The 61,861-nt window shown below is 41.4% G+C and overlaps 4 protein-coding genes across 11 annotated transcripts in view; 2 read left to right on the top strand and 2 right to left on the bottom strand.

Moving 5' to 3' along the window:
* Window positions 1-1,641: 1,641 nt before the first annotated feature.
* On the bottom strand, window positions 1,642-18,973 carry fbxo43 (F-box protein 43). Of its 4 annotated transcripts, none has more exon segments than NM_200431.2 (8): window positions 1,642-2,117; window positions 3,608-3,763; window positions 4,501-4,603; window positions 7,097-7,290; window positions 8,994-9,521; window positions 13,680-13,866; window positions 16,043-16,318; window positions 18,816-18,973. In NM_200431.2, coding segments are annotated over 7 exon segments (1,674 nt in total). In that variant the 5' UTR covers window positions 16,291-16,318; window positions 18,816-18,973; the 3' UTR covers window positions 1,642-1,859.
* A 726-nt stretch (window positions 18,974-19,699) lies between these two features.
* On the top strand, window positions 19,700-27,690 carry spag1b (sperm associated antigen 1b). Of its 3 annotated transcripts, NM_001441574.1 has the most exon segments (16): window positions 19,700-20,026; window positions 20,632-20,740; window positions 20,877-21,036; window positions 21,680-21,787; window positions 21,872-21,936; window positions 22,204-22,304; window positions 22,405-22,510; window positions 22,869-22,999; window positions 23,473-23,579; window positions 23,663-23,759; window positions 23,834-23,923; window positions 23,984-24,292; window positions 24,364-24,487; window positions 24,636-24,762; window positions 26,927-27,061; window positions 27,299-27,690. In NM_001441574.1, coding segments are annotated over 16 exon segments (1,821 nt in total). In that variant the 5' UTR covers window positions 19,700-20,019; the 3' UTR covers window positions 27,344-27,690.
* Window positions 27,691-39,256: 11,566 nt separating this feature from the next.
* The window catches only part of LOC147840475 (uncharacterized), a 26,229-nt gene continuing 3,624 nt past the window's right edge, over window positions 39,257-61,861 (bottom strand). The window contains exons 2-15 of the mRNA XM_087288059.1: window positions 49,663-49,791; window positions 49,155-49,298; window positions 48,882-49,025; window positions 48,609-48,752; window positions 48,334-48,477; window positions 48,079-48,204; window positions 47,450-47,593; window positions 47,196-47,321; window positions 46,310-46,681; window positions 46,069-46,163; window positions 45,768-45,818; window positions 44,306-44,687; window positions 43,701-43,868; window positions 39,257-41,554 (exon numbers count right to left, since the gene is read on the bottom strand). Coding sequence (XP_087144185.1) covers window positions 41,457-41,554; window positions 43,701-43,868; window positions 44,306-44,687; window positions 45,768-45,818; window positions 46,069-46,163; window positions 46,310-46,681; window positions 47,196-47,321; window positions 47,450-47,593; window positions 48,079-48,204; window positions 48,334-48,477; window positions 48,609-48,752; window positions 48,882-49,025; window positions 49,155-49,298; window positions 49,663-49,693 — 2,169 coding nt within the window. The 5' untranslated portion in view covers window positions 49,694-49,791 and the 3' untranslated portion in view covers window positions 39,257-41,456. The remainder of the gene's footprint in view (window positions 41,555-43,700; window positions 43,869-44,305; window positions 44,688-45,767; window positions 45,819-46,068; window positions 46,164-46,309; window positions 46,682-47,195; window positions 47,322-47,449; window positions 47,594-48,078; window positions 48,205-48,333; window positions 48,478-48,608; window positions 48,753-48,881; window positions 49,026-49,154; window positions 49,299-49,662; window positions 49,792-61,861) is intronic.
* The window catches only part of LOC103909000 (serine/threonine-protein kinase pim-2), a 5,210-nt gene continuing 325 nt past the window's right edge, over window positions 56,977-61,861 (top strand). The window contains exons 1-8 of one of the 3 annotated variants that reach the window (XM_087288234.1): window positions 56,977-57,201; window positions 57,447-57,535; window positions 57,633-57,674; window positions 58,648-58,770; window positions 59,072-59,324; window positions 59,940-60,056; window positions 60,636-61,575; window positions 61,744-61,861. The exon at window positions 61,744-61,861 is cut by the window's right edge and continues 325 nt beyond it. In XM_087288234.1, the coding sequence (XP_087144360.1) occupies window positions 57,114-57,201; window positions 57,447-57,535; window positions 57,633-57,674; window positions 58,648-58,770; window positions 59,072-59,324; window positions 59,940-60,056; window positions 60,636-60,751 (828 nt within the window). In that variant the 5' untranslated portion in view covers window positions 56,977-57,113 and the 3' untranslated portion in view covers window positions 60,752-61,575; window positions 61,744-61,861. Of the gene's footprint in view, window positions 57,202-57,446; window positions 57,536-57,632; window positions 57,675-58,647; window positions 58,771-58,916; window positions 58,949-59,071; window positions 59,325-59,939; window positions 60,057-60,635; window positions 61,585-61,743 lie in introns of those variants that run through there. The other 2 variants (XM_087288233.1, XM_087288235.1) reach the window with 2 other exon arrangements.

The following is a 61,861-nucleotide window of genomic DNA, read 5'->3' as shown; positions in this document are numbered from 1 at the left end:
TTTTCATGCAATGTTTGATACCGCACGGCGAATGAGAGAAAAAAAACCTCTGCATTTCCCGGAAACTTAGATGCACACGGCAGGTAGTGTCAGAAAGCCGCGCGTGTTATTCCGGTCACTAAATGCGGTAAAAACACTACACGAGGTTAAAGTTTGGTTGTGGTGCTAACTTGTTTACACTCTGTGCAATAGTTTGTTAGATACGAACAAACTGAATAAACAAAGAGCACTGGTCGCTCACTTACCAAATCTGTAGAGACAGGACAATCACCAGCAACTAGAGCCGCGTCTTTATGAAGAGAATACTACAAACGATTCCAGATCCCAGCGTTTGCAGATGAGAACAGCTCTCAGGTAAACAATAATCCTCCTTAGACACGTAAGTTATTGTTGTCGCGCGTCGCGTACACTGTAATCCACACGTGAGTCTGAGCTCTCACAGAGAGAAAATGAAAACGAAACTTAACTGCAGCAAACTATAAAAGCAACACTTCACGCTTGTTTTGCCAACACAACGTGGCGTCTCTGTCCTGAAAACACGGTGATAGTAATGAATATTAATGAAGTTGCACATTAGAGTGCGCTGATTGGTTTGACCCAAGCCTTACTCATGCATTAATGCAGCACACTGTAAGACGTAATAAGACTCACTCTGGCACAGACGCCCAGTCTGCACGCTGGAATACACGCTATTATCTCATGACCGTGACGCAGATACAAAAATTCGTTTCAAACAGGAAGTACGAATTTGCTTAAAATAACGCAAAAACAACCAATTTACACTTTTTAGTGAAATATAGGTGTCCTAATAGTGTTTTTAGCAGTGTGGGACACATATACCACTGTCAACAGCTCAAAAAATGTGTTTTGGTGTTTCGTGACCCTTTAAAGGGTTAAATATTAAAGTAAGCTGGAAATTATTAACCATTAACTGGAAGTCAGTGGTTAGCGGTTTTAGCATGCTTCAGGATGTCTTCCTTCATATTCAACAGATGAATGAAGCACAAACAGGTTTGGAACAAGTGGAGGATGATGAGCTGATGACTGAATTTACATCTTCCAGCATGAAACTGTGCCTTTAGTGTGATTTACTGCTCTTAAACAGTGATTTATGAAGACTCCTCTACACATCTGCATCTGGATTAATGCATTAATAACGCAACACTTGCTTTCAATCATTTTCCTACAGCTTAGTTCCTTATTCATCAGGGGGCGCCACAGCGGAATGAACCATTCCAGTTCTACACAGCGGCAACCCTTCCATCTGCAACCCAGTATTGGGAAACACCCAAACACTACAGCCAGTGTAGTTGATCAGTTCCCCTATAGCACATGTGTTTGGACTGAAACTGGAGCACCTGGAGGAAACCCACGCCAACACGGGGAGAACATGCAAACTCCACACAGAAACCCCTTCATGATGTGAGGCGACAGTGCGACACCAAGGTGGAAGAGCATCCGCTGTGTAAAACATGTGCTGGATAAGTTGGTGGTTCATTCCGCTGTGGCGACCCCAGATTAGTAAAGGGACTAAGCTGAAAAGAAAATTAATGAATGAACAATAATAATAATAATAATAATAATAATAATTAATAATAGTGGAGTTGAGCAGATTCAGTGTGAGGCATACAGCAGAACGTGTTGATGAGTAAAAATGTCTTTATTTAAAACAATGTATAAAAGCATGTAGAGCAGCACATACACACATGCAAAACAAGACTGAAGTGATGCTGTACAAAAGTGCAAAAGTCATGCCGAGTTCATAATTAAAACACACTCACACTCTCTCTCACACACACACACACATACAAACATACACACACACAAAAACACACACACACACACACACACACTCACACTCACAGTCTCCTGACGTTGCGTTTGCTCTGCGCACTCCCCGGCAGCAGTGTGTCGGTCCTGCGGCTGCGTCTGCGTGTGAGCGGCTGCGGTGTGCAGTCTCTGGAGCCGTGCAGCGCACACAGACACGCCGTGCAGAAGCGGAAGCTGCAGTCGCTCCAGCTGCACACGCCCTCCGCACGCACAGGGTGGCACACGGCCGGGTGCTGGCAGCGAGGGCACGCCTTCAGGAACTCATCGCTGAACAGAGTTTTGGCCACCTGACACACACACAGACAGACACACACACGTTAGAAATCATGGAAATAAAAGGAAAACACTTCTGAAATCACACTCGTCTGCTAAACCGCAGAGCACTAATGCTGCAGATCATCTGGCTTCAGCATCCACATGGCAGTGTGTGCATGCGCAGGTCAGGAGGATGGTTCAGAACACTTGAGGATTTCCCTCAGTTCAGTTTGCTGGTTATCAGGTGCTGAGTGTCAGGAGTTTTAAAGCACTAATAAAGCTATATTGATTAACACATTGATATACTCTATACAGAATATAATCTAATGTCACTGTTTTACTGCAGTCAGTCAAGCTTTTCCACTTTAAGGATTTCTATTGGATGAAACATGCGAATAATCTAATGCCAAAACAAGTTTATTCTTATTATTAGAGCTGAACAATGTATTATATGAGCATCGATATTACAGCATCCACAACAGTCACATCACATTATATTGATGAAGATTTAAAGATGTCATTAAATATTATTACTAATTAATACCATTATTACTTATCAATACAATGATGAGCATGTTCTTCTCCACTTGATGGTTACATTTCTGTACCTGTAGGCTGTTAGACGTGCTGTTTATTTTTTTAATGAGTAATCTGTCATATTTGTTATGTTTTATGCAGATGCACTGCTCAGAAAAAGGCTTAATCATCCCAATCAATCAAAACTAAATAAATCTTTCCAAAGAGAGACATCTGGATCATCTGGTCAACACACAGCTGAAGGCAGAATTATTCACCCCCCTGTTTATTTTCCCCAGTTTCTGTTTATCAGAGAGCAGATTTCTTCAACACATTTCTGCACATAATAGTGTTAATAACTCATCTCTAATAACTGATTTATTTCCTCTTTGTCATGATGACAGTAAATAATATTAGACTAGATATTCTTCAAGACACTTCTATACAGCTTAAAGTGACATGTAAAGGCTTCACTAGGGTAATTAGGGGAACTAAACAGGTTAGGGTAATTAGGGGAACTAAACAGGTTAGGGTAATTAGGGGAACTAAACAGGTTAGGGTAATTAGGGGAACTAAACAGGTTAGGGTAATTAGGGGAACTAAACAGGTTAGGGTAATTAGGCAAGTTATTGTATAATGATGGTTTGTTCTGGAGACTATAGAGAACAAATATAGCTTAAAGGGGCGAATAATATTGGCCTTAAAAATTCTGTTTAAACAAAACGAAATAAAACAAATCAGACTTTCTCCAGAAGAACAAATATTATCAGACACACTGTGAACATTTCCTCAATCTGTTCAACATCTAACCAGACAGCTCTTACTGATGGGATGGATGGTTTGTTAATGTAGGCCCTGATCATTAAACCCCTCACTGCATTAATCTCACACCCAGAATAGAGCGCTGATCAGACACTGATACTGGATGAAAAACACCCCTACACTTCATATGTTAGCTGTGTGTGTGTGTGTGTGTGTGTGTGTGTGCAGTAATAGAGAAGAGCACCTGCAGGAACTGTGTGTGTTTGGAGCTGCTCTGCCGCGGCGTGATAGAGGTGTGTGTGTGCGGCGTGCGGGCCTGAGCCTGAACACTGCCCAGAGCAGATCTGCACGCCAGCGCCGCCCTGGTGTCCGCATCAGGAACATGAGCCAGTTTGCCACCCTACACACACACACACACACACACACACACACACACACACACACACACACACACACACACACACACACACACACACACACACACACACACACACACACACACACACACACACACACACACACACACACACACACGATACATCTGATCTGATTCTACATTAGCCTGCAGTAGAGCTGCACAACACATCGATTATCAGAATATCTCAATAGTGCATGTGTTTGCAATGACTAAGAGATGTAATGGTGCTGGAAGTGAGCTTTAGACTCTTCTAAACCATAAAAATACAATAATAGGATTAGTGGAATTTAAGAAACATGCTAAATGATCACACTTTACCTGAGACGCAATGCTAAAGTCAGGTATATTCTGCTGTGTGAACAGGCGTCTGTCTGCTTTGGTCTTAGTCAGCACTGAGCTGTGCACTCCAATGAAATGACTAGGTTTAGAATCTAAATTATTCATTTTAAACCTTCTTTAACAATATTAATATTAGGTGCTGAGTGCCTGATATTAGTTGGTTTGCATGTAGGCCCAATTCTAAGACAGCTGTGTGCTGTGTGTATGTAATGAAAGAGAAATGCAGACGGTGTTGAAAAATAAAACACCTGAAACTACAGCTGATGCAGACACAAACACACTCGTACACTAGATCACTCATTTATGCAGTTATTGATGCAAATGTGCAGTATTTCAAGTACTCTGCTCAGTCCTAATGCAGCGCATGTGCAGATGTTCACCTCCAGTTGGCTCTTGAGCTCGCGGATGTGGTTTTTCCTCCTGTGAGCTGCTCTTTTATCCTCGGAGATCACGTCGCTCCACTCTTCAGACACCTGGCCGAACCTGTGCTCAGTCACACGCTTTATTATAGACACACATTACACACACTCCGCTCATACAGGGTGTAGCTCTGAGTGTGCCTGACAATCCACCAGCAGGATGCACTCTTTCCTCTCTATATGCACCAGGCACTTTCATAGAGACACTGCTATGCTTGATTGTATAGTCAAGCTTTTTTAAAAGTGCTGGACAAAGATTAAATCACATCCAAATATAAAGTTAATTTTGACATAATATAGGTGCATTTCATCACAATTAGTTTAAGCCCAGCAAAACATCATACAGATATTTGCATTGATATATAATTTGGATCATTTATACATTTGATTTCTAATATGAATACAAATAAACATTCTCAAATATATGCATGCCATATTTATATATACACTGACATAAATATACAGAGTACACAAACTTAAACGGTCAAAAACGTTTTTTTTGGATGAGATAAAGTTTTGCCCAGCACTACTTAAAAAAATAAATAAAACATGTTATACATTGTTCAATACTCTACAGCTATACTCCTCACATGTAAAGTTTTAAATGTTTTATACTGTTATTCTCTACAGCTATCTTTTATATTCTCCAGAATTTAGATTATTATCTTCTAAAGATCACGGGTGCTTGTATGAGCATGTCACTGCGTATCATACAGCAGGGGTTTTCAAACTTTCAGATGGGCGAATTCTTTCGGGGACCCCCAAAAAATAAAAATGACGCCACCCCCTCAAATTAACAACTGTACTTAATTTAAAAAAAAAATGTATTATTCAATACATTTATATTATTATATATTATTCAATAAATGTATATTATTCATTATCTGGATTAGTTTTTGTAAGATGTCAGTTGAGTTGACAGTTTCAGTGCTTCAATCTATTGATCAAATCTTCATGCGCAGTGTTCATTGTGGTCTGCTCTCACTGGATTTCATCAAGCCATATTTTGTGTTGGAGTCGTCACGTTTACACAGTTTTTTATGCCATTTTTATGCTTTTATTCTGCCTATGCACAGCTAGACTCTTCTGTATTTACCCTTATAGCTGAGAGTCTAAATGTATCTAAAGCTTTAAAGTTTTAAAGAGTTTTGTCATTCATCAGCTGTTAACAGTTAACTGTACTGTTGTAACCAGCAATACTACAATGGAGGCTGTAGTGGTTCAGTGTGTTTTGTTTATTGTTATTCCTTTTTTTTGTGCACATCATAATTTACTCAGGTCCACAATCCTGACTTACACTGATAAAAAAATAATTTCCTAAATGCAATCTAGAATTGGGTATTCAAGTTCAAAGAGCCACAAGTTTTACTTTGCTTAATTTTAGAAGCTTTGCTGACTTTAAAATGTTCATACCAGTTTGTTCTATTAATAATAATACTGAACATTACATTTAAATTAGTTACATATAAATATAAATACAATATAAATGCATTTATATTCAGAGTATTAAAGTTTGATCAGATATGTTGAGCTCCATTAGATACAGAGCACTAATACATTTTAATATTTAATAATTAATTAGCCCTATAACATAACACAAACAGATACATTATCATTTTTAAAGGCTATAGTGGTTTTATTCAGGGTGTATACAATTTAGTTTTTTTAATCATCCAGTTATTAACCAATGTGAGTAAGAGGTCCACTGCAGAGCTCATCCAGCTGTGTAACAGTGAAGCTCTGAGCACTCGCTGATGTGATGACAGCTCCATTCATTGTTATTGCAGCAGTTTTTGCTTTACAAGTTTAATATGTTTGTTTGCCATGCTGCAAAGAGGACCGTCTGATATTTGTACAATGCAAAGTGTAAAGCCTGTCGCGGCGCGCTGTGGACGAGGTGCAATGTTGTGCCGTGTCTTTAAAATGCTATTTGTTCCCCATGAGTGAAGCCTGCGCAGAGAGGCGCGCGCTCAGCAGCACCCAGCTGATCGCTTACTTAGGAACACAAGCCATATACAGGGAAGTGCTTTCAGCCACCAATAATGTTCTTATTGATCATGTATTTTAACTGAAATATTGTCAGTAAATAGACCCGAGCATTCGTTTAGTTGTTTAGCGTAAAAGAGGTAAGCGTAAGTGAAAGGTAAACGCCGTCAGGTGCAGCAGACAAGCGCCAAAAATCACAGGAAGCGGCCGGCCAGAAGCGCTTATTCAATAAAAGTCCCCGTGCACAGAGACGGGCCGCTGCGCTTCTTTTCCTGTTTCACGAAAGTGTCAACTGCATTTAAATGACATAAGGCTTAATTTTTGCAGTACTTTTGAGCTCAAATTATAATAAAAATATATTAACCTTCAGAATGATGCGGGACACAAAATTCATCCATGTGGGCCCATTGATTACCCCTCATCTAAAAAATTTTTGCGGCCCCCCTAGCGCCATCTGGCGGCCCCCAGTTTGAAAACCCCTGTCATACAGTGTTTGACTGGTAAAATTAGACTGACAGACTGAGCTGTGATCTGAATATTGCAATAGTGATGCTGAGGTGTGTTCCTGTACCGGTAGATGTCTGCGGCTGACAGCAGACTCAGGATGATCGCCAATACGTGTCTCAGGTTTCTCTTCCTCAGCTCAGAGATCAGATCTAGCGTCTGCAGACCCATCTTCCGGCCGATGAGCCCTGACAGCGGCAGCCTGGGCCTGTAGGGGGCGTCCTCCTCCAGCACGCGCAGCAGATCCTCCAGGCTGGTGTTCTGGAGCGGGACAGTGGTAAACATGCAAATAAAACAGTTGGTCAAACATTTTAATTAACTGAAAAACTAAAACATTTCACAATAAAAGACTAAAACCAGCTGAAACTAAAAATAATAATCCAATAATAACAATCAGATTAAAACAATTCTAATAATTAGAATATAAAAATGGAAAAAAGCACTAATTCTGTGGTGGACAATCCAGCCCAATCTCACAAATACATGACTATTAGCAACACACACACACACAAAGGGTCCAACTCTTACAAACTGAACCAAAACCAAACTGAAATGCACAAAGAATACAAATTCACACAAATCAAAGATATAGAATAGCGGTGAGAAAGCGTTGGAGAAATCTGGCCTGTGACTTTACATAAAGAACAGCAGATGGCGCAGTCACACACACACACACACACACACACACACACACACACACACACACACACACACAGTAGAGAAATCATTTGTTTATGATCACGTTTTATTCCTATCACACATTAAAGTTAATTTTATATAAAATCATAGTGTACACAACAATCTCTGGGCTTGCTGCATAACAAATATCAAAAATTTAAGAAATTATAAAAAAATTAATCACTTTCTGGCCATCGGATATTAGGCATTGACATATATATATATATTGCAATCGTGATTTTCAAAAGGCTTAAATCACTTTGTAAATGTTTATTATTACCATTTCATAAGTCTCCCCATTCAGTTGAATAGAGCGCTTGGACCCGGAAGCCGCTTCACGTGACGTCACACTTAACAAGCGGATTGTTGTATGAGCAACGTTTGTATATTTATAACCTCTTCAGAGGAATTTGGGGGTCACGAGTCACTGGCATTGTTATTTTAGGGGTGGCGAGCTGAATGGTTTGGGAACCCCTGGCTGACAGGACAGACACTGACTGCACTACACCCTCCTACAGTACCTCCACCTGCTGCTGAGGGTCTACAGGAGCCTCCAGTCAGCTCTGTTTTACTGGTTTCTCTCATCACAGACAGGCTATGAGTGGGGACAGACACAATCTGAACACTTTTTTTGCCATTTCGTCGATCAAATCTGCGGATATATGAGGAACGATTTTGGGAGCATCGCAACTAAGTGATTAAGTATCAATTTACACGCATTTACACAAGTAAATTAACAGGCTCAATGATGGGCTATATATCTGCAGATTTCAGCACACACAGATTACATGTGGACCTAGCTATAAGTCACTTTCCAGAACCTTAACATTCACTGTTCCTCACTGGTGGAATGATCTTCCCATTCCCGCACACAGACTGCAGATTCACTGTATCATTCAAACCACAACTAAAACCCTCATCATCTCCTCTGACAGCATCTGAACCGCTGTGAACTAAACCAGGACCTCCTCTTCTCTTCCCCTCACCACATGGCAACCTTAAACGGAGTGTGCATCATCATTACACAGGTGAGTGGGCTTGTCAAACCACCTGTACAAAACACACTTTCATCTCTGATACTTGCAGCAAACCGGAGGAAACCCACGCCAACACAGGGAGAACATGCAAACTCCACACAGAAACACTAACTGACCCAGCCGGGACTCAAACCAGCGTTCTTCATGCTGTGAGGTGATCGTGCTACCCACTGCACCACCATGACACCCCAGAATCATTAAATGAAAGCTGAAACTGAAGTGCAGTGGAGAAACTGAACCGGACTGTACCTTGCTGTGCTGGCGTGCGCGTGTGCTGATGGCGTGCACCACCTGCAGCGCTGGCGTTAGCGTCAGCTCCTCCATCTTCAGCGTAGCTGCGCTCAGCGGCGTCCCGTCCTCGAACACCTCATCTTTACAGGTGTGTGCGTGTCGGGGTCTGTGCGCGTCCTCAGACTGGGATCCTCCCTCCCGCAGTGTGGACAGTCTCCGCTGCCGCTCCAGCCGTGAGCGCCGCTTCTCCCTGCCGCTGGAGCCTGCCGGCGCCACCAGCTCTTGGAAGGACCCGTCATGGTCCACTGAGGAGTCATGGGATTTATCCAGACCCAGAGAACTGAAGCCGCTGTCCTCCAGCGCCGGCGTGAGCAGTGTGGCGTCTGCGGTCTGCAGCGGTGTTAGGATTTCGGCCTGTGGAGACCCTGGCGGACCCGCGATGATGCTGTCGTCTAGATCCGGCTCCGCATCCACACACCGGCTCTGATACGACTCTGGGGTCAGAGAGACACCGCTCCGGCCCGACTCCAGGGTGGACGTGACGGCCTGCAGATGGACATATAATCATAGATAGATATTTATACAGAAACAACACACAATACTGATATAGTGTAGAGGGCACTTAAAAACACTGTATACAACACTACTGGGTACTTGGACATGCTGTCAATTAAAGTGGCACAGTATAAGGTTTCAGCATGGATATGGCAATGTTTGCATTCACCATAGTCACATCACAAGATCTGCAATGTGGAGTCTGACCTATACGAGACACTTCATTTGTGGAGTCACTGCCCATTTTAACCATCAAGTTACTAAAATGTTCATCATCTGTGTGTTTTACTGTGACTGTAAGCATGTCACACCAGTTTAAAGCATCCAGGCACAAGACATTATAAAGTTTGTGACTTTAATAAAGGTTAAATGTATTTATGCACGCGCACACACACACACACACGCGCACACACGATGAAGGCTATACAGTGGTATTTTACATTACAGTATTTAATATGTGCACCTGAATACTGCTAGTCTCCCAGAATGCTACTTGGTGTATTACTTTATAGTAAGCTCAATTGCAGCTTGGGTCAATATCGAATAGGGCTGTGCAATTAATCAAAAATCCGATTTCGATTTTGGCTTCTAATGATTATGAACAACCATTAATCGAGATAAACGATTATTGCATCATATACCAAAAGTGCGAAAGACCTCATGCTTAAGTGTGTGTGCAACACGCGCGCACACACACTTAAGCACAAAGTCTGCATTCGGTCTCATTTGGACACTTAGACGAGCAGAGGAGTGCAGACATCTAAAGTTATCTTAACGCGAGCGCTTTAATGATCAAACAGATGTCAAATCGCGGTGTAACCCTCATTTGTGTAATAAACGAGTTGAGAATCAACAGACACGTGAAAGAGAAACCATTAAAGTGACAATAATCGAAACAGGCGGCAGCGTTTCGCACTAATCAAACAAAACAAGAAAATCCCTCTCTGCTCTTGACTGAAGGATTTTTGTAGATAAAGTGTTTTTCTTACGGTGAAGATGCTTAAAGCACAGTTTGTTTCATATTTTTATTCTATTGTATTTATTTCTTTTTCCTTTGCAGGGTGAAAAATAACTGTATGTATGCAGTTGAAGTCAGAATTATTAGCCCTCCTGAATATTAGCAACTCTTTTCCTGCCCAATCTCTGTTTAATGGAAAGAAGATTTTTTAAAACTTATTTCTGATCATAATAGTTTTGATATCTCATGTCTAATTACTGATTTCTTTTATCTTTGCTATGATGACAGTACATAATATTTTACTATGTTTTTCAAAATACAAGCATTCAGATTAAAGTGCAATTCAAGGCTTAATTAGGGTATTTAGAAAAGTCATTGTATAACAGTAGATTCTTCTGCAGACAATCAAAAATATATTGCTTAAGGGGGCTAATAATATTGACTTTAAAATGAGTTTCAAAATATTTAAACCTGCTTTTATTCTAGCTAAAATAAAACAAATAAGCTTTTCTCCAGAAGAACAAAAATATTAGAGGAAATACTGTTAAAATTCTTTGCTCTGTTTAACTTAATTTGGCAAATATTTATTTAAAAAAAATATCTCAGGAGCGCTAATAATTTTGACTTCAACAGTAATTGTTTTGAATAATCGTGATTACAATTCTGACCAAAATTATTGTGATTATGATTTTTCCCAAAATCGAGCAGCCCTAATATCGAATACTAGAGCGGCGCAGTTAATCGAAAATCTATTTAAATTTCAGCCTTTAAGGATTATGAAAAAACAATAACGGAGATTAATAATATTCTGCCCCATTCAGCAGTGTGCATCCACTCCTCTGGCCAGTGCTTCATTTATTACAGTGCATTTACTTCATTGATGTTGTTAAGTGTGACAGAACTCTGCTGTTCAGTGCATGTGCTCAGCCTCGAGATCCAGCACAGCACACTCATATGGATGCTCAGTGATTATTCACATTAATGAATGAATGAAAAGGCATGTGAAGGTGAAACTATGAACTGTGCAGCTCTTAAAGTGACAGCGACTGTATTCCTGCTGCTGACTGCACAGAGTTTCCTCTAGGATGTTTTCCGGCTGTGGCAGCAGGCATTTATACACACATCTACCAACTACCCATGCCGTTATTTCAGTGATCAATGTCGTGAGTGCAGTATTACTAGTCCAGATCGGATTTATGTATTGGGAATATGCAAATTTCTTTGCTTGCGCGCTGACTTCCTCTGTTCACAAGTGCCCTCAAATAAACACTGCTGCAGTGCGATTTAGTGTGTTTATTTAGTGAGCACGTCTCCAGCATTTATCAGATTTGTTTGGAATATTTATGAATGTCTCTAATAAACCTACAGAGCAGCATTACTGCATCCTGAAGTAAAGTGAAGCAGCTTTAAACTCCAGCAAGAAAGTCTTTGTTTGTTGTTTGCAGAACCACAGACCTTCATCTATAAAGTATAATTATGGATGGGTATGGGATGATAACTGGTTTAATGATATACCGCGGTTTGGAAAAGTCACGGTTTTCAAGAGTTCACCCTTAGCTGATGATTGATAAGGCTAGTTTGGCGTGCTGTCCCTGAGCCTGCGCTTATAAGATTTATAAGATGAGCTTATAAGATCCTCGAGCCCTGGGCTACCTCCTGTTGCAAGGTGAGAGGGGAGTTTGAGCTCAGGTAGATCTCGATGACTCCCCCTCCTGTGTCAGATAAGGATGCTGAAAGGTGTACTCAGAGTTTGGCTAAAATATTTTGGATTAATTGTTTAGGGTGCTTGTTTTTGAACTGTGGGAGGAAACCGGAGGCCCCGGGGAAAACCCACGCGATCACCGGAAGAACGAGCAAAACTCTGCACAGAAATGTTGCCTGGTTTGTAAAGAAATTAAACCAGGGGCATTCTTGCTGTGAGGGAACAGCGCTAATCATCGGCCACCGTGTCGCCCGTTTGAAATGAGGGAAAGTAGGGTTGGGTGGGGGGGTTCTTCAAGACGAAGCTATTAAGAAGAGGGACGTCTGGTTATTTATAGTGAGTTAAGGATCGTCTGATATGATAATCGGTTATTAGCTGAAGTTGGAACAGCTGTGAACAGTCATGTGAGCATGTGATCCTCTCCAAATGTGTTTATAAATAAACTTAAAACTGCCAAAGTTTTCTGTTGTCCTGTTCCTGAAGTACATGTTAGATTTTTTTTGTATTTTTGTATTTTTCATGTTTTCCACAACTATTTTATTTCGTTTTTTAGGGCAGCAGTATCTTCAGCAGAATATTTTCTGCTCCCAAATATTTTAAATGTTTCTCAAAATGAAATATTCTGTGTTCAGTGGGGGAAAAGGTTGTTGTTTTTTACCCAGACACTTAAAAAGTTATTTTAAAACTTACTTTGGAGCAGTAATCACAATACCATGAAACCCTGATATTTTTCTCCAAGGTTATCACCGTCAGAATCTTATACCGGCCCATGCCTCATTATGGAAACAGTGTTCATCTAAACTGAAAACTGCGTCATGTTTGCTGGCCTCACGCATCACACACCTGTCAGTCAGTCAGCATTTCACTTAAAGGGTTAAACAGACGACGCACAGCACTACTGCGCTTACAGAAAGGTTTGCGCTGTTATCATTCACTTAGCCTTTAATATGTTTTGGTGCGATTGTAACCCGCTATTTTATAAAAACAACAGCTGAATGTTTTGATCACGCTGTAATGTAGCCGTGGCGGGATCAATTCAGTGTGCGCATGGAGGAATGACTGTAGCGGAAACCATGCTGTCTTCATCATCATCATCAAACGAGAGATAACATCCCTCACTGCTTTTGACCTGAAACCTTTATGGCTTTAGTAAGAAAAATCCAGTTTATTTCTCACAGTGAAGATGAAGATGCTCAAACGGTTTCATTCATATATATTTATGTTGTACTTCTATTCGTTTCGTGAGTGCGAGTACTTTGTTGCCCCATTCTGCTTCAGTATTAAGACTTGCATGATCTCTGAGACGTACAGGTGAAACATCAGCCTGATTTACAGGGGAAAACTACACATCTACACAAGGTTATGGTCATAAGCGCACTGATGATGATCATTTTTAATAACTGTGAGTGATCATGATTTCACCTGTACTGGAGCAGCAGTACTGTACGCATGATAAGCACTTCAGTGATTATGAGGTAACCCCACACACCTGTGAGAACAGCAGACGCCTCTTGTGGCAGGAGAAGGCGCTGTGCTCTGCTCTGAGTGTGCTGTTGGTCAGCGGGCCGCTCGGGGTCTTGTCCGGAGAGTCGAAACTCAGGCTCAGGTGTGTTTCTCCAGGTGTGGTGAAGCTGCTTTTACTGCCATCAGAGGACGACTGGGAGACCAGCAGACGCCTGCAAACACACACACATACACACACACAAACACACACACACACACACACACGCGGATAATCAATAATGCAATATATCAGCATTTATATGAGGGGTACATCAACAGGGCTCGAAATTAACTTTTTTATTTGGTAGCACCGGTGCTCCCAACTTCAAAAATTTAGGAGCACCAGAAAAAATTTAGGAGCACCCACCAAAAATGATTGAGCACCAATGCAAATTGTATTTTAAGGGACTTATTGTATTTTAAAACAACATCAATTAGGACTAACAAAAACCAGAAACAACTATAATTAATGCTGAGATGACATTGATATTTGTGTGCAATAATTCCAAAATGTGTATGTATTATAATTCTAGAATATTAATGATGATGAAAATGACAATAATAGTAACAATGAATTACATTTCTCATCATCATGCTGCCTTGAATGTGCATGAATGTAGGTTATCTGCTATAAAAAGTGTTACTTTATGAAAAATAATTGTATAGTTTGCATCAAACAAAAATGAAGCATTGCAGTAAGAAATATTTATTTTGTACTGCTAAACAGCATATATATATGCATGTCAGTTTAATAAATAATATTTCTGCTGCAAAACAAACAAAAGATTATAATAAAATATTAAATTCAAGGCTGAAAGCTGCAAAACAGTCATCAGTAGCCTAACTAAATAAAAAATATATATACACCTCAAGAAAGAATAGGCAAAAGAAAGTAAGTAAACTCACTTCTATAACTCTTTAAAAGTTTTGGTTTCAGTTTGTGTCAATTTAAATGTTCCGTCTGAGCTGATTTTCATTTTTCTGTGTTAGTGTAAAAGCAGGCGAGTCAGCCGACCCAATTTATGAGCAGGTTGAGCACCGGCGTAATACCGCTGTTTGTTATGAGACGCAGTTTCAGTGTAACGTTAACTTAGTAAAGGCGAGCTTCTTTGGCGATGATACAGTATTAGATTTGACTTTTAGCGGACATTTGCGCTGAACACGCAGTGAATGCAACGCATGATGATTCGGGCACCTTCTCCAAGAAGCGCGTACTCGATTGATCTCAGCTGGCGGATCAATATTCACCACGTGTCATGATCGCTCTCATCTGCGCCTCAACTTTAGGTGGGGTTTGCACTTTGCAAACCTGTGTGCTTTAAGTTTTCACTCTTTAGCCGTTTGCATTTCCCGTGGACATAAAAGCTCCCTCCCTGTCATCTAACAGTGAAAAGCCTTGGGTGATTGACAGCTAATATGAACCAATATAGAGGCAGGGAAGAGCGATTCAGCACGTTTTAAAAAAAAAATCAAAACAGGTCGCACTAATGCGACCAAATTTACTATGAGGTCGCATCGATTAATTTTCGGGCGCATATGCGACCAAAATGGTCGCAATTTCGAGCCCTGATCAATATACAGTACATTATTCAACATTTGAGTGTCTAATATAGAACATTCAGGTTACTGTATTCCAGTCGTTGCTCATTAAAGCAGCAAATGTTTGGACACTTAAAGAGACGGTTCACCCAAAATAATAATGTACTCATCGCTTACTCTGCCGCAAGTGCTTCCAAACCACTGAGTTTGTTTCTTCTGTTGAACACTACAAGAAGATATTTTGAAGAATGCTGAAAACAGGTAACCATTGACTTCCATTGTGGAAAAACAAATACTATGGAGGTCAATGGTTACAGGTCTCGAACATTCTTCAAAATATCTCCTTTTAGTGTTCAACAGAAAAAAAAAGGTTTTAAACAAAAGGGTGGCATGATAGCTCAGTGGTTTGCATTGTGGCCTCACAGCAAGAAGGTCTCTGATTTGAGTCCCGGGTTTCTGTGTGGAGTTTGCATGTTCTTCCCATGTTGGTGTGGGTTTCCTCCAAGTGCTCCGGGTTCCCACACAGTCCAAACACATGCGCTATAGGGGAACTGATCAACTAAATTGGTCGTAGTGTATGAGTGTGTGTGTGTGTGTGTGTATGGGTGTTTTTCAGTACTGGGTTGCAACTGGAAAAGCATCCTCTGTGCAAAACATATGCTGGAATAGTCGGCGGTTCATTCCATTGTAGCAATTTGTGATAAATCAGACTAAGCTGAAGGTATAGTGTATAGTGATAATGCCAGATATCTTTATAAAAGCGTGAGGTACTGATTGCAGGAAGAACATCTGAACGCAGCAGCAGCTCACCTGCGGAGCGAGGTGTTTTTCCTGCCCAGCTTTGGGGTCTCGCACCAGGTTAGCGCCGGCTCCCTCTTGCTCTCAGTGCTGGAGTCCCCTGAGCCACGTGGGTCTCTGCGGTGTGGAGCCGTGGCCAAGCCCAGCTCCCGGTTCTCCTTGGTGCCCTTCAGATGGCGGTGCGGCCGTGGCGTGTAGAGCCGCTCCATGGGGCAGCTCTGATATCTGGATCCGTCAGACTTCAGCCGTGTGGACTCCATTCCTTCAGCTGGACTCAAACACTCAATGCTGACGAGAACATCACACAACTAAGATTCAGTTTATTTATTGTTTATGTTTATTTATTATTAGTTTGTTTTGTGCTATATAATACAAAATAAAGAATTGAAAGGTCATCACTGTACATACTGTAAATCCAGCGTTACAGATGTGCAGGGTTCCACCAAATCAAAGAGAAGACTATTATAAATGATATTTCAGTCTTGTAAAGGACAAAACACTAAGGATCTTTTCTAGTAATAATAAATAAATTTAGAAGTTAGTCTCTATGGAACAAAAGATAATTATTGTTTACATTTATGAGCACAAAGCTTCATTATGGATGTGGCAGATGTGAAATTGGCATTTGTAACTTTGGTGAATCCAATAAAAAAATAAGTAAACCCTGACATCCACCGAATACTTCTACAGCAGTGTAAAACCAAAGAAATCTTTTCAGTATTGTGGTGAAACAGATTAAACTGATTTAAAACAGCATGGAATTATCTAATGTGTTTAAAGGCAAACATGTAAATGTGCTGAACTTCCTCACACTTCAGTAGCTGTAAAGGTGAGTTTCTTTCTTTTGTTAAACAAAACAAGATATTGAGAAAAATGCTGGAAAAGCAGCTTCCATAGCAGAAACAAACAATACTGGATGTTTTTTCCAGCATTCAGTACATCTGCCGTTGTGTTAAACAGAAGAAACTCAAACAGGATTGGAACAAGTGGAGGATGCGGAAAAGACAATTATAATCTCTTTAAGGTTTCATTTACAGCACAACACTGAGTTGTGCACACAGATGAACACGACACTGTAAACTGTAATCCCTGTTAATAACACAGCTCTGGATTCCATCCAGCTGTTTCCCACACACGGGATGACTGCGTTTCAGATCATGGCTTACTTTTAGTTTGGGGAGTTTCCAATTAAAAGGATGGAAACAAATCACTTTAAGTAAGGTTAAAATATTTAGTCGTCCTATAAACTGAGTGAGACGTGTTTGGCTCTGCACCTCCAATGTTAACCAACAATACGCTTTGGTATTTTAACACGATATTATCAAAGCATCACAAGCCATTTTGAGTTTATCATATTATCTCCTCTTTCTGTATTCCCCAGAGTACAGTAATATCCAGTATAGCCCAATCCAATATAGCGTGAAAAACTGCTGCAGAAGGTTGGTTTTGAGGTTTGGGGATATTCATGATGAGCGTAAATGAAGCGGTGTTTAAAACTGGACTGATTAAATAATGGAAAAAGAGAGAAAATGTAGATAGACTAATCAGTAATAAACTTTTGTGAAGATTATACAGACGTTTCTTTACTTTTAAATTAATATCGCTTTGAAAGCATCAGTTTATATCAACAGATAAACATCAGTCATCATTTAATTGAACAACTCAATAGAGAATTAAAAAATTTAATCTAAAACACAAGACGTGTAAATTGAGGTAAAGTTGCTTTTATATTCGCACATTCGTTCCTTTAGCAGTCTCTATATTGTTTCCCATGATACTTTGAATATTGGATCTTGCATGCCAGTATGACTTGTAAACAACATTAACACTGTCTAATTGACTGTAAACAGTGCTGTACTTTGATAATCATTTGGCTGCTAATATGATTTCCCAATTTAGAATTTGCGAAGAATACTTTTCTGAAATTATATTATTAAGGGGAAAGTCTGAATATAAAACCAACTTTACCTCTAATTATGTCGTGTAAAAGGCCCCTCACATTTAAACACATAATTTAAGTTGACTGAACTTTCTAAAGCAGCTGTTCAGAAAAGCGAGAGACATTAAGTAGTGTTTATACTGTATATCAGGTATCATAGATCAGTAAAGTGGAGTAAATTATACTAATAAACATTATCATACACATCAACATTATCATAACCTAGTAGAATTAATACCTAGGAGGTTTTTCCAGCCACCTGAGTGTCAAAATCTACCTGAAAAATCGACTTGAATACAGGTGATGCGGCTAGTAAAGGTCACCTGCTCGGTTAGACTAACTCTGCAGGTGATGGAACTGATAATAATAATAATGGTGATGATAGCAGGAATAAAGACAGCAGTTCTCATATTGAATCGCCTCGGGTTTGTTTAGCTCGCTTTCCCTCAGCGTGGCGGTTGCGGTCGCCATGGTGACCTCCTCAGCTTTCCCTCTCGCACATTCAAACATCGCGCCCATTTAAATGCGCGTGCACAACAACTCTCGTGCTCGCGCCCGGTAGACACGCTTAAAAAGTACTTTAAGAGGTTTACATGCAGCACGGTAATGTTTATAAAGCTCCGTTTGGCGACAGAGCACATTGCCGCCTCACTGCTGACAGAACCATGACAAAGTACGAGGACAAAAACACACACACACACACTCTCTCTCGAACACACACACATAAACACACACACACACACACCTGCTCAGCTGCGGCTCCTCACGGCTGTTTAGCAGGGCAGACAAGCGGACAGAGCGACCGACAGTGCCGGTGAACCGGAGATTAAACAGCTCGGTACTCACGCGTGTGTTCAGGGATTCATTCCGCCGCCGCGGCTGTTCACAGAGAGATGATGATAATAGTAATGGCGGCCCGCGCACCTCCACCTTTCAAATCTCGAGCCCTGCGTTCTGATTGGACGAGCGTTTAAAGAGACACACGACATGTATTTATTTATTTATTTATTTATTTGAGAGAACACCAACAAATACACAACTCTAACAAGACATCCAAATAAAAAAAATCATTTTCAAGTTACAGTGTACGTTTCAGATATAAAACTAAACACTATAATATAACGTCAAATACCTCCACAGTGACAGCCCATGTAGGATACTCTTATTGTATCTTGACATGTCTTACTGTTAATACACTGAAGAGAGTCCACATATCGATGAAAATCAACTATAGAAACCTTCAAACAAACTTTATAATTATTTATTCTACATTTATAAATATTAAATTGACCAAATTCATTATGAATTCCATAGATACGCTTTTTGAGTCAAGAGATATTCTAATGCATTAATAATAACGTATTTCAGCTGACTGATTTTACACCTAATGTTTGTGAAATAATTCGAAAATAAAGCAAGTGGTGCTCGCTGCAGAGCCATTTGAGGAGAGCTGAGCTCCAGAGAGGGGGAGCTTAAGCTTGAGCTCCACCTTTTTTGCACTTCTTCTACGAGTGATGTCACTGGGGGTAGGGTTAGAGGTGGGGTTGGTGTACGCATTAAAACAGCTTACAGGAGGAGGAGCAAGCTCATGCTCCCCCTCTCTGGAGCTCACCTCTCCTTAAATGGCTCTGCAGCGAGGCATAAATAAAACACAAACACAACAGGATCACTACGGTGATTGGTCGAGCTCAGTAGCGATGAGAAATGTAACGGGCGTCACGTGACACTCCAGTGCCAGCACGACCGTCAAAGATTACGGTAGCTGCAAGATCTGGTTGGGGCCGGAAATGAAAGCAATTGGTTTATATCAGTACAGTAGTGTACACAGATTAAATATTGTTATACAGTGACATAAATGATGTAGTCAAATTCTGTCCAACCAGAGGACGCCCGTAAACGCTAAACTCCGCCTATTCTTGTTCAAGAGGCGGGTGTTTATGTTGCCATGGGAACCGAACGCTGATCTACCAGAAGAGTCGTCAGGAGGAGTCCGGTGGGTCCGTTTACTCGGTAGTGTGATCTCCGTTCGGTGAACAACACAAACTCCATCATGTCAGGTGTGTGCTGCTTTTGTCAGTGCGCGCGCGCGCGCGTGTGTGTGTGTGTGTGTGTGTGTGGTGTAAGTGCAGAAGTGTGCAGGAGATTAACAGTAACTCATCATGTTTGTCGTCAGTCATGTTGTGTTGTGTGGTGTGTGTTGTTGTGTTGTGGTGTGTTGTGTGGTGTGTGTTGTTGTGTTGTGTAGCGTGGTGTGTGGTGTGTTGTGTGTGGTGTGTGTGACGGAGGCTTCAGTCGGGATATCCAGCACTGATAGTAATGTGCACACATCATTAATAGGCTCCTGAAGTGTGCAGTTTGGTCAGTGCTGGATTATATAGTGTGAACACAGAAGACCCAGACCCTCTGTGAAGGACAGGGGACAGATTTATTCAAGATCTCACACTCTTCAGCTCACAATACCCTACACAATACTCACTGAACACTGTGTGTGCGTTTGATTGTGTGTGTGTGTGTGTGTGTGTGTGTGTGTGTGTGTGTGTGTGATTGATTGTGTGCGATTGCGAGTGTGTGATTAATTTTGTGTGACTGTGTAACATGTGCTTTTGTGGTTGTGTGTGTGTGTGTGTGTGTGTGTGTGTGTGTGTGTGTGTGTCTGTGTCAGGTGTGATGAGTTCCAGCTGTGTGTCAGTTCCAGTGGAGCATCTGGACTACAGCTTCATCCAGAGCTGCTCAGACCTCAAACAGCTGGAGCAGATCCTGAGAGTCCTGCGGTGAGAACAAACCTGTGTGTGTGTGTGTGTGTGTGTGTGTTTGTGTGTGTTTATCTGTCTGCTGATCCGTCTGCCTGTGTGTGTTTGTGTGTGTGTGTGTGTGTGTGTGACGCTCTGCTGGTGTTCCTGCGCTCAGCTCTGGTCAGGAGGGTGTGTATCCTCATCTGATTGGCTTCTGTGAGCGACGCATCGAGATGCTGAACCCCAAATCTGCAGAGCTGCGGACGGAGAATCACCCACACACAGCGGCCTGTTACACCGAGGAGGAGTGGAGGAGCATCACTGAAGACCTGCAGGTGACACACACACACACATATACACACACATATACACACACACACACACACACACACACACACACACACACACACACACACACACACACACACACACACACACACACACACACACACACACACGCGCGCAGCGGCCTGTTACACCGAGGAGGAGTGGAGGAGCATCACTGAAGACCTGCAGGTGACACACACACACACACACATATGTACACCCACGCGCACACACACACACACACACACACACATATATACACCCACGCGCACACACACACACACATACACACACACACACATATACACACACGCACACACACATATACACACAAACACACACACACACACACATATACACACAAACGCACACACACACACACACGCAGCGGCCTGTTACACCAAGGAGGAGTGGAGGAGCATCACTGAAGACCTGCAGGTGACACACACACACACACACACATATACACACACATATATACACACACACACACACACACACACAGACACACACACACACACGCAGCGGCCTGTTACACCGAGGAGTGGAGGACCTGCAGGTGACACACAGACACACACACACACACACACACACACAGACACACACACACACACACACGCGCGCATGTTTGACGCTCTGCTGCTCTGTCAGGTGTGGGAGAGGAGTGTGCGGATGACTGAAGCGGCTCTGATGCGCAGCTCTATATTCAGCAGTGAGGAGTGTGTGCCGCCGGTGAGATCCTCACACAGAGTGCTGCAGGTAAAACTCTCACACACACACACACACACACACACACACACACACATCAGTGTTACACATCTGAACACACATACACTCCCTCAGACAAACCAGGAGAAGAAGACGGTGAAGACCTCCTGCGCCCCTCGACCATACACAGACTGGGACAGGTGAGACTGCGTGCGTGTGTTTGTGTGTGTGTGTAATTGTGTTTTTGTAGCTGAGTGTGTAACTGTTTGTGTAGGTCACTGTGCATGTAGCTATGTGTGTAACTGTAATTGTGTATATGTAACTGCATGCGTGTGTGTGTGTGTGTGAGTGTGTAACAGCATGTGTGTAACAGTTTGAGTATTTGTAATTGTGTGTAATAGATTGTGTATATGCGACTGTCCATGTCAATGTGTGTGTGTGTGTGTGTGTGTGTGGCGGCGCTGCAGGTTTGATGTGGACTCTGCGTGCGCAGGTGAGAGTGTGAGAAATGCTCCCGCTGCTGCTGCTGTGTGTCCGGAGGTCCAGCAGAGGCTCAGCAGCTGCACAGGTAACACAATCACTACACAACACACAACATTACACAACAGAGCTGCTGCAGTGTGTGTGTGTGTGTGTGTGTGTGTGTGTCTCCCTCATGATGTGTTCAGCTCTGACAGCGCAGGAGAAGCAGACTGCAGCTCTCCGAGAGAAAGACAAGGGCAATGAAGCGTACAGGAGCCGCGACTACGAGGAGGCGCTGGACTACTACTGCAGGTCTGTGTGTGTGTGTGTGTGTGTGTGTGTGTGTGAGCTGACCTCTGTCTCAGGGCTCTACAGTGTGTCCATTTCAGTCACAGTGTGATCAGGACAGCATATAAAGCAGCAGGAGTGTGTCTGACCCGATCAAACATGTAAAGACTACAACTCCCGAACTCCTGCACACACCTGTCACCCATCAGCACATGTTCCCTCTGTAGTCGCGAGTGTTACTGTGGCACAGCAGACTGGATCATCTCCTGATGAAACATGTTAGCGTAAAGCCCTGTGTGTGTGTGTGTGAGAGAAACACTGCTGACCCGTGTGTGTGTGTGTGTGTGTGTGTGTGTGTGTGTGTGTGCGTGTGTGTGTGCAGGAGTCTCTCTCTGGCCTCTTCAGCTGCTGTGTTTAATAACCGCGCTCAGACTCTCATCCGTCTGCAGCAGTGGCCCGCCGCTCTCAGTGACTGTGATGCCGTCCTCCAACTCGAGCCACACAACATCAAGGGTGAGCAACAGCAGTGTGTGTGTGTGTGTGTGTGTGTGTGTGTGTGTGTGTGTTTACTGGTTACAGGTCACCACAGCGGAATGAACCACTAACTATTCCAGCATATGTTTTACACAGTGGATGCCCTACCAGCCGCAACCCAGTACTGGGAATCACCCATTCACACACACACACACACACACACTCATACACTACGGCCAGTGTAGTTGATCAGTTCCCCTATAGCGCATGTGTTTGGACTGTGGGGGAAACTGGAGCACCCGGAGGAAACCCACACCAACACGGGGAGAACATGCAAACTCCACACAGAAACACCAACTGACCCAGCCGAGACTCAAACCAGAGACCTTCTTACAAATGTATTACTACTGCAGCCCCGAAGTAAAACAGATCCCTGAAAAATAATATAAGAATAAGTAACAGCTGTGTGTGTGTGTGTGTGTGTGTGTGTGTGTGTGTGTGTGTGTGTGTAGCTCTGCTGCGCCGCGCCACTGTGCACAAACATCTTGGTCACCAGCAGGAATCTCATGATGACCTGAGAGCAGTTCTCCAGATCCAGCCGCAAAACAAGACAGCACTGGTACACACACACACACACACACACACACACACACACATTGACATTGACTTCTGTGTAAGCATCGTGTGACCTCTGACCTCCAGAAGCTCCTGGCGGACGTGAGCAGCACAGATCCACCTCAGCAGACACGCAGCACAGGAAGGAGAATCCTGATACAGGAAGTGGAGGAAGAGGAAGAAGGTAAGCATAAGTGTGTGTGTGTGTGTGTAGAGAATCTGCTCCTCCATCAGTGTCTGAGCAGTGCTGTTCATCAGGTGCTCACAGTGAACACAGCGGAGAGAGCCGAGGCATCATGGGAAACACACACAGCAGCAGCAGCGCAGGCGGAGCTGCACATGGAGACGCCCACACAGAGAACACACCCTCGGGACACACCCACACAGAGGACACACCCTCGGGACACACCCACACAGAGGACACAACCTCGGGACACACCCACACTGAGGACACACCCCTGGGACACACCCATGATGAGGACACACCCCCTGGGCATATCCAGACAGAGGACACACCCCGAGGACACACCCACATTGAGGACACATCCTCTGGACAGATGGAGACCACACCCCCTGGGCACATCCACAATGAAGCCACTCCCCCCGGGCATACCCCCACTAAGGACACACCTCCTGGGCACACCCACATGATGGATGAGGAACACAAAGAGACTGCAGAGCGACACACACAGGACAACTCTGAACACACTGCAGCAGGTACACACACACACACACACACTCTGAACACAGACTGAAGCCTTCTGATGAGTGTTTGCGTCTCACTGCAGAGCTGGAGCTCCTGAGGCATGATGGGAAGGTTCTATTCTGCAGCGGCTGCTATGAGGAGGCAGCAGAGAAATACACACAGAGTCTTCAGCTGGACACACACACCTGCGCAGCGTACACCAACAGGTACAGCAGATGCTGAGCACCAGCTGTGTGTGTTACAGTGACGCAGACGGGTGGTGTGTGTGAGTTTCAGAGTGACACAGATATAGCCGTTGTGTGTGTGTGTGTGTGTGTGTGTGTGTGTGTGTGTGTGTGTGTGTGTGTGTTTCAGAGCGCTCTGCTACATCAAACTCGAGCGCTTCACTGAAGCCCGGCAGGACTGTGACTCCGCCCTTCAGATCGAACCCACCAATAAGAAGGCTTTCTACAGACGAGCACTGGCCAATAAGGGTCTGAAGGTGAGTGTGTCTCCTACAGCTGCTCCACACACACACACACACACACACAAACACACACACACACACACACACACACACACACGCACACACACGCACACACACGCACACACACACACACACACACACACACAGTTATATTCAGCATGACACCTGTAATGTTCAGTATACAGCATGGTTGCTGGCCCGTTGGGCATGTGCTGCCGTCACTAGTTTAATTTGACTAGGACTGTTTGTCAGATGTGTGCGTTCATGCGCAGACGTTTGTTTCGGAAGTGGTCTTGTTTGCCCAGTAAGTGCGGTTCATGCGGTCCGCTCCAAATCCATCAATGGTCAGAATGAGCTGGTCTTGGCTCGATTGAGCGGATCAATGGTAGTGAAACAAAGTGATCCAGTGACCCAGGCTACATCAGTGTGTTATGGTTGTGTAATTGCCGTATATTTGGCTATATGAGGAGAGAATGACAGTGAGAGCATGCTGAGATATTACGAGTGCTGTTGATCTGCTGACCGAAACAAAAGTGACCGAAATCCCCATCTGATCATTTCCCCGTATTTAATCTGATATTCTGTATCAGGCCTGTTGTTTTGTTCATTTCGACAGCTCAACAGTAAGATCAACATCGCTTCGTGACTGCAGTGTTGGTGTAGTGATGAGAAACGCCCCCCTGCACCTGCACCTGCACCTGCACCTGCACAGACCCCTTCATAGACCCCTTCAGCATTCTTAGTCTACATTTAAACAAAAATCCTCAAAGGCCATCACTGATTAAAGAGCAGGCTAGTATGATTAATATGTTGATGGATCAAGCAAGAACAAGAAGAGAAACACATTTTACATCTAGCTTTACAAATAAAAAAATATATAGACAGTGTTATAGACTGATGCAATGAGCCAGTTACATTTACATTTAGTCATTTAGCAGAGGCTTTTATCCAAAGCGACTTACAAATGAGGACAAGGAAGCAACTTACACAACTATAAGAGCAACAATGAAGAAGTGCTGTAGGCAAGTTTCAGGAGTGTAAAGTGTAAGAAGGAAAGCGTTAGTAATTTTTATTTTTTCATTTTTTGTAGTTAGTGGTGGCGTCAAAGAGGCAATTGCAGATGAGGAAGGGAAGTGGAGACTAAATAGTTGAGTTTCTAGAGGTTTCTTGAAGACAGCGAGTGACTCTGCCGTTCTGATGCAGTTCGGGAGTTCATTCCACCAACTGGGCAGATTGAATGCGAGAGTTCGGGAAAGTGATTTCTTCCCTCTTTGGGATGGAACCACGAGGCGACGTTCATTCACAGAAAGCAAGTTTCTGGAGGACACATACATCTGCAGAAGTGAGAGCAGATAAGAAGGAGCAAAGCCAGAAGTCGCTTTGTAGGCAAACATCAGAGCTTTGAATTTGATGCGAGCAGCAACTGGCAGCCAGTGCAAACGGACGAGCAGCGGAGTGACATGTGCTCTTTTAGGTTCATTAAAGACCACTCGTGCTGCTGCATTCTGGAGCAGTTGAAGAGGTTTGACAGAGTTAGCTGGAAGCCCGGCTAGTAGAGAGTTGCAGTAATCCAGTCTGGAGAGAACAAGAGCTTGAACAAGGAGTTGAGCTGCATGTTCAGATAAGAAGGGTTGGATCTTTCTGATGTTATAGAGTGTGAATCTGCACGATCGAGCAGTTCTAGAGATGTGGTCAGAGAAGTTTAGTTGGTCACCAATCGGTTTCCAAAATTAGGCATTTTGGAGGGTTTAAACAAACAAAACACATAACCTTGTTGTATTCTTCAACTCAACCACTCAGCTGAAATCATCTCATCAGTTTTGTAATTAAATGAAATCATTGTTGAATTGTCAGTTTATTTAAAGCAAAGTTCTGCTGAATAACTGAACGGCTGACTTCTGTTTTTGGTGCGGCCAGAGAAAATGTTGGCAGGGCAAAAACTGAACCTGAAATCTGAACCACTGGCCCAATCGCACCAGTAGAAAAATCCTCAGAGTTGAACCCTGCCATATGAGGGAAAGTTTATAATCTCTCAGTAAATCAGCTCACAGGTCAACTTTAAACTCTGAGTTGGTTAAAACTCCTTACTGAAACTGCCCACTGGACTATTGCTGTGTTTGATATCTGGAGTGTGTGTGTGTGTGTGTGTGTGTGTGTGTGTGTGTGTGTGTGTGTGCAGGATTACCTGTCGTGTCGTTCAGACCTGCAGCAGGTGTTGCGTCTGGATGCGAGTGTGACGGAGGCGCAGCGGCTGCTGATGGAGCTCACACACCTGATGGAGGACAGGAGACGCATGACTGTACACATCACTGAGGTCAGAGGTCACACACACACAAACAGGTCAGAGGTCAAATACATATAGCATAGGTATGAGGTTAAAGGTCACACACTTATAGGACCGAGGTTCAAAGTTACACACACAGGTCTGGGGTCAGTCACACACACTCACACACACAGCACAGATATGAGGTCAAAGTTCACACATATATAAGTGTGAGGTTACACACACACTCAGACATACACACTGGTCTGAGGTCAGCTCTGTGTGCAGGTGGAGGATGAAGATGATGAAGGTGTGGTCAGCGGTGCAGATTGAGCTGTGGAGTGTGTGTGTGTGTGTGTTGGGTCAGATTCTGATCCATCCGTCGCCATGACGACCTGCTGACCCGCGGTGACTCAAGGACAAAGCATCACAGCTAACACATCACGCCTAGCAGGACTGATGAAGGAGAGCTGCAGCGGTAGTGTCCATCCCTGAGGATCCTCTATAGCTCTGGAGTTCTTCATCAGTGTGTGTGTCTGTGTGTGTGTGTGTGTGTGTATGTGTGTGTGTTAATAAACGTGTTCATGAATGCAGTACGAGTTCTCATGTGTTCACAGATATGAAAGCTGATTGACTGTTTCTCAATATAAGACTATTATAAAGTATTATTGCATCACTGAGTTATTGAGCTGTGTGCCATTATTCATTTATTTATTCATTTATTCATTTATTTTTTCATTCATTTTAACTGAAGTAGTTCCGGCAGGTTTTTACGTCTCCATCTGAATATCTGAGTTGTTCACCGCTACAGCAGTCAGACATCACAGCAGAACACAACAGAAGAGGAGGAGAGGTGTATGGAGCAGATCAGGCTCAGAATAATACATTTACACTCATATAACTCATAAATCCCAGCACAATTCAGCAAGTCAACAGCAGAAATGTTTCCCCAATACATTAACACATGTAAATGTTCACCGCTGTGTTCTCGGATGACTCCTGCATGATGAGTTCTGCCCTGAACTTCAGTCTTATTAACTTTTCAATAATTTGGGAAATTTGAAGCCGCTTTAGGTACTGAGATAGACTTGACTAATTTTTCAAGTTTTTGTCCACCATAGACAAATAATAATCACACTTTGCGCTTGTTATGAACATTGTGCACTTATTTCGTAAAGCTCTGTATGAATCAGTCTGTAAAATTGTTTGATTTCTTTGCCTTGGCTCATATCCAGCTGAGCACAGCGAGACTTCACTCCACCGGCGTCTGCTGCAGTGTGTGTCTGGCCTTTTTTCTGTGCTAGTGGGCGGGGCTGCAGGTTTCAGTTTTCCCGGGTTTGAGCTCACAACAACTGGGCGGGGCTTAAGTTTCGTATCCACGTCACGTCGAAACGGCTAAAGACTCGTTTTCAAGATGATTCATTTGAAGTACTTGGAGTTGACTCTTTTATAAATGAATCAACAGTTTTAAACACTGTCCACTTTCAGATTTAAGCCTCAGCTGGATATTTCACTTCACTTAGAGCTGTGTTGAGCCTGGTTTATACTTCTGCGTCAAGTGATCGGCATGACCCACGGCACATGCAACGCGCGTAGCTGTGCATTCAAACTTTTGCGCGCTGTCTCTGTTGGTCTGCATTAACGCTTCTGAAACACTAGTTGGCAGTGAGGTGTTCATGTGTCTCTGTGTCGAGTTTCTTCACTGGTGTTCTGTTTTTTCTGAACGCTTCCTTAATGTACAACTTAAGTGGCTCAAACTCGCTCATTTTGAGGCAGGAACCGGTGGACGTGCAACAACTTCAACCATGAGGTAAACACATAACAAAACTTTCCATCCAGAGCTCCTTCACGGGACTCCACACTTGTAAACAATTGCGCCATCGGGCTCGCACAGCTCTCGGTCCCGCTCACACTCTTCAGCACTACCTAGCTGTAAGGGTCCATCTATTAGTCCTTTGACGGAACTAACAGCATGGGTGAAGGTTAAATGCGTGTAAGCCTTTTTAGCACATGTGAAAATAAATATTTTTATTTGTTACATTTACATTTAGTCATTTATCTGACGCTTTTATCCAAAGCTACTTACAAACGAGGACAAGTGTGTTTCAGCTGTGTAAAGTCTAAGAAGGAAAGCATTGATATTTATTTATTTTATTTTTTGCAGTTAGTGGTGGAGCCAGAGAGGCAATTGCAGATTAGGAAGGAAAGTGGAGACTAAATAGTTGAGTTTTTAGTGGTTTCTTGAAGACAGCGAGTGACTCTGCTGTTCTGATGCAGTTAGGGAGTTCATTCCACCAACTGGGCAGATTGAGCGTGAGAGTTCGGGAAAGTGATTTCTTCCCTCTTTGGGATGGAACCACGAGGCGACGTTCATTCACAGAACGCAAGTTTCTGGAGGACACATACATCTGCAGAAGTGAGAGCAGATAAGAAGGAGCAAAGCCAGAAGCCGCTTTGTAAGCAAACATCAGAGGTTTGAATTTGATGCGAGCAGCAACTGGCAGCCAGTGCAAACGGATGAGCAGCGTTAAAATTAGTTTTTGCTTATTTGTTAAAATTTATTGTAATTTGTTTCCAACTCTGAATTTCAATCTGACTCCAATTTACAATAATTTAAATTTAGATTCATCTAGTTCAAGCTGATTACCTGATAGGTGTGATTTGGTCTAATTTAGATTGATTAACCTAATAAATCCTTATTTTCAGTTCATCGTTTACCCAAAGTCGCTCAGAGTCAGTATTATTACCAGTTCATCTGCTCACGGACACATCCTCAACAGTTCTGATTCTTAGAAGATAAGCTAATCTCTTTTAAGTAATATTAGGCCGCCCCATGCTTGCTCACACTTAAAGAAAGTTTGATTTAGCCACTAGATTATATCACACTAAGCCAGTGATGGTCAGAAATCATCAGGTCTCTAATGCTGTGCCCATGCTCATCCATTGAGCCTGAATGTGACTAATCCTGGTCGTAGGCTGTGGAAACATCAGCCTAAACAATCTACTAGATTAACATGATTTCAGGAGATATTAGAGTTACACAAGAATTTTACATTTATTTGTCAGGCAAAGATTTTCCATTCCAATCCACATAATTAAACAGAATAAGCCAATCAAGACTGCACAACATCAATTCCTCAAAGATACATTTAGGAGTTAGAGATGAATACCTGAGCATGTAGAAATACACTGCAGCATGTAAGTCCTGATGCAGAGCTCAGAGACTCACAACCTGCCACAGGGTATCCTGACTACAGGATCCCACAGACACTTCTCCACATCTCCCTAAGGGAGGACTCTCTCAGGGACGGGGCACCATCTGGCACCCATGCCCAGATCTCTGGAACCTCCATGTGTGGTCCATAGACAGAGCGCAGAAGACTTAGGTGACTTACCGCCCGGGGTACTTAACACCATCACTCAGGCTAGAGCACCCTCTAGGAGACATGCCTACGCCCTGCAGTGGAGTCTATTCTCTGAGAGGTGCACTTCTCGCCAAGAAGACCCCCGAACTTGCCAGATTAGCATTGTGTTATCCTTCCTTCAGGATAAGCTGGAGCGTAGGCGGTCACCCTCCACACTGAAGGTTTACGTGGCTGCGATCTCCACTCATCATGATGTGGTAGATGGCAACACGCTCAGGAAGCATGATCTACTCATCCGATTCCTCAGAGGTGCGCGGCGGTTAAATCTGTCCCGCCCCCCTCTCATGCCCTCTTGGGATCTCTCTCTAGTCCTAGCGGGTCTGCAGAGAGATCCGTTTGAGCCACTCGAGTCAGTATCTCTTAACATTCTGTCATTAAGACAGCTCTGCTGATCGCATTGGCGTCATTCAAGAGAGTTGTGGATCTGGAGGCATTTTCGGTCAGCGAATCTTGCCTTGAATTCGGGCCGGGTTACTCTCACATTGTCCTGAGACCCCGGCCTGGCTATGTGCCCACGGTTCCTACCACCCCATTTAGAGATCAGGTGGTGAACCTGCAAGCGCTGCCTTCGGAGGAGGCAGACTCAACCCACTCACTGCTTTGTCCCGTTCGCGCTTTGCGCCTTTACATCAAACAAACGCAAAATGTAAGATGATGTGAGCAGCTCTTTATCTGTTACAGTGGTCGGCAGAAGGGAAGTGCCGTGTCAAAACAGAGGTTGGCCCACTGGTTAGTTGATGTCATCGCCCTCGCTTATCAATGCCAGAGCGAGCCGCAGCCTCCTAACGTGAGAGCGCACTCTACAAGAGGTGTCGCTTCCTCATGGGCGTTATCACACGGCATCTCTCTCACAGATATCTGCAGAGCTGCGGGTTGGGCGACACCTAACACATTCGCAAGGTTCTGTAATCTTCGAGTGGAGCCAGTTTCCTCCCGGTTATTAACCCTAACCCCAATCAATCAGGGGGGAACTAAGCTCAGTGTCACAAACGCTTGCTGTGCTAAGCTCCTTAACCTGGAGATGCGTGCGCTTTATTCTACTTTGCAAGAAAGTTTCCCTTCTCAGGCGAACCCTAGAGAGTTCAGTGTGCGGTTGGTACGCCCATTCGGTCTACACGCATGTTGAGGATCGGTGCCAGCTGTGTGCATCCCCACTTGGTGATGCCATATGCATTATTACTGTAGCGGCTACGTGGAGTAACAGCTGAGAGGCTAAACCAGAGACATGTTTTGTGACGTAAACATCAAATGTACACAAGGCAAGAAGTCGTTTCAATGTCATCACTCGTTTATTTTCCAATATAAAACATACCTTGATCTGTTGACAGTGTAGACTTTGATTTGGGCTTAAGCTTGATTTCGTTTGAGTTTGTTTGTGTTTGTTTGGTCAACAAAGAGTACCGCGTCCCCGTTCACCCTCTCTCTCTCTCCTTCCTAAGTTGTGAATGAACAGGTGCCACCTATAAGCGCACTACGTAACCCCGGTGACCCTCCACCACAATCACGTGACACGTTAACCATTTCATGTCTACTACAATTACCACGGTGTGTTCCCCCCAAGTGTGCCGCAAGTCTGCGTTTGAGTGAAGGTCTCGGCCGTTAGATCGCCCCCTGGGGGCTGGCTGCAGTACAAGTCATAAAGCCCGCCTCCTCCGTGTTAATGAAGGAGACTTGAGCCCAAATAAAAAAAAATATTACACTTGCAATAAAATGTCCTGAAAGATGGTTCTGGTGGATTAAGGCACTGGTTATTGTGCTGAAATAGGTGCAGATCTTCATTTTTGTAAACAGTTTGTTTTTAGCAGTAATTTAATGCTGGGCGTGTCATCGTGATTGACAGCTGTGATTGACAGTTTCTCAAAGCGCGGCGTCTGAGCTTCGGCAGGAGACTGAAGTAGACTGAAATGTTATTATTCGATTTCTGTGTTATTTTACCATGACAAAATGAGTTCAGCAGTAAACTATAGTTTCTGACATACATGATCTGGTGGAACACTGTTTATTCGCTAAGTTCATGGCTTTTTTCGGGCTTTATTAGTTTGCTGATACACGCCTAGCCACCCAGATAGCAAAACACAGTTCCGGCTAGATTCTCGCCTGCCGGAGACTTATTTCTTAGAGCTCAGACTGACTAATGTTACCTCTGCTGGACCTACTCCGGATGCCTGGACTCACTACCCAATTCCAGCCCGAGTCAATCGAGCCAGATGCGGCGGCCGAGCGAGCAGGCGCTGCCGCATGCGAGCCGGAATCAGCCCGTGACGCCGCGAGTAAGTTATGCGCTGCGGCCTGGAGCTGGCGCGATTGAATATAAAAACCCTCATATTTGTTAACGTTATTACATCCATTTGTGTTGATATGACAGCAAACGCATGCTGAGAAGTCCGGGGGGCGTAGTTGATTTTACATAAAGCGTTTGATTGGAAGCTCGACTCATTTTCGCGGCTCCTCCTCTGGCTCCATCAGTCAGTCCTTCTGCGCATGTCTGGCTCCAATTTCAGCAGTCTTTTGCGACAGTTTGTGCCCGTCAAGCAGGCGTTTTGCCCTCAAGGCGTTCAATGGGAAAAAGGGCTGTCGCGTCGTCCATATTTTTTTACAGTCATTGGTTCCCCCTTATCAGGCGGTCCCATATCTTCCCTAAACCGCTAAACAGCTTATCATATGTAGCACTCCCCCTCATTAGGGCTAGTCCATATGCCTCTTACCATCAGGTCTCCCCTTCTGATTTTTTCCAAAAATCCCTAGTCTATATTAGCTAGGTAAAAGCAAACTTACGACCCACGATTAAACTTAAACTTTTATTCCCATGTAATGGTAATATGTTGGGCCTAGGGGACTGGTGATGTCAGTGCGCTCACGCTTTGGCTTAGCAAACTACACATCAGAAGCGTGACGGGCTTTGGTTGGTGTGGCGCTTTCCATACAGTCTCCCAAAGTCTGTTTATACAGACACACATAGAAGTTCCCATATTAAGGGGAATGTCCAGGTTATGTACGGAACCCACGTTCCCCGAAAAGGGAACGGAGACGTGTGTCTCCACTGCCACAGCACCTGAGTCTCCAGCTGGGAGCTGAGCGATCGGCTCTTCAGCAGGCAAAATTCTGACGAGCTGACTCACACAGCCGACTGATATAGCCCTAATTGGCTCATCAGTTTCAGCTGTGGAGATAAGCTCCGCCAATTCAATTGGCATTTCATTGGCTCGTCTTTATATCTTCAGAAATGATTGGTCGTCTAAAGCACTCCCAAAGTCTGTTTATACAGACACACGTCTCCGTTCCTTATTCAGGGAATGTGGGTTACGTACGTAACCAGGACGTTATCTTATTTGCCTGATTGATAATTTGCGATCATTTCTTCTTCCGTTTAAGTGTTGTGTTACCAAACCATGAAACAATATTACTGTATACGCGAGAACACTCTCTATAAATGAGCTATATGTCATGTTTAAAGTCTGTGTACTTACATTAAAACTTCTCAACTTGCGGAGGAGACAGAGGCGCTGACTTGCTTTCTTATAAACCGCCTCTACATTACTATTAAAATTCAGTTTATTATCAATAATTGTGCCTAAATACTTAAAATTCGAGACCTGCTCTGCTGTTTGTCTGTTAATGGTGACCGGTTTAAAGAGACTGGCATCTACCGCTCTTGTTTGACTCACCAGACATAACTCTTTTGTTTTCCCAATATTCAGGTGTAATGAACTTTTGCCAAACCAATCTGTAATACTATTAATATATTTCAAATATAAGGAGCTATTCATTTCTTCCTGACAGGAAACCAACGCCAGATCATCAGCGTATTTGATGAGTGTGAGATTGTCATCCATATTGCACTGCAGTTCATTAATATATATATAGAAAATAAAAGAGGTGATAATACACATCCCTGAGGTACCCCTATATTTAAAACAGAGCAGTCAGACATAGCGTGATTAACACAGACGTGCTGTGCTCGGTTTTTTAAAAACTCACACTCAACACACTCTAATATTTCACATTATAGTCACACAAAAGGCAGGGCAATGTGCTTTAAACATGATAGATGCATCAATATTGTTCTATAAAGGAGTCACGTGATGCAGGCATTGAAGCAGGACGTGTGTCAGTGAGCTCCGGGTGTATCTCACATGCTCTTCTAGATATATTGATTTCGTTACTCAGAGGAAATTTTCAACTTGTGGTGCGAGAAACTCAACTAAAGGACCTGACGACAGATCGCTGATACCCCGAAAGATGGCGGCTGAACAAGAACGCTTAAATCTCTCATGAAAGCGATTCGTGATTCTAACGACAAACTTACATCTCACATAAATAAGAAAACAACCGACATTCAAAGCTCTTTGTCCAAAATTGAACTGTCACTTTCAACTCTAGACGAGCAGGTCGACAAAATGCAGGTCAGGATTGGTGCTAATGAAGACAATTTGAGAGACTCCTGCGCGGGAATTGTAAAGATGGAATAGGAGATAACATTCCTAAAAGAAAAAACTGATGATCTCGAGAACCGGAGCAGGAGATCAAATATAAAGATTATAACATCCCAGAGAAGTCTGAAGGTCGTGACACGCTTGGATACTTGGAAAGTCTCATCCCGCAACTGTTAGGGAAGGAAAACTTCACTGCTCCGATTACTCTGGAGAGAGCTCCAGGTTTCCGACAGGACCAGACCCATCATCACCAAATTTCTAAATTACAGACAAAAGGACAAGGTTCTCCAACTGGCCGGAGAGAAAGGTGAGCTGTCCCTGAACGAGAAGCGAATCTCTTTCTACGCAGACTACAGTGTCGAGACGCAACGCAAGATTAATGGATTTAATGATGTGAAGAAAAAGCTTTGTGAGAAAAACATTGAATACGCCATCCGCTATCCAGCTAAACTGGAGTCTGATATCAGGGAGGATTCAAACTATTCTCCACCCCACATGAAGTTGATGCTTTTGTAAGAGGCTGAATGATCATATGCATTTGTTTATATGACAAAACATGTATTTTTGACTCAAGAAGGTCCATACTGACTCCAAAGGCAGATACTGATGAGATCAGGGCCTGGTGTGTGGACTTTGGGGGTTTTATGGTGTGGTCGCATGTTGATTGGTCAGTTTGAATGTCTCTGCATTTGGGCTTTAGTCACAAGAAAGATACAAAGATTGTCATTGCAACATCCTCGGGAATTTCCAATAATCAAATTGATCCAGATCCTAAAATTTGGATGCTAGGTGATATCAGTTCACTTCAGTTGACCTACCACAGCAGCTACTTTATTTTGCTTGCAAGCACTGCAGCTAAAAATGCATACTTCAAAAATGGAAATCTGAGAACCCCCCCGAGAAAAATCACTGGATCAATGAGCTCGTATCTTACAGTACTCCTGAGAAAATATTGTGTTCTGTCAGACAAAAGCCTACTGACTTTGATTATATTTGGGGACCATTTCAGGACACATTACCTGTTAGACTTTACTAACTGATTATTTCATATAACTATTGTTAGTTTTGCTAGTGTTTTTTGTTGTTGTTTTTTACTTTCTTTTATTTAATGTTATTTTTTTAATTTAATGTTTTATCATATATGTAAATGTAATGTATTTGTGCATTATTCTGGACATTACTGTTTTTATTTATTATTATCATCAACCATTTCAACTTTCTTTACGTAACATCAAAATGAGAAATGTTTTGACAAAATTTGTGACAATTATAGCTTGTATGGATGGGGGGTGGCGGGGTGGGTTGTATTTTTATTTTATTTATTTTTTTGTTACTATTATTAGTCTTTGCTAATTTTTAAAAAGTCCTGATATTCCTTGTAATTTCACATTCTTAGCAATGTTATGTATATTGTCAATAAAAATACTTATCAAAAAATATATGAATATTGTTCTATAAAGGCTAAATTGAGTCTGCAGTCTGTAAAACAGGGGGCTGTTCCAGAAAGCAGGTTATGTGACATACCCGGGTAAGTTTGAGAGTAAGTAGGTGGATAACCTCAACTTTGGTTCCAAAATCGGAGGTAACTTCTGGGTATGTTAAGTAGCCATAGCAACTTACTCTGTGAAGATGAGCTGCTCCGGAGCAGGTTATGTTCAGAGAGTAAGTTGCTATGTTCCAGAGTTTGTCTGTTTCAGAGAGTTTACTGAGCATTGCGTGCTCTTTTGATGAGAATATTTATGGATGTGGACACACAGATACAAGTTTTTTCATTGTGAGGGTTATAAGTGCAAAGTTTTTTTTCATAACCAAATTTATAATGTTAATGTGTTTAACAAACCTTTTTGAAATCAAATGTGACAAACCGCGGGTCTGCGCTTACCATGAAAAACATTCAGTGCAGCTCTTTGTATTCGCGTCAGGGCATTTTAGGCAACTGTACAATGTGGCAGTAGAACCACCTGTACAGTATGCCTGGCACTGAACTGTTTTTTACACTTTTGTACAGTTCCTTGGTCATAAATCACTGCGTATCATTACACAGATGATTCAGAGCACGGCAATAGTGTAGTGGACAGTGCGTCGTTAATGAACAACGGAGCTCACAGCGGAGCCAGTTCGAATCTAGTAGGAAAATATAGGCCTACCTATAATTTAAGATGTAGGACGTTGTTTATATGTATACATTCATGCACACACACCTACATTTTTTAATATAATATTTTTTTCAGGGTTTCCAAATGCTTGTGTGCATTTGCAGCCAATTTTAAAGCTCCATCAGTCACTAAAGGACACTGATAATATGAAATCTGTCCATAGTATAAATGTGCAGGTACAACTTAATTTTCTATCCTTAATCTTTTGGTGTTTTAACTATTAAACTCATTACTGCTTCATCCTACCAGCACATATGTGATGACCCCACCTCATCACTATATGTTGAGGCTAAATGGCTGATTTTCAGGAAGTAATGATTCAAGTGTATAACACAAATATAGTAAAAAAAAAAAACTATAAAGCAAATGTTGCTTTACACAATGTTTATTTTTATTATATTTGTATTATAAAATAGAATCATTACTGGGCACTACATTGTTACTTGATGGAGGACAAAAGATCCCCTTTTCTGCCTTATACGATGACACCCTACCTGCAGCATGACCCAGAGGAAATCTCAGTGACCCAAGCAGACAAAAGAGATGGAAGAGTGCTAAAAAAATATAATTTGTCAAAAAACTATGTTTAATCAAATATTTTGGTCTGTTCATTTCTTCATTTCCTGAAATAAAATGAATGATTTTTTTACACTGCTTTATACACGCACCTTTAACGTGTAACATACTTTTCATATACATTTCTCACCTTAAAGGTGATGCTCATGTGACTTTATTTATATTTGAAGATGGACCTTATACAGCTTCTTTAGAATTAAAATTATATATATATATATATTTATATATAAGATTATGTGATCCAAGAGTAATATTCAAATATGGAAAAGTGCAGACAAATTCTTACACTGCTTGTTAGTTGAAGCAGAAGGAACTTCGTCTGCATGCAAAATAAAAAGCATAAAAAGAACCTAAAGCTACCTAACAACAATCACTTACAACAGTGACATATTGTGTGGTTTAAGTCAAAAACTCAACCACTGATGAGCCTTTATTATAGGACACAGCATCTCCTCTAACTGGTGGACCACAGCAGTTAGACAGGCCTCTTTCTATTTGCTGCATGACAGAAAGAATATTCTAGAGCAGTGGTTCTCAAACGTTTTTCATCAAGTACCACCTCAGAAAAAAATTGTCTCTCCAAGTACCACCAAAATGAGCAGTATTGAAATACAATAGCGTAGTAGGCCCAGTAAAGCAGCTACAACTCTGCAGTTAAAAAACATGGCAGATTACATTAGAAATATAGGCTATATGTCATATTTGACATATTATATACATCATTTTTGATCAATTTTGAAATGTGTATGGCATGTACATGACATATTTCATTCCTCCGCGAACTACTAGAAGGAAGGCTGCGTACCACTAGTGGTACAGGTACCACAGTTTGAGAACCACTGTTCTAGAGTGTTAAATACAGAGCTTCAGTAATTAAATATTACCTTTTAGGAGAATGTTTCTGTGTTTAATGACTTTGGACAGTTCTAGCTCCAGAAAGATTACAATTTCTATAAGCCTTATTAGTCAATACACATATTGTGGCCTTAAGAAATTAATGGCAATAAAAATAAATGCATGAATGATTACACAACATACTCAAAAGGATGTTAAAGAGAAGTTTAATTGTTTATTACAATGAATAAAATGGAGGGTGGCATGTGTAATTTAATCAACTAACAAACTTTCTTATTATCTATTTTTTCTTTTCTTATCTATTTCTTATTCTATATTTCTTTCCTTCGTTGAAGCAGATGTGTAATCTCTGTGTTTAAAACCTCCAGCTCTGCCTCTGTAAAGTGCGTTGCCCTTTTTTTCTCACCGTGTTTTTTTATGGTGACTCGTGAATTCGGCGATCTACTGAAAATGCCTTCAGGTGTGTGCCGTGCACGCGCATTAACCCACGGTTATCTTCATGAGGTTGATTTAACTAACTCTTGTCACCTGTTTTGGAACCAACATACTCGCGGTAAGCAGGTTTTGGGTAAATCAACCGAGAGTTTAGGTTTTAGCAGATGGTAAGTTAACCCAGCTTTCTGGAATACCCCCCTGATCTTCTCTGTGTTGTTTTGTGTTGTGTTCACACTTATTGTCAGATCAACACACAGATAAAGTAGTTCAGGCATGTTTTGAGTGCATTACAGTGCCGTATCACTACGCTGAAGGATTTGACTTGTGTTAATGCAAGGAGCCGGTGTGATGAACAAAGAGCAGGAGTCAGAGATACAGTTTATTGAAGACAATAGTTTACAGTTTGATCAGCAGAAAACAGCTTCAACACACTCCATGGGGTTCGCAGGCCGCTCTGCGTACAGTCTCAATTTCACAGAAATGATAGAAGAGCAGCACACATGTGGTCAGTGACCAAATCAGATCATCAGGAATTCATACTTCCATTGTTTTCTGACATGATGCTGTTTTCCGCTTCTGCTTCCCACATTGTGCACTTCCTCCTGCGAGTGTCGCAGTCAGAGCTGCATGCAAATGAGGGCCGGCTGAAGCCTCCCCATTGGTCCATTAGCTCTAGATTGACAGCTTCCTTCTCCAGCCAATCAGGCGAGGAGGAAAGCTGACGTCACTCTAATGACGGCCGATACGCACAGGCGAGGACAGAGAAGTGTATAATAATTACCAATCGCTCTTAAATAACAATCTGCAGTGATCACACAACAGTGACAGAGAAGAAGAAAGAGGAGAGACTAAAACTAAACATACAGCAAAAAATGACCTTAATTAACCCATAACCCAACCATAACCAAACCATAACCTAACCAAGCCTAACCCTAATCTAACCTAATCATAACCCTAACCTAACACTCAAACCCAACCATAAACCAACCCTAACCCTAAATAATGCCTAACCATAACCTAACCCAACAATAAACCTAACTTAACCTTAACCCAATCATAGCCCTAACAAACAAACTGACTATAACCTAACCCTAACCTAACTCTAAAAACCAAGAATCAAGAGTTTAGAGGGAACTGGGAAAGAAAGAAAGAAAGAAAGAAAGAAAGGAAGAAAGAAAGAAAGAAAGAAAGAAAGAAAGAAAGAAAGAAAGAAAGAAAGAAAGAAAGAAAGAAAGAAAGAAAACAGAAAGGAAGAGGTGAGGTTTGTCCTCATTAGTAAAGATGATTACTCCTCTATGTTGTGTATGTCTAACTCTAAACCCTAACCCTGACTGATTATCCTTCATTAACGAACACGTTTAACTATCAAACCTTTAACTATCACTAACTTCCTCCAATATTTACTGATGTTTCATCAATGAGGACCAAAGATTTTCTCCAAACAAGCAGAGGATTTCCAGCACATAATCTAAAGAACACGAGCAGAAATAAACTAAACATCATCAATAATAAGCTGATTAATATCAATAAACATCTATTAAAGTCCTACTCTAAACTACACTTGTGTCCGTAACTAATCTCTAAATGTCCCAGTCTTGACTAAAGCGCTGTTATTTAGCAAACCCTGCTGTTCAAAATGTCTCCATTAAACCCCTTCAGCTACTGGTTTATGTTTTGGCTCATTTGCAGAAATCCAGCGCTCGCTTGGAGAACAAGTGAGGAGAAGAAGAAAGCAGAAAGGTGTGAGCAGCAGCACTAGAAATAATCCTCATCAGATCTGACAAATCCACAGCTGGGCTAAAATCTGTCTGTGGCAGGAGCTCTTATATCTAGCGTATCGGCCCATATAATCCTGCCCCGTCAGCGCCATCTACACCACTCTAGCCTATCTGTTAAAGAGAAAACGCCGTCAAAACCGGCCCGCGACGCCCCTGTTATATGCGCTTATCTCACTTAAACCTGCCTAAAGTCCCGTTAGAGCTACGAGCACTGTCTAAACTAGGCTTCCTGTCTTTATAAAGTATTGACGCACTACAGTAATGATATGCAGACTTTATCTTTCACTATTACTCCTACAGCTAGAGAAATAAAGCACACCAGTATGCTAATAAATCCAGCAGTTTGATTGATTCATCTGTGACTATTTCCCTTAATATGACTATTTACTCTACAGTCGGTGCTAACCCAGTTCATATAAAACACGACGTCCTGTCTAAACGTCAATCAACCTGCTTTCCTTATTTCAACGATTAATGCTGTCCTGCCGCAGACACATTCTGCCCCAGCTGAGGATTAGCGCTAACACTCAATCTCCGGCGTCGCCTGTGCGCATCGGCCGCCATTAGACTGACATCAGCTTCCTTCCTCACCTGATTGGCTGGAGGAGGAGCTGTCGGTCTAGAGCTGGTGGACCAATAGGGACGCTTCAACCGGCCCTCATTTACATGCAGCTCTGACTGCAACCCTCGCAGGAGGAAGTGCAGCATTTGGGAAGCAGAAGCGGAAAACAACAAATGACAAACATCAAACATGGAAGAATGAAACCGTTTCCTGCTGCTGATGGCCTCTACTTCATGCTGAACCACTTGTGCTCCAAAATCTCCTCTAACACAGGTCCTTTATCAGGCTGGTAACTGATCATCCAGTGTAACAGATCCTTGCACTCTGTGGAAATGTTAAAGAGAGATCATGTTAGTCAGAGATGCTCCTGATGACGATACGACACCGAGGTTTATTCAGTGGTCTGGTGAAATTCTTGATTCTGATTGGCTGGGATGAAATCATTAATCCACAGTTTCAGTCAGTTATGATCAGTTCTAGATGAATATGAGCATATAAAACTGTACAGGCTCATTTACAGCTTTCACAATCATAATAAAGGTAGAAATAAACAATACAACACATGATGTTTGACTCTGATGTTACAGTGAGTGCATTTACTGAACGCTTCAGTCACTGTTGAACTCTGTGCATGACGGTACGCTATAGTTAATGACATATGCACTGTGATGAGCTGTATATTCAGAGTTCATTGTGAAATAAACATAGGGAAATGTTCATTAAGAGTTACATGTTCACTGGAGGAAACAGCTGTGATGATGAGAGGAGTGTTGAGGAAACTGTAGATACATGGGCAACCGACTGCTCCTCCATGACTTTAGCCTCTTTTCTACTATCGTGCTGAACCGTTTTAAGAACACTTCGGTACGGTTAGAGCTGTTTCTCCCCTGAGCCTGAAATGGTGCGGCATGATTACAAACCATTCTCAGCACAGTTAGACAATGCTGAACAGTGCCGACACGTCCTGTTGTCGAACTACCACAGACTCAGCTGAAGCGCGCTAGTCATCCACAAGTAAACTACACTACATATAATATAAAAAATGATTCATATATTCTGGGCAGCTGCGCAAAACATCAAGCAGGAATCTGTCTATAGCCCGTTAGTTAATTATGAAGACAAAATAATAATTAAAATAACAAAAGTTAAATGATACAAATCTAAAGATGAAAGAGCAGCATTGAGCTAAATATAATAGTGCTTTATATGCTGTATATCCTGCTGTATTTGTTATTTAATGTTTGAGTACTGAAATAACAGCCATCTCTTACACGGTTATTTTACCATCAAAATGTGGTGTATTTCATAACATTATCAACTTTTGATATAAACCGCTGTGTAATTTAATTGATTGTTAAAAAGGAAATCATTGAAGTGCTATATATATATATATATATTATTAGTGAAATTGCCCGCTCACTTTTAAAAGGCCCGTCCAAAAATACACTTCTGCCACTATAACCCAAATGCACTATTATTGTTGCATTATTATCGTTTATTTTCTGTTATGTACAGAGATTTGAAATTTATTTCCCCTCCAGTCATTTTCAATCATCACATTACATTTGGTCATTTTCCCTCCAAATAAAGTTTAGCCAGAGCCGCGTAACAGATGACCTCTAAATAAATAAGGGTGCTGTGACGTACCCAGGAGCGCCACGGGCCCTTGATAATGCCTCTGGGACCCCTTAATTGTATGGGCTCTTAGAATCGCTTGTTTGACGATGATGTGCAGTGTTCACGCAGTGAATAACGCATCGAGAATCGGGCACCTTCTCCGAAAACACTCGATTGATCTCGGCTGGCGGATCAACATTCACCACATAATCTCTGCATTTGCCTGGATCACAAAAGCTCCCTGTCATCTGACATCAGGAAGCCTTCAGTGACTGACAGCTGATATGAACCACAACATAGCGCCAATATCAGTTCAATAGTTCAGCTCGATAGTGGAAAAGCTATGGGGGTACAAGTGATACAAGTTTTCTACAGCAAAGAACTGCAAATATGCAGATATTATACAATCTATGGATAAACACGGCTTCTGCTCACTCCACACGGCTGTGCTTTACTGATCAAATGACTAATTAGTTGAAAACAGAGGAGCTGAAGTTTGCTGCTGCTTTCTTATCAAATGTAAAGGGGACTGAGCTGATAATATAGTAGTGGACCAGGGGTGACCAACCCTGTTCCTGGAGATTGACCTTCCTGCAAATTTCAGTTGCAACCCATATTAAACACACCTGCCTGTAATTATCAAGTGCTGTTCAGGTCCTAATTAATTGATTCAGGTGTGTTTGATCAGGGTTGGAGCTGAACTCTTTAGGAAGGTCGATCTCCAGGAGCAGGGTTGAGCACCCCTGTAGTGGATCATTCATGAGCTAATCACAAAACCTTTAGGGGGACTGAGTGAAAATAAGAGGCCTAGCGGCGCCCGTGAGCTGCACCGTGTGTAGTGTTGTTTTCTCACCTGCTGACAGACTGGGATGAAATCGTCGACGTCGACTATAATGGGAGATACTGGTATATCCGTTGACCATCCTTGACAGTGCTCCTCTAACAGCCAAGACATGCCTTCTAACAGCATGAGTAATGATTCTGTAGCGTTCCCCCTTCTGTAAACGGTATCTCGTTACTCCTGCAAGAGAGATCTTCATGTCAGTAATTCACAATATCTTTGCCCTCCTGACATCAGCATACATACACAGGAGGATACAGATGAAGGGGCAGTTCACCCAAAAATGTCATTCTGTTATTAATAACTCAGCCTAAACCCCTGAGACCTTCATTCAGCTTCTGAACACAAATGAAGATGTTTTAGTAAAAACACGAGAGAGAGAGAGTCTTTATTTTAGCTTTATGTGGAAATGAAAGTGTTCTCAGAGTCTGATAAAGCTCTGATTGATCCACTGAAGGCATATGGCCTGTTTTGAGGATGCTTTGGGTCCATTTATACCCTTGCTGTCTATGGAGACTCAAAGAGCTCTCAGATTTCATCTAAAACATCTTCATTTGTGTTCAGGGTTCAGGACGACATGCGAGTTATTCATTACTAAAACTAAAAAGCCAACTCACCCAGATAGGGGGATCTCCAGCAGTTGTCTGGAATATGAGTACTGTTGCCGAAATCTATCAGCTTGAGCTGCAGGGTCTTTGGATTGACCAGGATGTTTTCTAGATGCATGGACCCATGGTATACGGCATGCTCAATGCAGCGCTGTGCAGCAATAATGAGCTGCATGAGCAGCGGACGGGCAACACTCTCGCTCAGGCGGCCATTGTTCTTCCTGATGAACTTCCCCAAGGTTATGTACGAGGGCACGTACTCCATGACCAGGTAGTTTTTGCTTCCCTCCATGGCGAACTCGTACAGCTCTGTGATGTGCGGGCAGAGCGGAGGTTTCTTGAGTTTCATCAGACTAAATACTTCTGGGATCACATATTTAGGATATCCAGCCTAGAGAGAAATCAAGTCAGGAAAAGGTTAGATGTGATGTCTCATATATTAATGACATTGTAATGTGTCTATAGCTGTGTTTCCATCCAAAGATGCAGATTAAACTCATGTGCAGAACTGGCAGATCATATAAAAGAATAAAGCCGCGTTTCCATCAATGAGTCCACGAGAACTAAATCATCACTGAATTATAAACTGGCGGCAAATATCAGTCAGAGAAATGAGTTTCGCCTCAGAAGACCAAGACCAAACACAATGAGCGCGGTGAATGCGGTGGCTTTTAGAGACGCGAGCGCAGACAGATGCTCAAGACAGTTCTGGAGGGAATAATAATAGAAGAAGAAGAATACTGAAGCACTGTGAAGACGGACTGACGGAGGACTGAGAGGCCTTCTACAATCAGCACAACAACATTTCACATCTGACACTCTGGAGAGCTGCAGACCAACATTAATGAGGCAAACACCCTGAACACACATTGATATCCTCACATGACCTCTTCTGACACAATCACATGACTTGTTTAATCTGCATGCTGGAGTTTATCAGGTAAAAATGCTCCTGATGTAGCTGATGCGCATCTTTTCTTCTGGAATAAAGTTTATCCTAGTAAGTTCTGCGCATGACAACATGTTTGTGCATCTTGCTGTTTTCAGCATTGTTTATGTGAGAATCCTACATGTGCATGAAACAGGTGGATGGAAACAGAGCTATGTTCACATGTTAACTCAAACCCTGGACCACTACACCAGTCTTCTGTCATGCGGGTTTATTTTTAGGAAAACTCTCAATTCTGACTTTAATTCAAGATTTAGTTTCAGTATATGTTTGTGCATTTCCTATCGATGTGGTATTATTATCATATGTAGTTTACATGGAAATGTGCGGGACTTGAAGTTATTCACTTTAAAGCTGATTCAAAACAGGATTTCTGGAAATGACTAAACACGTCCAGTTTCAGTCTTTTCCATAAAGCGTGTTGTTTACACGTTTACCCTTCAATACACAACATGAAAACATGACTAAACATGGAGTTCATCACTTCTCTTCAGATATTTCCAGTAGAGTACGCAAACTTACCAAGTAGCACGTCAATCCATGATACTCCTCATTCAAAATTTTTATGGCAACCTGCAGAGAAAGCATAAAGTCAAAACTTAATTAACCAGAGAGATGTCTGATCACACACACACACACACACACACACACACACACACACACACACACACACACACACACACTCTCTCTCTCTCTGCTGTCCATGTGCAGCACGTGTCCTCTGTCTCTGTGTGTCCAGCTGCTTTAATATCAGAGTCCTGCTGTCAAATCTGTGAAGTTATTCTAAAACTGCAGAAAGTGTGTGTAAATAAGTGAACGTTACCTTCTGGCCATCAGATTTCCGTGTAGCCACATAGACAGTGCCTTCATGACCCCGTCCCAGCTTCTCTCCAAGCACATATCTGTCAAGTAAAGATCCTGGAGAAAAACACACACATTTATGACATTTGCTCACTCCTGTGACTCTTCTGCTCTAATCTAATCATGAGAAAATTCTGTAAAACTCTGAACAAGAATACAAAACCCTGCAGATTAGACAGAAAACATTACGGCAGAAGACGAACCTGAGCTGCTGTCTTTAGCTGAGCTGCTGTCTTTAGCTGAGCTGCTGTCTTTAGCTGAGCTGCTGTCTTTAGCTGAGCTGCTGTCTTCAGCTGAGCTGCTGTCTTTAGCTGAGCTGCTGTCTTTAGCTGAGCTGCTGTCTTTAGCTGAGCTGCTGTCTTTAGCTGAGCTGCTGTCTTTAGCTGAGCTGCTGTCTTTAGCTGAGCTGCTGTCTTTAGCTGAGCTGCTGTCTTTAGCTGAGCTGCTGTCTTCTGCTGCAGTTTTCCTGCCACTGCTGCTGCCGCCATGTTGGATCTGGGCTGTTTTCACTCGTTTTGCAGCAGCTGTGTCCTGATCCAGACATCCAGCCTTCCTCTTCTGTGCTCTTGGAGCTTCTGTGGATTCCAGTCAACAATGCATTATTAATGATCAGTTCTTTCATTAATTGGCATTTATTGTATTTGGGGATCTGTTCAAATGGCAGCAGTGCTACTAGTTTCCAGATGTTTTGTCATGAAGCTCTACTGAGAAATACTTTGCACAATACTGCATCGTTCACAGGTTTAAAGGCACATTATGTGAGACTTTTATTATCAAAATCTCCAAAATCCACTAGAGGAGTGATTCATGAATGATCTCGCAGTGCATTATGGGATAGATTAGTGTCCACTGGATGCACACTTGTATTTGAAATGTATTTGACTGCACAGAGCAGCATTATAACAGAATATAAATAGAAATGAAATGTATTTAGTCTGATAAAACAGCACACGTGATCACGAGCTGAAGAACCAGACGCGCTGGACTGTGGCATAATAAAAGCTCTGCTGCTTTGTGTCGTCGTGCACTGTGCCTTTAAGCTGGCAAATATACACTCATACAACTGTAGAAGAGTGACGGGAGACTGACCTGAGCGGCTGTTCTCATCGCTGGACGTCTCTGCAGCTCTGATGCGTTTCCGCAGAGTGTATGGTTTAACTCTGTCAGAAACACTCTGCAAATAATCATCTGCTTTCCTCTTCACTCCTCTTCCTCCTGATGTGGATTACAGTCAATAATGAATTATTGATAATCAGTTATTTCAATATTGGCATTTATTTTACTCTGGGATGTAACAAATGGCAGCAGTGCTCCAGTTTTCCAGTCATTAAGAGTGGACTGACCTGAGCTGGACGCCTCTGTGTCGGCGTCTACTCTTGTGTTCTCCAGCTCTGCAGCTTTGATGCGTTTCCGGTGGGCAGATGGTTTACCTCCACCAGAAACACTCTGAAAAGCATCATCTGCTTTCCGCTTCTCTCCTCTTCCTCCTGATGTGGATGACAACACAATGAACAATACACTCCTAATCTAAACAATCATTTATTTTTTATGCCAGTAATGAAGCTTTTTCACGTTTGTTTTCAACTCTGAAAACTGGACTGACACAGTTTCAATTTACTACAACTTCTATGTTAAGCTGCTTTGACACAATCTACATTGTAAAAAGTAGTTTGGACTGTGGGGGAACCCATGCCAACATGGGGAGAACATGCAAACTCCACACAGAAACACCAACTGACCCAGCCGAGGTTCAAACCAGCGACCTTCTATCTGTGAGGAGAACATGCTACCCACAGCACCACCGCATCGCCCTATTTGAATGATTTTTTTGTGGATAATTTTCACACATACCGTGTATTTCTGCCATTGCTTTAGCAGCTAACTGATTAAAATACTTTGCACCTTGCCTCTGTATTATGAATTTTAAGTTTTGAAACTGTAGAAAAGTGTGATTCTGTAACGGGAGACTGACCTGAGCTGCTGTTCTCATCGCTGGACGTCTCAGCAGCTCTGATGCGTTTCCGCAGTGCATAAGGTTTACCTTCACCTAAAACACTGTGAAAATCATCATCCGCTTTCCTCTTCACTCCTCTTCCTCCTGATGTGGATTACAGTCAATGATGAATTATTAATAATCAGTTATTTCATTAATTGGCATTTATTTTACTCTGGGATGTAACAAATGGCAGCAGTGCTCCAGTTTTCCAGTCATTAAGAGTGGACTGACCTGAGCTGGACGCCTCTGTGTCGGCGTCTACTCTTGTGTTCTCCACCTCAGCAACTCTGATGCGTTTCCGGTGGGCAGATGGTTTACCTCCACCAGAAACACTCTGAAAAGCATCATCTGCTTTCCGCTTCTCTCCTCTTCCTCCTGATGTGGATGACAGTCAATAATGAATTATTAATAATCAGTTATTTCATTCATTGGCATTTATTTTACTCTGGGATTTAACGAATGGCAGCAGTGCTAATAGTTTTCCAGTATTTAAAGAGTGGACTGACCTGAGCTGGACGCCTCTGTGTCGGCGTCTACTCTTGTGTTCTCCAGCTCAGCAACTTTGATGCGTTTCCGCAGTGCATAAGGTTTACCTTCACCTAAAACACTGTGAAAATCATCATCTGCTTTCCTCTTCACTCCTCTTCCTCCTGATGTGGATTACAGTCAATGATGAATTATTAATAATCAGTTATTTCATTAATTGGCATTTATTTTACTCTGGGATTTAACAAATGGCAGCAGTGCTCCAGTTTTCCAGTCATTAAGAGTGGACTGACCTGAGCTGGACGCCTCTGTGTCGGCATCTACTCTTGTGTTCTCCACCTCAGCAACTCTGATGCGTTTCCGGTGGGCAGATGGTTTACCTCCACCAGAAACACTCTGAAAAGCATCATCTGCTTTCCGCTTCACTCCTCTTCCTCCTGATGTGGATGACAGTCAATAATGAATTATTAATAATCAGTTATTTCATTAATTGGCATTTATTTTACTCTGGGATGTAACAAATGGCAGCAGTGCTCCAGTTTTCCAGTCATTAAGAGTGGACTGACCTGAGCTGGACGCCTCTGTGTCGGCGTCTACTCTTGTGTTCTCCAGCTCTGTAACTCTGATGCGTTTCCGCAGTGCATAAGGTTTACCTTCACCTAAAACACTGTGAAAATCATCATCCGCTTTCCTCTTCACTCCTCTTCCTCCTGATGTGGATGACAACACAATGAACAATACACTCTTCAAAATATATAGATTGGGAAAATCCCCCTTAAAGTGGCCGAATTAAGTTCAAATCAACATCTGAGTTCTGACATGTTTACAGTAGAAAGTGTTGATCTTGATGGAGCATGATCATAATATAATATTGTATTGATTTTGGCCATAATAGATAAATCAATCACTTTGATCCAGACACTGTATTGTTGCCTAGTGGCCAAACTCTCCGCATGCTCACTGGATTTAGCAGCTAACTGAGTGAAACACTTTGCACCCTGCTTCATGTTTCAGAATCTTCAGTGGTGATAAATGTATGGTGCTGAAGCTGTACAAGTGTTGATGGAGACACACCTGAGCTGGTTTTCTCTTGATAGCTGCTCATCTCTGTGTCTCTTGTGTTCTCCAGTTCTGTAACTCTGATGCGTTTCCGCAGAGTATATGGTTTATTATCCGCTTTCCTCTTCTCTCCTCTTTGTCCTACTGTGGATTAAAACACAACGAACATTAAACTCTTAATCTAAAACCTTATTTTTATTGTCAATATTTCATAAAAAAATCCCAACACTGAGAAAATCACCTTTTAAATTGTCAAATTAAGTTCTTAGCGGTGCAGATTATAAATATCAAACACTGAGTTTTTATACATTTACAGCAGCAGGTCTGTAGATCATCTTCAGGAAACATGAACATAATATTCTCCTGCTTTTGTCATATTTGTTATGTAGTAAGGGCGTCTATTTTCTAATAATATATGATGTAATTATACATTTAAAAAGGTCCACGTTTAGATAAAAAGATCCCCCATTTCCCCCAGGCTGGCGACAGGCCTGTTTATCATTATATATTCGTTAGGAAGAGTTTGACTTTGACTCAAGTAAGAGTTAGTAGGTTATCTGCATTTTACTCTGGTGTTTTATAGTATTAAATCGACCGATGTCGTTCACTAAACACTGAATCTGCATTTATATTCACTATGCTCTGAAAACACCTCTGTGTACCGTCAGGTTATCGAGTTATGATCGCCATATTTCGGCTAAACAGCAGCGCCGGGATAACAGACACCTGAATGTACACACAAACGGGTTAAAGCGACCGTCAGACGGGCTCACGGCAGTGTATGATTGTTTGGTTGTATTTATTAATCCAAAATAAAAAACACACGTTATTTTAGAGTGTAAAATAAGAGTTTTAGTATCAAAAATATGACATATAAACAGGCAAATACGAAACACATATGTCTGGACTTACCCGTCAAAGTCTTACAACTTTCCATTTCCGCTAGAATCTCGAAAGGTCTTGTAGACATCGTCTGAAATCGTTCAACCGTCAAAGTCTTACAACTTTCCATTTCCGCTAGAATCTCGAAAGGTCTTGTAGACATCGTCTGAAATCGTTCAACTGTTTTGCTCGATGTATTTATCGACCGAAAGCAACTTTCACAATCAACCTTCATTTCTTGTTCCAGCAGATTACTGAAGCTGAGTTTGCGCGCGTCAGCAGACCCTCTACAACCGTTAGAACGCGTTCTGCTGTTGCCAAGCAACGAGTCGTCTTTCGCGAGGGTCTGTGACCTTTACCCTATAAAACAGCGCGTATCATATTTAATACTCAAGTTTATAAGATCTGTATAATATCAACCCGAGCATTCGTGTGCTTAAGCCTCCTGAACATAGTTTGATACGTGTATTTTGCCCTCTTGTGGATTTTCATGACACTGCAGCCAGTGGAAGGGCTTTTTTGACCTTTCCAAAATGGCCGCTCATTGAATTGCTCGCGGGCGTTTTGGCTGGAAACTGTTTGCTAATTTCAAAATGTTATAGTAAAAAAACAATTTCAAATGTGACAAATTTTATTAAATAAAGCTTTCTTTAATTGAAACGAAGCATTATTCATTCTCGAACAGTCATGTCAGATTTGTGTAATGTCATCTTTATCATACCTGCTACAATGCAAACACACAGTATTTGGATGATTGAATGAATGTAATTAGTGAAATACAAATCCAAATTGAAATAACACTGAATAACTGAGATTAACCAGTGTGATAAGTTTCATACATTAGCTGCATGTGCTATTCTACTAAGCTGTACAAAATAAGACCCTATATCTACTCAAAAAAATTGAGGTAACAGATTAAGCAAAATTATTAATTCAATGAATTCAACAAGTATGGATTGCGTAAAAATAGTGGAGCCTGTTCAGCAGCATGGAGCCACTAAACAGGTTAACAACAATATAATATAATACACAATAAAAGTGTACATTTAAACTAATTAATAATCTTTTAAAAATTGTTTTATACTGAAGGAAGAACAAGGTGAAATGATACATAAAAGATTTGACAAGACTTTTGTTTGGTACATTTTTTTCCATGAACAACGCCCTCTCCCATTCAAAAATAATAATAATGACATTAGATAAATATTTACTCAGCTGTGGCTTTTTCAGCTTTTTTACACAGATCTACCACCTATCTGTGGTGTTATTTCAATGACAAATGTCATGAGTGCAGTATTCAAGATCGCATTTATGTAATACCCTACGAGCATGCGAATCTCTTTGCTTGTGTGCCGATTTCCTCTGTTGGTGCACTAAACCTCTTGCGCGCCCCCTCAAATATACACTGCTCAAGCGCAGATCTTCTTGTGCGCTCTCAAATAAACGCTGCTGATGTGCTGAAGTGCGATTTACTGATTTATGTAACAGTATGCCTCCTATTATTGTTGGAATATTTATTAATGTCCTTAATAGACCTACAGAGCGGCATTAATGCCTCCTAAAGTAAAGCAAAATGTCTATACATCATGTTTGCTGGCCTCATGCATCACGACCTGTCAGTCAGTCAGTCAGTCAGTCAGTCAGTCAGCACCGTAACCTTAAAGGGTTAAACAAATAACACACAGCACTACTGCAGTTACAGAAAAAGATTGTGCTGATAAAATTCACTTATCTTTGAATAGGTTTAGGTGAATAGGTTATTAAAAAAAAATACATGACTGAATATTTTGAATGAAAAGCTGTAAAGTAGTTGTGGCGGGATTAATTTTAGATTGGCGCCTCGCCATAGAGGAATGAATGTAGCGGAAACAATGCTATCTTTAAAAAAATTCAATATTGCTTGATTGTGTGGACTTATTAGTCTAGTAATCATCCATTCTGAATGTTGACTGAATTTAAAAATCACTCTTCATTGAAACCATATTTGTGTTTATATTGACTTAATATAATATGCAACTACAAGCAAGAACTTTATTATATCAATATTTTTGCTATTCCATCTCCTAACCCCACCCCAAAAACTGCCCACCTGGGATTTCTGTCAGCCCACCCCTCTGTGGTTAGCAAGAACCGGGCCTGGTGGTCAGTAAATCTCTGTGGTCACTTTACTTCAATGCTGTGCTGAAATAGAACACAGTTAACACCAAGTTAACAGTAAAATACCTCTTTAAACACTCAAACAGTCTCTTATACCTCAAAATTAGCATTAGCGTTACAAACACCTTCTGTTAATTCGTATTTATACATTGTGTATGTAATTTTCGGATAACGTGACATAAGAACCTGCAACTAAAGTTACTTGGTGAATTACATGCAGTATACAGAAAAATATACAACTATCATTTAACTGACAGAATTGGACACTTCAACACTTACCGATAAATTTGTTTGGATGAGACCATGCCAGGTTTAAAATGCGGATGTTCTGCATGGCCTGGTGAAGACGTTGTTTGCGAGTCGAGTCAGCTCAGTTTCATGAATCAACTCCCATAAATGAACAAGTCAGATCCAACCTGAAACCGATTGCCTTTTTGTATAATAACGTAACATAACAACATGATTGATTACCGTGTCGTTATACGGTTGAACCACACGCATTTTATACACTAGATATAGTACACCACTGATTACATGTTGATGAGTATAAGCTTTTGAACATGTGCTATAAAATAAGTCCATGAGCTAATGTGATTCAATCTGACGCGAGTAGACAACCAGAGCAAATCGCAATATTGTGTTTTTTTTCTTAAGCAGTGAAAATATGGCATATATCTGACTTTAACAATAAGAATACAGTATTTTAAAATGTCCTTTAAATAATTGTGGAGATGTTGACCTCCAGGTGATGACGGGAGCTCATTACGCGTGTCTCCAGCGAGGGCAGCCTTTCCTCGGCAGCTCATTCTGACATTTGCCCTGATTTTGAAATCGTTTAATGCTAAGATCGTTTTAACAGAAGATGATTGTGAATTTGAAATGCTCATTTCAGTATTGCTGGATTTAATTAATATTTTGTCTTTTTGAAATGATTTAAGAATAATAGCTAAATTCTAAAATAAAATTGATTAGATTTTATTACAGACATTTTCTAAGTAATTTCAAAGTAAAAAACAATGCCCCAAAAAACAGGAAATTATTTATTAAATAAAGTCTACATAATAATACTAATGAAATCTTAAAGGCCAAAGAATGACTTTTTACAGAGCTGTTCACGAATTATTAAAATAAATTAAACCTTAATTATTCAAATTAAAAAGGGATGATGAAGGGAGGATTGTTTTAATATTGTACAGGTATCTGGAACTCATTTGTTCACGTCATTTAATTTGCAAAGAGTTAATAATAGCGGTGAGTATTTGTCAACATTTTTTATGTAAACATAATTGTCTATGAAAGCCAAAAGGTGTGAGCCCTTTGCAATTTTAAAAGGAGAAGTGAACCACACTGAACTGAACTAAACTGAAAACTGAACCGACGCTGTTTCAATTTACTATAATCTTCTATGTGAAGCTGCTTTGACACAATCTACATTGTAAAAGCGCTGTACAAATGAAGTTAAATTGAACAGTGAAATTAGCCATGGGATGGCTTTAATGCTTGTTTGTTGTTTGTACAGGTATTAATTGTGCACCACGAGTAACTAAATAATGCAACCATATGGATCCTAATGTTATCTGTTTATATCAGTTACTCAGAGGAGGCAAGTATGTTTAATTAATAGTATAGTTCATCTAAAATAACACATTTAAAGTAACAAAGCTTGAGTTTTTCTTTTGTTAAACACAATATAAATTATTCTGAAGAATGGAAGCCAAATATATAGCAATTGACCACAATACTGCCTGTAGAATGAAATTTTCCATAAAAATTAGGGCTGCACAACATTGCAAAAATCTGACATTGCAATGTTTTGTTTTTCTGCGATAAATATTACTGATAGGGATGTTCTGTTTAAAGAATGTGTTATGGGTGTCTGAGAGACACAGTGTTCATGTACAGCAGCTAAAATCAGTAGTAGAATGACATGTTCTGCAATGTATAAATCATTCAAAACAATTGTTTTATTAAAGTAGTAAACAATACTTTATTGCTTTAAACTCCTGAAATTCTCAGTTAAAAGGCTTTAAAAATAAAGATGATAAACGTTTGCTCTACAGTTAACTCTGTGACACAAACTGTGCTCTGAATAATCCCAACTCAACACTGTCAGTAGAAGAATTTAATCTTTGTCTTGTAGCCTGCGCTGTAGAAGAAAATAAAGAGTTGACTCAACTCAAAATTCAACCAGCTTCCGAACGTCTTTGTGTTGACTCAAATTTCAACCTAAGTACTGCACTTAACTTGATTTAAGTTGAGTAAACTCAAAAATGTCCTGAAGCTGGTTGCCTTAAAAAATATATATATATATATATTGCGGCCGTGAATTGGTTTTATGCATGTGTACAATGTCTTTTGGTCAGAAACTTTTAAAACTCCGTATTTACAATATATGAAATAGATGGAGCAGACAGATGGAGCCCTGTTCGAGATGCCATCTACAACTCAGCAATGGCAACTTTTAGCAAGCAGGAGAGGAAAAATCCAGACTGGTGTGAAGAGGGAATAACTTGATGCAGCCGTTACAGCTAAACGTGCAGCTCTGCTGGACTTCAAACACACTCCTTTAGAGAAGACTTTAGCTGCACTCTGAAAGGCCAGAAATGATGTCCCGCAAATTACGGGAAGTGTTCAAATCGTCAACATCCAAATCCAGCTAACTGAGTGATCCACATATGAAGAACAGACCCCCTGATTCAGATCATCAGCTCATTAGACATGAAATGAGTGTGGAAGAAGAAGGAGACATGTAAAACATGCAGTGCTGGTTGTCCTCCAGGAACTTGGCTGAGCAGCATTGATAACAATTTTTAATTGTTGAATTTGTCATATTATTCCAAGAGCTGTGCGAGCGTGTTTCTGAATTTCATTTAGACTTTTCATTCTGCAGACTGCAGATGAGGCTTTACTTCATAAAGCCAGCGAAGAGAACACAGTCTGAATCCAAGTTCTCAAGTTTCAGGACAAATCTACGGACATCGAGATTTGTTTTTCAGTGTTTTATATTGTTTGAATGACTGTTTCTAATAATGATTCACACTACACATCATTACTGGTTTACAAAAAAATCTACCAAACTAAATCCTGTTGCATTAATTCACTTGATTTTGATTTTATTGTTAACAAAAAACAAAGAAAACGTGTATATTACTGTGTTAAAAGAGAATCTGAAATATTTTATGGCTTATGGCTATGATTTAGTATTCAAAATATTTTAATTTGATTATGTTTTAGTTAAATCGGTCTTACACTTTATATTTTCAGAACTAGCGTAATTACGAGTAAAGAAATGCTATCAAACTAAATTTCTAGTGCTTTTGTCTTGGCGTGGCAGTAAAAGAGTTAATTATATTTAACACGTAAAGGTGATGCAAAGTCATCTTGTTTAAACAGTGATTTAACATCGGAGTACAGGAGAACAGTTTCCCAGACGCGGAGGGATTCCCTCTTGCCCTCCTCCCCTTGCTTTCCTCACAAGAGGCCACAGCGTGTCTCTGCTGCCCTGTCATCGTCATCTGGTGACAGGGGCTCCGATAGATAGACGCAGTCTGTTTCAGCTACAAATCTGCAGCGCAAGTAATGTCCGGACCGCGGCACAGTATGAGGAGGATTATGACCGATCTGGTTTTGCCATCAGCGCGTTTGGGACCCACACGGTGAGCAATATCAACACTGTCCTGAAGAGCATCTGGAACGACCTTTCCTAATATGCCGAGAGACACATTTCGCACATCTTCTCCATGTTTTCGTGTAGCTTTAGACAGCAGCTCCACCTGTAGCGCTTACAGTCTTGTAGACTTGCGTTCAGCGAGATGTTTCCACATGATGAAGAGCCTCTCTGCGCTCACCGACATCCAGAAGAAGCTGTTGCACCGTCGCTGACAAACTTTTCATTTGTCTGGAGGCCGTTTCTGGACAACCTCGTTGTTAAAGTTTAACCAGGAGTCAAATCATCGTGATTCCGAATCACATTGTAAATTCAGTGCAGAGCTACAGGCCGATGCAGAGTCCTCAAATTAATCAGCCGTGTTGGACGCGTCAAAAACAATCGTGCCAGTCCTTCCGTGATTACCTTCCCTCTTTTCCCCCATGCAGAGATGTCAAAAGAGTTGTATAAGGTCCACGCGTGTTTTTATAATGTCATCGCCAGCCTTAAACAGTAGGTTAAGAGACCACTTCATATTTTATACCCTGAAGAATAAACGCGAATACCTCTACCTACATGGCCCCCATCTTTGGTCTCGTCCTACGCTACGTCATGAATAGAACGCGTTCTGCGCCGCGAGTGTCAGAATCCACCAGACGCATCACAGAGCAGACGTGTATTGAGAAGCTCCGCATTTCATACTCAAACAAGGCGAAAAATCCTAAATTAACTGCAGTAAACGTATTTATACACCCTAGAGAGCGTTATTTACTAAATATAAATGGAACAAAGTATGTCTAATGTTCCAGGTCCTTCGGGACAAAGAAGACAGCCGTTTACACTGGGAATAGGTCCATCTCCTGGTTCTGGTACATGTTAATGTATTTTTATTTTTTGATTGATGTTGTTTAACCCTTGTGTTGCTGTTTAGTGGTTTTCATCCCCTCTGTGGTCATTTTGAGGTCATTTTGAGGCCTTAAATTTATGTTTCAACATAGTTGAACATAGTAAAAGAGTAGTCAATTTGAACAAGGGTTAAATACGTGTTTTATTCTGTCTGTTCCGGCATAACTAAAAGCTGTCTCAAATTAACATGTTGTTTTTTCTGTTTCAGTGCAAGAAAAGTATGACCTGATGGAACTTGTGGGAAAGGGCCATCACGGCGAGATCTATCGTGCTATTAGAAAAGCCGACGGACAACAGGTAAGTCTATTCTCCCTAGTCCAGCTTAGAGGACATCAACTTTGGAGAAATGCTGTTTGATTGCTCACTCATGTTTTATTCTGCTTTTCATCTACAGTTTGCCATCAAGTCGACTACAACAGAATTTAACAACAAAGTGGTAAGCCTGAAAACATCCGTGATTCATATTTGAAGCATCACATAATACTCTTAATAGATGAGTCTGTGTACAGCTGTGGTTATACAAATAACTTCTGATCATTTTGTGATTCACTGCTGTTTTCTGTTTATTTACGGTTATGATGGGAATTATTCTGTGCTCTGTCGAGTTTTGATGCTGAAAATTCAACTCTGCAGTTTAACAGTGACTTTATTAATGGCCTTTATATTTCTGTTATATTTCTCTCTCTTTATAAGAGAAAAAGGACTGGCAGTTTATTTCCAGTAATCATATATATGATGATAATAATGAACATGCACAATAATGTAGCATCCAGCACGCCATGAATAATTATTATTTACACTTTTAGTGTCTTTAAGAATATTCAGATTGTTTTATTCTGCAACATGTTGAACATTTAATAGGCCATTTATTTTCAAACATGATGATTTTCTCATGTTAATCTGGGTTACGACATTGAGATTTCAGAGACTGTTTGTCTTTTATTCGTTAACACTGTACAGTAAAGTCCTCTCGTTAACATCAGTTAATTTATCTAAAGTAGTTTAGTTTATACTTTATTATAGTGTTACCTATTGTACTTTATAATCTTTTTACATGTATTTAATAATCAATACACTAAGTATTGTTGTTGTCATACCTGTTTAATTAATCTGTTTCACAGCTCAGCTCAATATCTTGATAATATTAAAGCTTCCGCAATTCATCACATCAAAATCTAATACAGTCAGAAGCCAAATTACCAGATTTTTACATCACAATTCACACGACCAGTACAGATAATGTATATCAAGCTCACATAATGCATTTCAAAAGCATAAATAAACGCACAGAAAAAAACATGAATCACAAAATATGGAAAACTGCTGATTTACAGATTTTCTTTTACAGTTATATGGAAAAACAGAATTACATGTTGTTGATCTGCAGCTAATGTGCACTTTATCTTTAGCCTAGGTATCCAGGAGACCTACCAAATGAAGTGGCCATGATGACTCTTGCGAGACGTCCACCCAGCATGCAGCTCCCCAGACTCTATGAATGGTTTTGGGATGAAGAGGAAACATCAGACGGGGTAAGTCTATTTATTCAGCACATTTTATGCACGATGCGCTGCAGGAGGGTTTGTCTTGATTCTTACTGTCATCTTTATTTTGTAACTTAAAATTCTTAAATCAAGAAGCATTTCTGGACAAGTAAATACCTTTGTCTTGTTTTCAGAAAAGCTCGTGGGTTAATAATATGGCGGTGCGGTAAGCGAAATTAACTCGTTTCTTCTTTAAAATCTATCCTGAATGTAACTGGAAGCCGGTGTGAAGACTGACCTGAGGACTGCTGTCATGTGCTTTATTTTAACTCATTGCATCTGCTTTCAGGAAAATAAGAAGATAATGCTGGTGATGGAGTATTTTGACTCGTGCCAAACACTGGAGGAGTTCCTGAAGCGGAATGAAGACCTGGATGTGTGGGACGCGCGCACTGTGATCCGGCAGATTGTCAAAGCAGGACAGGAGTGCTTGCAGCGGAACATCTGTCATTATGACATGCATGACAGTAACATCCTGGTCGTCGAACCGTTTCTGTCCATCAGGCTAGTTGATTTTGGACGAGGGAAGCTCATGATTCCTGGTAAGTCTGATTGTTGCAGGAAGGAGCAGAGCAATTCCATGCACATGTCCACCAAATAGCGAAACCCTTTCTACGTTCTTTTGTGTAGACTTGTATTTTACAGTACTGTAAAACCGGTTTTATTTAATTTACCAGAGCCACACAAGTGCTAATTTCACATCAGTCACATCCATAAGCAAGTTATTCCTGCATAAATGCAGAAATCAGTCATGTTTGTTCTACAGTGAGCGACTCTTCTCCTCTCGATTAGCATCATGTCTTTTGGGTTGTGCAGTTTAATTCACTGAATTTCTACAAAGTATGTTGTGTACTGTATACTCAGACTGTTTCATCACATAAATAACCGATGTTAATTTTCCTTATTTAAAATGTTTACGGATGGGTATTTTTCTGATCTCGTAACTCTGTGGTTAGTTGTTTTGGGAAATATAAACCGATGCTTCATTATAATGTCACCATATACTTCCTCTGTTCATTAATGTCTTGAGTTTTTACTGTAAATGTCACATCCGTAACGCTGGAATTGCTCAGCAGTGAACTTTCTTTGGTGTAATGATCATGATTACTGAACTGTTTGCTCAACACCTCACATCTCTCTCTTCCTGACACATGCAGGAAAACACCCACGGACCGATACCAAGATCTCTTCATCAGAAGCTGTTAATGTGACCGTGAGCCAGCTGTTTATCCTCATTAAGGAAATAGCAGGACATTGTTCCAGCATCCCTGCAGGTAAGAAGAAGACTCTAACTAACACTGTCCAACCCTCCTGTTGACTTACGGGTCAGAAACCACTCAGGCCCCATTTAACCAGCAGAAAAACCCTGAACAATGTTTTTCTTTATCTTGAGCCTTAATTATTTATGAATAATGAATCAAGTCATAATGGATTATTTGTAGCCTGCTGTTTCAACTACCTGACCTGCATGCTCTTTGTTTTACCCATAACTAAAACATAAATACATAAAGAGAAGCTACACACAAATGACACCTGTCAATCACTTTTCCACTGGACTCTGCATGAGTAGGCAGAGTGGTCTGTGTCCGTATAATGGCGTCAGCAAACTTGGTTGGTAAAAAGAAAAAGGTTTTGATAGATTCAAAAGAGCAAAGAGTCATTACACAGAGACGAGATTAAAACAACTATAGAGACGCCATCCAGAGGATAGTTCAGAGGCAACAGGAGGGATAAGTGCTGTGTGTGTGTGTGTGTGCGTGTGTGTGTGTGTGTGTGTGTGTGCGAGATGTTTTCACATGTCACTTGTGTCCACCATTAACCCACTTTCTCTTTTCTCTTTTAAAATGTGACAGAATTCCTGGCATTTGTAGATAACTTCTATACCCTTGAAGAAGAAGAAGAAGATGGGATACTGCTGCCAGTGGAGGAGATTCTGAATCACCCATGGCTGAAAATCAAATACCAATAAAGACTGTTGTATACATGTGTAGTTTATGTTGTCCACCCAGACACAGGACCCGTTTTAGAGGAGATTTAGAGCGGTTCAGCATGACGTACACCCCATCAGCAGCAGGAAGCCTGAAACCACTGAAACCATTTCTTTTTCTCTTGTCCAGTCACAAAACAGTTTTGGCAGGACCTTTGCTGTTGGCTAAATAACAATATAGAAACTGACATTCCATCCCTAAATTTGATTAAGGTTTTGGTTTATGCAGATGGTTTTTCCAAAAAAAATCCATTGATGTGAAACATTATTATTATTATTATTATTATTATGGGTAAATATTATATACACTAAAAGTTAATGGATTAAGAGTAAACCCTCGACTAATTGCTTTAAAAATGAATGTGAAACATATTTAGAGTCTTTAAAAGTAATATCCAAAGAGAATAAGGCTACAGAGGAACTAAACAAAACTACATCTGAGTCTCCTTCCTTTTAAAATATGTCTCTTTATTTTTATTTCAATTTTATTTGATTGTTTTTGTGGAACCCTGATAAAAGTTTTTTTCTTTCTATTTTAATGTCATGTGTTAAAATGTGTGTTTGCACTGTATAATGTAAATGTGATTGGAAGTGTGTATATTTTGTTAAATGCTGTTTTTGTTTCCCGTTTAAGTTTGTATATTGATCATTTAAAAAAAAAAATAAGGTTTTCATTCTTTCATGTTTGTCATTTGTTGTTTTGCTGTTTTCTGCTTCTGCTTCCCAAATTCTGCACTTCCTCCAGCGAGGGTTGCAGTCAGAGGTGCATGTGAATGAGGGCCGGATGAAGTGCCCCTGTTCAATTGGTGCTCACTGCAGAAACATTTGGGCAGAGCTGAGCTCCAGCGAGGGGGAGCTTGAGCTATTGCTCCTCCTTCCTTGCACTTCTTCTACGAGCGATGTCACTGGGGGTTGGGGTTAGGGGTGGGTGTACGCATTAAAACTGCTTATAGGAGGAGGAGCAAGAGCTCAAGCTCCCCCTCGCTGGAGCTCAGCTCTGCTCAAATGGCTCTGCAGTGAGCAGTGTCTCTCCCCATTGGTCCACCAGTTCTAGACCGACAGCTCCTCCAGCCAATCAGGTGATGAGGGAAG

This window comes from Danio rerio, chromosome 16 (genome assembly GCF_052040795.2).
Source record: "Danio rerio strain M-AB ecotype USA chromosome 16, GRCz13ab, whole genome shotgun sequence".
Classification (NCBI taxonomy): Eukaryota; Metazoa; Chordata; class Actinopteri; order Cypriniformes; family Danionidae; genus Danio; species Danio rerio.
Note: the sequence above shows the minus strand (reverse complement) of the source record. Positions and strands in the feature narration are given on the sequence as shown.

What these genes read in the sequence shown, in the direction of transcription:
- fbxo43 (XM_087285376.1), bottom strand. Translation starts at nt 16,290, where the DNA reads ATGGAGTCCACACGGCTGAAGTCTGACGGATCCAGATATCAGAGCTGC. An exon ending in GCGCACGCCAGCACAGCAAG is followed by an intron (nt 7,291 to 8,993) that starts GTACAGTCCGGT and finishes GTCCCGCTCCAG; the next exon opens with AACACCAGCCTGGAGGATCT. An exon ending in AACACACACAGTTCCTGCAG is followed by an intron (nt 2,118 to 3,607) that starts GTGCTCTTCTCT and finishes TGTGTGTGTCAG; the next exon opens with GTGGCCAAAACTCTGTTCAG.
- spag1b (XM_087286263.1), top strand. An exon ending in CCATACACAGACTGGGACAG is followed by an intron (nt 21,937 to 22,203) that starts GTGAGACTGCGT and finishes GCGGCGCTGCAG; the next exon opens with GTTTGATGTGGACTCTGCGT. An exon ending in GAGGCTCAGCAGCTGCACAG is followed by an intron (nt 22,305 to 22,404) that starts GTAACACAATCA and finishes TGATGTGTTCAG; the next exon opens with CTCTGACAGCGCAGGAGAAG.